The sequence below is a fragment of the Papaver somniferum genome, chromosome 2, assembly GCF_003573695.1.
Source record: "Papaver somniferum cultivar HN1 chromosome 2, ASM357369v1, whole genome shotgun sequence".
Lineage (NCBI taxonomy): Eukaryota > Viridiplantae > Streptophyta > Magnoliopsida > Ranunculales > Papaveraceae > Papaver > Papaver somniferum.
The window spans coordinates 122,963,341-123,035,429 of record NC_039359.1 but is presented as its reverse complement, the minus strand read 5'-3'; the positions used below and the strand labels follow the sequence as shown (position 1 = coordinate 123,035,429).

The 72,089-nt window shown below is 35.8% G+C and overlaps 1 long non-coding RNA gene across 5 annotated transcripts; it reads right to left on the bottom strand.

Annotated features, from left to right (window-relative positions):
* Positions 1 to 22,162: 22,162 nt before the first annotated feature.
* LOC113349012 lies at positions 22,163 to 25,809 on the bottom strand. Of its 5 annotated transcripts, XR_003359878.1 has the most exons (8): positions 25,365 to 25,809; positions 25,010 to 25,069; positions 24,423 to 24,487; positions 23,842 to 23,910; positions 23,628 to 23,739; positions 23,416 to 23,525; positions 22,853 to 22,914; positions 22,163 to 22,573 (listed from the first exon to the last, which is right to left on the bottom strand). It is a non-coding gene; the product is annotated as an uncharacterized LOC113349012 (long non-coding RNA). The 5 variants fall into 5 exon arrangements; XR_003359876.1 differs by having other exon boundaries at positions 22,163 to 22,914; positions 25,365 to 25,808; XR_003359879.1 differs by having other exon boundaries at positions 22,163 to 23,525; positions 25,010 to 25,074; positions 25,342 to 25,809.
* Positions 25,810 to 72,089: the final 46,280 nt, after the last annotated feature.

Below are 72,089 nucleotides of genomic sequence, written 5' to 3'. Positions count from 1 at the left end.
AAAACAATTGCAGACATATTAAAGAAGAAATTGGAAGGACATCATAGAGCATAGTGCGAACAAGTACATAATGCAGGATGGGCTTATAATACAACTAGAAGAGAAGCTACTGGAATGTCACCTTTTTGTTTAACATACGGAGTTGAAGCGGTGTTACCAACAGAAGTTGTTATCCCGACAACAAATAGAGAAGCTTGGGAGAAAAATCTTAGTGCGGGTTTGATCTTAAACAAACTTGATGAATTAGAAGAAAAAAGAGAAAGAGCTTTACAACATATGGAGAATTATCAGCGAAGACTAGCCCGAGAATATAATAAACGTGTCAAAGTACACGAATTCCAACCAGGAGATTTAGTTCTGCGAGAGACACCAATATATCAGCGAGAAAATGGTGGAAAATTAGCGAAAAAATGAGATGGACCTTACATCATTAAGGAGATAGTTGGAACAGGAACTTATAAATTAATGGATCCAGAAGGTAGAGATGTTGGTCATAGACTTGACAGACCATGGAACATGTTGTATTTAAAAAAATATTATCCATAAGAAGCTTTGAGAGGTTATGGATTCTGAAAGAATAATTGCGAGATTATTCATATCAAAACAAGATCATGATGTGCGAAACTTTCGCAGAGATAATCATAGAACAATGACATAAAAGAAAGGGGAGAACCTTTATGGCGTACACCCTAGTTCGCGAATAAAATTTCGCAAGAGGCAAATGTAAGACCTAAAGTACGTCATATAAGGGGGTACCTGTTGCATGGCTCAGGGAAAGGATACATCGCCACCGGAACCTGAGTCATGGAGATCTGGGGTCAATAAAGCCCATCTGGGAGAGGCACCTTGGATTCCCAGCTTAAGCATATGACTTAGGTTGAGCGACTAAGGCAATAAGGACTCTCCCAAGGAGTGCAGAATCTGATCAAGGCGCCAAGGTACACGGTTGAGTCAAGAGTGCTAGGGGCGTTTGAAGCGTACCTTTCCATTATTGACAAGTCTTGGCTTATACTGCACTCGGTCCGAAGAAAACCCCACTTAGGGTGCAGTCTCGTAACCATAAGCCCTATAGGTAAAAGGGATAAGAGGCTGCGAAAAAAACTGGTTTTTGTTAAGACTGGATGGGAGGAGCTAACCTTGTATGGTAGAAGTACGCCTCCTTGAAGGGGAAACCAGGGGGAAGATAAGGGCGGAACCCTCCATTAGGGAGCTGATAAGTGTCTTAAGACGCAAATGTCATGAGGCTTTTTACTCGCAAGGGTATTAAGGCTTGTCATATTTGTGCAACAACCCTGAAGAGGCAATAATACAAAAGAAAAAGATAAGACGAGATCAATGGGTTTTCGCATGAAAGTGCGAAGACGTCCTGCGATTTCGTCGCAAGACGGCAATGTCATGGGGCTTTATTTTCGCAAGAATATTTAGGCCTGTCATATTGTCGCAACATTCCTGAAGAGGCCATAATACAAAAAAAAAAGTTAAGGCAAGATCAATGGGTTCTTGCATGAAAGTGCAAGAACGTCCTGCGATTTTGTCGCAATGACAAGAGGTGGCATAATAAGACCTTTAATTAGGAAGGAAAAATAAAACCACATAACAAAACAAAATATTTATAAGTATTCATAACAGATCATTTCTCGCAAGAAAGATAATGAGAGGCAAGTATGGGAATCAATAAACAAGAGGCATTATCTTTCTCACCAGCAAAATACTAAAAGGGAAAATTGATTCCAAAGTTGGTTGAAGAATATTGTTCGCAAAAAATTAATAAAGATGAGACAATTCAAGAAGATAGAAATAGATAAGAAACTCATGCTTCAGTATTAATTCCAGTAGAAGGAGATAATGGACGTTCTTCGCCAATGTTCTCATTATCGCCAACCTCTCCTTCATTTCGATTCTGATCTTCACCTTGATTATCGCCAGCAATTACTTCTTCAGAAGAGATTTCTTTTTCATTTTCATCTTGATTAACACCAGCAGTTGTTTCCTTAGAAGGAATCTCTTCTCCATCTTCCAAAAGACTATCCTCTGCACCACTTTCATAATCATAATCACTGTCAGTAGGACGAGGAACTTCATCATCATCTACTTCCAAAGGTTCGATTGATGTAGGAGGAAGAGATTTAGACAACAAAATATCATTTACAAGGACTTCAGCTCGGGGATGAACTTGACGAAGAAGTGCTCTCTGATGATTCCTATCTTGAATATCCTTAAAGTAAGCAAGATAATCAAGTCTTCTTTCTGCTCGGTCGCGAGAACCTGTAAGAACAGAGACGAGTAATGCATTTTCTTTGCGAGTTTTAGCATATTTAGCCTCCAAAACAGAAATGGAGGAATGAAGATTTTTCTCAGACTCTGCGAAAGGTAAAATACAAAATTTCAGTAAGATGAAGAACTCAAAAAAATATGACAAAGAAAAGATAGTTAAGGCAGTCAAACTATTATGACTACCTTCCTTTTGCGAAATAAGATGTTGAATCAAGTTCAGACAACTATTCTCCCAACGGTCTATCGCATCATCAAATTTATCTCCAACTAAACCTTTAAGTCGAGACTGAAGGTTTTTCTCTTTAGAAATAAGAAAGGAATTTTTCTTCGCAAGAGAAGAATAAGATTCTTCTAATTTGGAATATTGTTCTTTAAGTTGATTCACCTTTACACTTAAAGCTATTCTACCTTGAATGAGTGTATCTCTTTCAGCGATAGATGACTTTGTTACTTCTTTAAGTTTATTTCTCAAAGAGTGAAGAGATTGCTCTTGGTCATCACATACTTTCTGAAGGATGCCAAGTTGTTGCGAAGATATCTCCATCTTATTTAAACAAAATTGTTTCTCTTGAGATAGAGTTTTATTCTCATCTGATAAAGATTTCATCCCAATATTAGCTTTAGTTAAAGAATAAGAGAGGCGAGACATTTCATTACTTAATAAATCTTGCCTCTGAACTAATTGGGTATTTTCATTGGTAAGGTTATTTATATGATCAACAGATTATGAATAGAGGTTATCTAATTGGTTATATTGATCCATCAAAATCTCTTTATCAACACGGGCATCTTCAACAACAGATTCAAATTTATATCTCTCCATTATTCGTTTTTGGTTTAAGGCTTAACATGCGAAAGAGGGATTTCTAGGATAATTAAATATGGGAAGGATAAAATCATTAGAAAGACAAATTGAAGACACAGATAAGGAAATCATACCTCTCAGTTCATCATTCTTCTTGCAAAGGTTGTCGCGATCCAGCAAAACATTCTGAAGCTTTTGATTTTCGAGACGAAGAGCATTACACTCTTTTTCCAAAGCTGTTTGCGAAGCAGCTCTGTCAGAACCAAAATACTTACTTAGAATTTCGCAAATACCAGACTTGACAGGATCAATGGGAGACTTCTTGCCATCATCCAGGACCTCGGACAAGACTTTGAAATCAATGTTTATTCCTTCACAGTTTCTTTCGAAAAGGGAAGAGGCTCAGATAGAGAACTGCCAATGATAGAAGGTTGAGAAACATTATCAACAGGAGGAGAAGAAGTTTCATTCGCAGAAGGATCAATAAGGGGTTTCAATCATTTAAGGGTCGGTTGAAGAAATGGAATCTGAGGCAGCCTTTTCGCGAATTGGAGATAATGGTTTAACTTGCGAAGATGTCGCAGGAGATTTAGAAGAGATAAGTAAGTGGAAGGGAACAGAGGTTTCAACTGTTTTAAGGTGGCGAGATTTCTTGAGAGGTTTATTGACATCCTTATCACCCTGCGAATTACAATCCAGATAAGAAACAGAGGCAACAATATTGTTATTAGAAAAGAATAATGTTTCTTACTACCTTCTGATTCGCAGACTTTCTTTTGTGAACAACAATCTTATGCTGCGGTTTGGGAATATTAGGGTTCTGAACCGTAAATTTGGTGTTGGAGGCGTTTTTACTGAAATAACAACAGTATGGGAATCACATAAGCAACATCATTAAGTAAAGTAGTAAACAAGATCAATTTCAGCAAAACTCATAAGAAAGAAAAAAGAAAACTAACCTCGACGAATCCATGGAAAACACCAGCAGGAAGATTAATTCGTAAAAATTAAGAAAGTTACAAACAGTGAAGATCTTCAGAGGCAACAGTATGGAGATGAAGAAGAAAATAAAAAGAGTAAAAGAAGAAGAAAGAAAAGAAGTTGCAATGGCATAATTTACGGAAGAATAATAGAGTTGCAGAGATGAGAGAATAAAAAGAGAAGAGAAAGTAAAAAAGAAAATGGAAAGAAGAGTAAGAAGAATATATATAGAGAAGATTTTCTACTCGAAGAAATAAACACCATTAATACGAAAAGACGTGAGCGGTTAAAAAGCAGCGGTTACAGAAGACGTGTCAAAAAATAGATGGAAGAAAGGATACGTGTGATGAATGCAGAATATGAAGAAATGAACAGTTGCGGAATTTCTCACATTATTCTCTACTTCGCAGAGATGATATGAGAAGAGGCAAGATGTAGGATCAGAATCTCGCAGCATTAATGCGTCAGCGAAATTATCAACAATACAATACAACAGTGTCGCAGAACAATTTCAGAAATGACATAATAAACGACGTCAGCTAAAATCATGAGAAAATGTGATGGTCCTGCAAAAATAAGAGAGTTTGCGAGATTAACATTTGTAAGGTTGCGAGAATGTCGCAAGCCATATCCGAAAATAAAGGACAGATTAGCTGTCATCCACTATTTACTTCCCTATAAGTAGTCGTTCAGTTGTAAAGGAAAGGGAGGGATCTTTTTCTGGGTGAGAAACAAGTACATAGGAGAGAGAAAATCTGGAGCAGTGGTTATTCTTGATTCCTTTATCTTTTCTTGTAAGATTGTTCAAAGATTCATCAATAAAATTAAGATTATTAATCTAAAATGTAGAATGATAATAAAATCATATGAGGGGTGTAGTGTAGGATTTCCTGCAACTACAGGCTAAGCTCTCTGGCCTCTTTTCTGATTCTTTGCAAGGAATGGGAGATAGTCAATTCTCCAATACCTGCAAAGCTCTCGCTAAAATTTGCGATGTTCCTTTATTGGATGGTGATAATTCTCTTCGTGGGGTTTCTAGATCAGTGACTCCCAATTTCCTGCATTCTCTTAATAGTCTGGTATGCTTTCATCCTTTTACTTTTTTATTAGTGTAACTCAAAATCTCTTTCTATTTTAATACTTTTTTTATTTTCTCCCAGGCTGGAAAAGCTTCTTTCGCTGTTGCCTCAGATCTGGAGAGGAGACGCGAAATTATTGAAAAGAAGAATCTTCGATTTCGTACAAAGAATGAGCAATTGGAAGCTGAAGTCAAATGTCTTCGCGAGAAGAACAAACAACTAGAAATTGATTCTTCTTCGTATAAAAACAAAATCTCTAGTCTTCAGCAAGCTAATAATCAACTCTATGGTATGTTACTTTTCTCCTTTCCCTTCATTCATTCATCCTGTTGTTTTATCTTATTTAATTGATCCGTTTTGCAGACATTTATGGTCTTTCTGATGAAGCTACCATTCTTCGTTCATTTCCTAATGCCTTGGATAATGATACCCTTCTTGAGCGTCTTAATAAATCTTTAAATAGTTTCTCAAATTATAAAATTTCATCTCTTTCTCTGAATGAACTAAGATCCAAATTTCGCCTCTTAGAAATTGACCATAGATCTAGTTTAGGCTTAGTCAACCGATTTAAGCGTCTCCTTCTTAATTATAAAGAGAAAATCAATGAGTTAAGAACCAAAATTAGCGGTCTCATAGATGATAAGGATCGCATCTCTGATCAAGGTGCTAAGGCTTTGGCGAAATTCCAAAAGACCCTTATTGAAGTTCAACTTGAACGAGATGAAGCTAACCGCAAGAACATCGAGCTCTGCGAAAGAGAAAACCAAATTCGTTCTCGTCTTTTTATAAATAATGAGGATGAATTCGCTTGGGCTGCGAAAATCTTAGACGATGCCATAAAAGATTTAGGTGTAAATGTTAGTCTCCAAGTTGAGCATAAGCCTTGATTAGAGATATGATTTCTGACAGAGAAGGTTATTAACTGTTCTTTTTCACTAATCTTTTGTTTCTTATGAATTTTCATCAAGTTATTAATTGATTGTCTTTTGCTCGCAGATTCTGAAAGTAGATATCGCGAAAGAATTGAGGAACTTGAAGCTGAAAAAGAGGAACTCACAAAGAATCTTTCTTCTCGCAACGATAAGTATTCTAGATTAAAGAATCAAATCAAGATCACTGTTGCGAACTTTAAGAACGATTCTATGCATTTTCGCAATCAAACTATTCAAATGGTTTGTGATGACCATAGTATTCCTCATTATGATTATACTTGTCTCTTGGAGGAGATCCCAAAGAACATTCCCAGTCTGACTATTTCTGATAGCGAAGCTGATGATGAAGAATCTGATGGTGATGAAGGTTCTGATGGAGATAAAAGTTCTGATCCAGATGAAGAAGGGAACAAGTCTAATGAAGATGATGAAGGATCAACTAAGAAGTAGTCTTTGTTTCTTTCTTTAATCTTCTGTAATACTTGTACATTTATTCCTCCTTTCTGTATATTTGCGAATTCTTTTGATTCTCCATATTCCTTAATATATGAGTTTCTTTCATTTTGACCTGCATTCATTAAAAAAATTCTTCCTTGCCATATGATTAATCAAAATAATCATTAATTTTTTAATTTTTGCATAAATCTATCATGTGGAGACAAATAACATTTTCTAATTTCATTCATTCCCATACTTGCCTCTTTTATTTGTATCCGAATGAGAGATTTTGCAGATTTTTCTTATTTTGTGCCTCAACTTCGCAGTTGTTTATGTATAATTTCGCAATCATATGCAAAGTCCATTTTGATTCTTTTCAAAATCTCATCCCTGTGTGGTCTTATTTTTCCTTCCTAGTTAAAGGTCTTATTATGCCACCTCTTGTCATTGCGAAAAAATCGCAGGACGTCCTTGCACTTTCATGCAAAAACCCATTGATCTTTCCTTAACTTTTTTCTTTTGTATTATGGCCTCTTCAGGAATGTTGCGATAATATAACAAGCCTAAATATTCTTGCAAAAATAAGCCCCCATTACATTGCCGTCTTGCGACGAAATCGCAGGACGTCTTCGCATTTTCATGCGAAAACCCATTGATCTCGTCTTATCTTTTTCTTTAGTATTATTGACTCTTCAGGATTATTGCACAAATATGACAAGCCTTAATACCTTTGCGAGTAAAAAGCCTCATGACATTTGCGTCTTAAGACACTTATCAGCTCCCTAATGGAGGGTGCCGCCCTTATCTTCCCCCTGGTTTCCCCTTCAAGGAGGCGTACTTCTACCATACAAGGTTAGATCCTCCCATCCAGTCTTAACAATAACCAGTTATTTTCCCAGCCTCTTATCCCTTTTACCTATAGGGTTTATGGTTACGAGACTGCACCCTAAGTGGGGTTTTCTTCGGGCCGAGTGCAGTATAAGCCAAGACTTGTCAAGAATGGCAAGGTACACTCCAGACGCCCCTGGCACTCTTGACTCAACCGTGTACCTCGGCGCCTTGATCAGATTCTGCACTCCTTGGGAGAATCCTTATTACCTTAGTTGCCCAACCTAAGTCATATGCTTAAGCTGAGAATCCAAGGTGCCTCTCCCGGATGGGCTTTATTGACCCCAAATCTCCATGACTCAGGTTCCGGTGGCGGTGTAGCCTTTCCCTGAGCCATGCAACAGGTGCCCCCTTATATGACGTACTTTAGGTCTTACATTTGCCTCTTGCGAAATTGTATTCGCGAACTAGGGTGTACGCCATAAAGGTTCACCCCTTTCTCTTTTGTCATTGTTCTCTGATTGTCTTTTGTAGAATTCATTATCTCTGCGAGATTCTTGCACATCATCATATTGTATTTGCATTTCGCAATCTCAATTTTGTCATTCAATAAAATGTATTTTTGAGAATTTTATTTATTGCGAGAGTGTCGCAACAAATCAATTATTCATACATTACCTTTGCTATCCTCTGCTTCTTTGTTATTTTCTGCTACTATTTCCTTGGTAGTGGTATGTTCACCATTTTTTATTCTGAGATAGCATTAGTTTCGCAACATCTTTTCTTCTTTTATTTCGATTGCATCCACCATCAACCTCTCACTTCTTTGTGTCTCTTTGATTTTGTGTCGCCAACTTTCCTTCTTGTTTGCTCTTCCTTCGCATGATTCTACCTCAGTTTCGTAACACCTCTTTCCTTCAACCCAATCTCCCTTTATGATTCCTACACCGCTGGGGTGAGGGAATTTGATGCACTGGTGGAAATTTGAAGCTACACCTAGAATCCCATGTAGCCAAGGTCGACCAATTAATGCATTGTAGGGTGATTCTACATCAACGACAAAGAATAGGATTTCAGAAGATATTCCCTTCAATGGAATTTGCATAGTAACCTCCCCTTTAGGCTTGTTGGCAATACCATTAAAACCATATATCTTATATGTTGATGGTATAATATCATCATCTCTTCCTCCCATAGTTTTATAAGTATGATAAAATAAGATGTTCACAGAGCTTCCAGTATCGATTAGAATCATATTAATTGCCCATGAATCTTCAGCTTCATCATCCTCATCTTCTTTCGGTTTTGGATTAATTTCTAATTTTACTACCAATGGATTATCATGTACCTCTTCACCTTCGGGGATTTCTTCTGCGGTAAAAGAAATAATCTGTTTCTGCCATTCCTCTAGTGGCGAGATTTTCGCAATATTCATAATTTCTCTTCCATCATTATCTCTTGCGAACACTCTACTCAAAACATTGTCATGAAAATCTTCAAGTGTTTGCCATTCCTCTAGTGACAGAATAGATTCTTTGCTTTTGCACCAACTTCTATAAAGAATGTTTCCTTCTTTTTCATCGTGTTTACTTTGTGATGCTCTGGTGGTGGTGGCAATGGTTGATATTGTGGGTGCCCTACCAAAAAGTGGTTTAGTTTTCCTTGATATATCATTCTCAGAATAATTCTTTTTACATTTCTGCAATCATTTGTAGTATGTCCATGAAAGTGATGATAAGAACAGAACTCATGACTTCTGTGGTTTGTAGGTGGTTCCGTTCCCATGTTCCATGGTGTTGGTATATTCTCCATCAAAATTATAGCTTCCCATATTTTCTCCACACTTGGATTTAGAGGTGGCATCTTGATTTCTTCCCATACTACTTTGTGACCTCCTTGTCCTCTATTATAGTTTTGTCTTTGATCTCCATAAGTTTCTTGTGGCTGATCGAGTCTTTGAATATTGTTATTTCCACCACGACTGTAGAAATTTCTTTCTCTTTCATACCCCTCTTGATCTCTTCTTCCCATAGCCACCAGTTTCTGTTGATTGTTGCCCGTCACCTTCTCTTGTTGTACTTGTGAAGTGTTCGCCACTGTGTTTATTAGTTTGGGTAATAAGCTTGCATTCGCTGTTTGTGAACTGGTGTTCACAACTGGGTATGATTCCATTTCATTTTTCCTTTCCTCTAGAGCAATATATTCTTCTTGAAGTTCTCGCAATTCAGTCATTGTGATCGTATTCTTGACTCTGAAAATTTGGATGTACAATAGGTTGGTTGCAAACATAGCATTGATAAATGATAAGATAAGATATATCTCATCCACACGGACAGCCATTTCGCTACACATAGTCCTCAATATTTTAGTTAGGTGCTTCAAACTTTCGCCAATCCTTTGTTTTAATCCAAACACGTCTTCAATACCAGGCCGCGAAGAATTATTACTTATATATGCCCCCAGGAATGTAGTCTGCAAATGATTGAAGGATGTTATTATATTATTTGGTAGACCTTCGAACCATTTTAACGCCTCCCCTGTTAAGCTGGATGCAAAATATTTGCATAATACGGCATCATGATTTTCCCATTGCAACATACACCTCACGTAGGCTTTAATGTGTTGAATTGCACAAGTTGTTCCATCAAAAATGCTGGTTAATGCGGGCAAATTGCATTTCGAAGGTATTCCTCCTAGTTGTACTTCCCTTGTAAATGGAGTTTTCGCAGCTTCTTCTATATCTCCATCTAATTGTCTTCTGCCTACCTCTCCTCTATTATTTAGCATTCCTTTCATTTCTTCTAATTCTTTCAAGATTTGTTTATTTACACCTGAATTTTGATCCATTGGTCTTTTTAATTTCGCCTCCCTTCTTCTGCGTTCATGTCTTTCTTCTCTCGCGAAATTTTGCATTTCTTCTTCATTATCCTCATCTCGTCTTCTTCTGCGATTCTCTTCTTCATCTCTATGTTGAATTCGCATATGATGATGTCTCTCATTTTCCCCTTCATGATTTTGTTCATTTCTTATTAATACCATTCGCTGTCTTTCATCCATCCTCTGTACTCTATCATACTCTTCATTGATATTACCGTTATTCCGGTTTTGTGTACGCCTTCTTTCTCGATTGTCGTGATTGTTCTGGCGAATTGTCTCCTGAAGCTCTTGTTCTTCCATTTCTGCTTTCAATCTTTCACGTTCGCAAATTAAACGTGCTTGTTCATCATAATGTCTTTCAATTTCTTCTTCAATCGTTTGTTGATTTCTTTGAGCTTCTCTCTCATGTAAAATTATCCTTCCTTCCTCTCGATTCCCTTCGCCATCTTGATCATTTCGTCCCCGACGTTGTCCATTCTCTTGATTTCTATCATTTTGTCTATCATCAAAAGTTTCATTTTGTGGAACGTAACGATCATCAGTTCTTTCTCTATTTTCGCGATATTCTTCATTAGGATTTGATATTTCTTCTTGAGTATTTTTTCCAGCATTAATTGTGGGTGAGTCTCGCCTCATCTCTCTTCTAGTCAATCTTGAATATGATTTTGTAATACTTATCGTTATTCTACTCTGTAGTCTCATATTTTCCATCCTCAATTCGTGATTTTGCCTTATTAGATTTGCACGTTCTTCTGCCTCAGTTCTTCTTTCTTCATGTATTCTTCGTCTCAACGTTTCTAACGCTCCAATTTCCTCATCTCCATGAATTATTCCTTCATCTTCTTCTTGATTTCTCTCTACCTGTCTATGGTTTCTGGTTTGCTTCTCTTCTTCTACTTCTTCTGCGGAATTTGATTGCCAAGTGTGTATACTCACCCTATCATAATCTATATTCCTTCCTTGTACTAGTGTTTGTTGAACTGGTGGTTGAATTTGATTTTCTCCATTATTTCTCATTCTAGTAGATTCTCCCCTTTCTCTTCCACAATTCTCTTGCTTCTTCTAACAGTGGTTGGTTATTCTGATGTATTTCTTCTTCTAGTCATTTCTTCAATGTTAACAAATTGCAAGAGATTATGTAAAATTCTTAATCAATCACTCCAAATCTTCACAAATCTCAATATTAATTTTCAATTTTTCCTAGAATAATCTTCAATGTTCCCTGTTTCTAGCGCCATTATGTAGTTGCAGGAAATCCTACACTACACCCCTCACAAGATTTCATTAACATTCAACTCATTTTAGATTAACAATCTTAATTTTATTGATCAATCTTTGAACAATCTTACAAGAAAAGATAAAGGAATCAAGAATAACCACTGCTCTAGATTTTCTCTCTCCTATTTACTTGCTTCTCACTCAGAAAAAGATCTCTCCCTTTCCTTTACAACTGAACGACTATTTATAGGGAAGTACATAGTGGATGACAACTAATTTGTCCTTTATTTCCGGATATGGCTTGCGACATTCTCGCAACCTTACAAATGTTAATCTCGCAAACTCTCTTATTTTCGCAAAACCATCACATTTTTCTCATGATTTTAGCTGACGTCGTTTATTATGTCATTTCTGAAATTGTTCTGCAACGCTGTTGTGTTGTGTTGTTGATAATTTCGCTGAGACATTATTGTTGCGAGATTCTGATCCTACAATGGTATATTTGGTTATATACACTCCACCTTTAGTTGTACCTCAAATGATCTCTAATACCTTTCTGTACATTGGATGTTTTGTCTCAAGTTTGATGATAATTTGTTGCAGGATGGGGCTTCACCGGAAGCACTTGCTAAAGGAGTAGTCTGGTTCTCTCACCGATTGACTCTTCATGAACTGCAAGAGCGGTGGTATTCTCTCCTATATGATCCAGTTGTTTCAGATCATGCTTCTATTTGTATGGCTGAGATTCAGAAATATACGTCCAATCTGTAGCGCCCCCAAAGCTAGCAGCTGACTAATCCAAGAGATTTAACTAAATAAAGAGGCACTAAGGTACTAAACCATATACTTAAGCGTTCAATTAAGAAATGTGCTACAAAACTTAACCCAAAAACTTGCCCCGCTCTGAAATATATATATACAAGAACTCATCTCAAATGATACATATACAATACTCATTTGGTTTACAAATAAAATATACAACATAATAAACATAGCCGAAGTTAACAAACTAACAGACTCAACTCCTCGAAGCTTCCGCTGCGCAACTCTGATCAGTCTCTGAAACTGAAAGTGGGAATGGATGAACACATCATCTCTACAAGGGGTGCCCAGTAGAAATAACATTTAACTTTTATGATAATAATACAAGAAAGACTACTTTCTCAAGACAGAAAAACTTCATGAGAATTATGAGCATCCTCACATGGTTTTTAAAGAGGATGTTACTTTAAGTAGTCAAGTTGTACTTTGATGAGCATTTTGCTCATAAGGAATATTGACATCTTCCCCTTTTCTTCCTTGAAGATCTTTAGAGGAAACACTGGGGTTAGTCAAAAGAGAATTATCACTAAGAGCACAAGAGATACCTGAGATTGTCGCCTTCCTTGCCTTTTTAATGCTGCATTTGAGTCAGTTTATACTTATCTTGAGCTCCGAGACTCGATTATTGATGTGAACGAAGTCTGGAGCAGATATTTTAGATTCAAGACTTTCTTCAGTGAGAGGCAAGGTGTTTGAACATTTCTTCTTCCTTCGATGATTTTTTTTCTTCACAGAGTACTTTGAAGATTCACTTGTCCATATGACATTCTTCCCTTTACAAATGTAGATAGGATTTGTGTCATACTTATAATCAAGGATTGGCTCATCACATCACTTTTCTTGATTGCAGACAAGACCTTTTACTCCAACAACATGAGAAGCAGGATTAATTACTTCTTTATACATCCATACAAGAATGTTATGAATTTTTTCATTCCGCGGTCGAAAACGACACCTCCTTTCAAGGTGACCTTTGTTTCCTCAATAACAACAGTTGTAGGGAATGTTATTGACTGTTCTCATCTGAGTTGTTTTGGAAGGAGAATAATTCTTGTCCCTAGGAACATCAGCTGCTGAATAAGTTTTTCACTTTTGATATCAGTGTGATTTTCATTTAGAAGCTTGTCATTAGCACAGACAAATTTGATCTTACTAGTACTTGGAGCGTCTATTCCTTTATAGCCCAGACCACGTGTATCATGATGTTCTTTACATGCTCCAAGCATAGAGGATAATTTTGTAGAGGTAGCATTGAATCTTTTCAGATTCTCTTCCAGTGAAATGACCTTATCAAGAACCGCAGCTAGATCAGTCTCCAATTGTTTCTCCCTGGCGAGGAAGCTGATTTCCCTGTCGTTAAAACATTTTTGTTGAGAGTCATATCTTGCTTCAGATTCTGCAAGTCTTTCTTTCAACACGTAGAGGTTACGACGAAGATTATCACATTCAGACCTTTTTGAACGTACATCTTCGTCATGATCTTTAACAGTAGATTGTAATAGTTTGTAACCACAATCATAACCTTTAAAGAGTTTTATCAATTTCCTGTTCTCTTGACAAAGAGGTGTCAGATATTTAGCCAGGCAAGTTGTTGACCTTTTTATTTTCAAGATGTGGTCAAAGAGTGTGATATATTGGGAGACTTCCTCATCAATACTTTGTCCCTCTTCTGAGTCACTTTCTTCTGAAAGATCATCTAACTGTTCATCTAGGCATTTTTCCCAGTCGATCACAGTTTCAGTCAAAGGAGAAGGTATGAGAGAATTCTTAGATGGCTCAGAACTTTGAACCAAATCAGAGTGCTCCTGAATTGGTGTTGCGTTGTCAGAGATAACACTTCTGTCCATAGAGTCAGATCGTTACAAACACAGACTTATGTGGTCTTAAACGTGTTTGCTTGCTCTGATACCGATTGATAAAGCGGGGGTCTAACAACCTCTCCCAATATTTCGCTTAGCAATCTGTATGGACTAACTCTAATATACTTTCAAGAGAATCAACTAGACAGTCAGACTCAATCTTAAGAAAAAGTATATCAAAGAGTTATATCTTAGTTTCTCAATTCAATCCGCAATCAAACAAATAGGAATTTGCGAGCCTGATTGAATACAAGAGAAATAAATTGAACGGTAACAAAGACCAATGTTCAAGGATCAATCAACAACCAAAGGTTGGATTTACCAATTTATCGATTCAACACACAACCTGTGATATTTCAATTATATAACAAAATATAATGCGGAAAAGAAATTAAACAAACACCAGAAGTTTTGTTAACGAGGAAACTGCAAATGCAGAAAAACCCCGGGACCTAGTCCAGATTTTAACACCACAATGTATTAAGCTGCTACAAACACTAGCCTACTACCAATGAACTTCGACTGGAATGTAGTTGAGCCCTAATCAATTTCACACTGCTCAAGGTACATTTGTGTTCCTTACGCCTCAAAAACTACGTTGGATTTTATGCACTTGATTCCCTTAGCTGGTCTCACCCACAATTTTGTATAACACAGAAAAGTCTATTGAATAGATAAATCTGTCTCCCACATAAATACCTACGAGTTTTTGTTCCGTCTATTGATAAATCAAGGTGAACAGGAACCAATTGATAAACCGGACTTATATTCCCGAAGAACAACCTAGTATTATCAATGACCTCACAATAATCTTAATCGATTAACGAAACAAGATATTGTGGAATCACAAACGATGAGACAAAGGTATTTGTGACTACTTTTCAATCTTTCCTATCGGAGATAAAATCTCGAGCAAATCTTAAAGAAGATAATACTCAATCACGATAGAAAACAACAAGATCAGAACACGCAACTACAGAGAAAATAGTTGGGTCTGGCTTCACAATCTCAATGAAGTCTTCAAGTCGTTAACCTACAGGGTTTCGTGAAAAACCTAAGGTTAAAGGAGAATTGACTCTAGTCGCAACTAGTATCACACAGGAGGTGTGTGAATTAGGTTTCCCAGTTACTAGAGTTCTCCTTATATAGATTTCAAACCAGGGTTTGCAATCTAAGTTACCTTGGTAACAAAGCATTCAATATTCACCGTTAGATGAAAACCTGATTAGATTCAAGATAATATATTTCATTAGTTTGATCGAACTTAGCTTGTTATACACAAATGAAATGTATCTTCATTTAGGTTTGAGTAACCGTACCTAAACGTGTACACTTAGTCGGTTCAACAATAGTTAAACAATGGTTAGCCATATGAGCACCTTCATATCAACTTTATTCATCGTTAACATAACTATTTCAAATAACTCAAATGAAACTAGTTAGAGAGTTGTTCAATTGCTTAGATCTCATAGAAGTATACAAGACCCAGTTGAAGCAAAATCGATTTTGCTTTACTCGAATCAATTCATCAGCATCATAGCCACGGTTTGCAAAAGATTGCATTCCTTATTATATAAATGTTTTAGTTCATGAACAGACCGATTTTAGAAAGTAACTTACTTAAGTATGCAAACGGGTACGCATACCTAAGTATCCAGACCGAGTTTGGTTACGCCAGTACGCGTACGGGTACGCATACCAATTCACACTTCCAAACTCCAACAGAAATTCACGGAACCCAAACTTCTGCCAGTATGCGTACGGGTACGCATACCTAGGTTCCGGACTTCCAACAACCAACCAGTACGCGTACGAGTACGCATACTTAGGTTCCCGGTTTTTGATTTTACACAAATTTGAATACACACTATGTTTATATCCAAACATGGTTACTTGTTCTAAACTATCATTTTAATCATTGAAACTTTCTTAGAGGATGACAATAGTTGTTATCCACAAACTATTAGCATCAAAGCGATTTTCAAGTTATTGAAATAATCAATATGACTTTCGTCAAGAGTAAAGATGAACTTAGTTAAAGCGAAAGCTTACCAACACATATTTCGAGAAATAGATAAGTGAGTTAAACTCAGCTCGAAATAGCAAATGTGTATAATTGAACTCTATATAGCAATACGACTTTTGTCTCAAATAGGAAATAGAATAGATAGACTTTTGAGTGATAGATAAGTTCAAGTCTCCACATACCTTTTGGTGATGAAGTTCCACAAGTTCCCTTGATTAGTTCTTCGTCTTCATTCGATGAACATCGTGGAGTCTAAAGCTCAACTACACTTACTATCCTAATCCGAGACTTAGCTATAGGTAGACTAGAAATCAATACTTATATTTTTGGCAACTAAACTTGACAAACAAGCTTGAGATATCAACGCTTGCGAGTTCGACCGAGCAGTGCTATAAAAGTGTTCATCATACATGATTTTACCTTTTATTTATGGTTTATACTCTTCCAGGTTATCAATTTCCTATCACAAAATTCATAAAATTTGGCTTACAAAATATTTATATGAGAAACGAACAAAAAATGTAATAAAATCTTTTACTTTCTCTTTATTTAAAGAAAAAGTCTGTTTTCCTTTACTTAAAATACCCTAAATAATTGAAATTAATTTTTTTTTTGTACTTCGAATATTCAAAGATAAATTAGGAAAGATCTTGAAAATTCTAACCTACATTGTGCGATATGTGTCTTAAATTAGATGCCTCGGAGATGCTCTGTAATTAATATTGATGCCTTTCATTATGGACATATCGATTCACTTGAAGGCACAAACACTACCATAAACTAATCAAGCAAAATATTTTTCAACCACCAACGTGTTCCAAACTACTGCCTCTCATGTGCAATTCAAATAACAACAATGCAGAATTAAATCCATGCCCTTTCATTACGAACTCCCAACAGATCTACTTCAAATGGAAAAAAAACATATAATAAATTCTACGATTCAAATATCAGTAAAGGACTTCCGGTGCATTTTAGAGACATGACAAGTTCTATTTCAACTTAAAACTCTAGACTACTTCTAATTATCTATTAATACAAACAATTTTTTCGATGTAAACAACTAATAAATATAAACAATCTTTTCGATGTAAATAACTAGTAGCGTTAAGAAATTCAATTGTATAAAATCTAAAGCACAACCTCACAAGAGTGCTGGTTAAAATCTAATCCATCAGCATCACATCGTCTGAAACAACTTTTCTTGGATTAATAATATTTTTCATTTACAATCGGCACCACTACTTCCTCCAAAGTGAAGGTTACTGTTGCCTGGATAATAAGTCGTGTTATAATGCTCCAAACAATCCTTAGTAGATTCAGTATCTTCTGGTTTCACATATTTATTATTCATGTCTATGTATTGGAGGGAATGAATATAACCAGTAACGCCATAATGCTCATCATCTATGGGTTTACCACTTCCTATTGGTGGAGTGATTCCATCTATACCTAACATCACACGACCACCCCAATAAACAGACGTTGAGCCTGTGCAAACAATGGGAATAATTTACTCGGCCAATATCCTACTCGAATATCTTCTTGAATTGTCAACCACCATTTCCCTTCGGTCACATCCTGTATTATTACAACATATATATCCTTGTCATCTCCAAATATATTTTCCAATAGAAATTAAAAACAAAAAATTAACACTTTTAAAAAGAAAATTCAAAGAATTTAATTTTTTAATGTGAAAGTGACACCACAACATACATGTGAGAAACTGAGGGAACCAAAAGCGAATGTCACTATCGACTAGTAATAGTTTGTATAAGAGGAGGTATTTGATAACCAAAGACTTCTTCTTTACAAAGTTCACAATACATGGTTGCCGAGAGCAGTTTTAGTGTTACTTACAAGATTACTCTGTGCAGAAAAAATAACTTATGTGCCGCCAATTTCTGATGTTTTGACAAAATACAAATCCGGAGTATACTTTGGATGAACTTGAACAAAACCAGGACAAAGAGTATTATCGCAACCAGTCTTCTTCCCGTCATTATTCTTCAGAAGAAAAAAAAACATGTTTAAGTAAGATAACGAAATTTATAATAGTGATTCAGGAAAAAAAATAGATAAAAAATAATTGGGTTTGCATAATCACCGTCCAGTATGCAAAGGTTGCCATCAAATTATCACCATACAACTTGGATTTACCTGATACATGTGTACAAATTTTTCCAGTTAATTCAATTATTCAAGTTACCTGTAAGAAAATATGTCTTATACTTCACTTGTATAAAATAATATGCAATTTGATACGTACAGTCCACCCAAATTTGATGACATTGATTTGATCTTGTGAACTAGATTGAACAACAATTTCAGCTGAACTAAGTTGATCTTGGAACACCTGAGGATTCCAAACGTTAAAACTTCCCCTTCCTTCGTAAATTGTTTCACCTAGTTTTGTCCTATACGAAATACCTGCTCTATGAAAATACCAGTTTGCGAAACATTATATCCCATAGTTGTTAAAATTATACGTATAAAATATTCAGTGCCAACTAGCAAATACACAGGAAAAAGAAAAAAAAACCTAAAGTTTAATCACATACATATTGAGTACCCGTGAAATTTGATACTAATTTTCTTGTAGTTAGATCTTCTCTAGTTGTCATACGAATGGTCACAGTGTCCTTTGAGCACTCGTCAATTTGATTCCTCAACGTTTTTAACGATTTTGTGGAAACAAGCTCTTCTTTTATCTTAAGGAAATTTATTAACCACAAAATTGTATCCACATGAAATATCAAACTACTTAAAAAATAACGTGTGCAAGTGAGTTTGATTTGTGGTACAAGTTTTCTTTTGTACCATTCATTGATCAATGTAGTATTTTTTATCAAATAAAACGTGAATTCATGTATGTGCGTGAAAGGCAAAAGTATAATATGTATTACCTCAAAAAAAAAACTCTTATGGTCCTCGATCTTGTGCTTGAGAAAAGGGATGATCAAAGGCGGGTTGTTTATGAAACTCTATGCAATTGTAGGTATCACCCCAACTAAGCTTCACAAATAAAAAAATTAATACAAAACAATATTATTATGTTCATTATTTCATCAAAAATAAAAACAAAGAGAAAGAAGAAAAAAAATTGTAAAAGAAAAAACTAATACATACATGCATGGTTTTGATAGGATGTTTATTTAGAATATTGAGTTGCCTCTCTATATTCAACTCTTCTTCTTGTATTAGCATACTCGCCATATACACTCTTTCTTCCGCTAGTATATATGGCTACATGATGTGTGAGAATCAAAATCACTAACAGTGCTACGAAGTGGCTAATCTTAAAACCTAAAGACGATGCCATCAGAAGATGAGAGGATGATAAATGATTGAATGAGGATGACTAACAAGTTTGCGTTCATCATACACAAATTTACTCTTTATTTATAGTTTACACTCTTTCATATTTAGGTTATAAATTTCCTATAATAAAATTCATATAATTGGGCTTAACAAATATTTGAAACAAAAAAAAAATGTAATAAATTTTTTTACTACTCTTTTCCTTTACTTAAAATACCCTAAATATTTAAAATATCTTCTTCTTTTTTTGTTATACGAATGTTCTAAGATAAATTATGAAAGATCTTGAAAATTTAAACATGTATTATGCTATATGTGTCTTAAATTAGATGCTCGGAGATGCTATGTAATTAACAACACATGCTTTCTTTTTTTTGTATGACACCCCCATACATCCTAGTGTCGGTTCACACCCCGATCATAAAATTGGGCTTAACAAATATTTGAAACAAACAAAAAACGTAATAAAATCTTTTACTACTCTTTTCCTTTACTTAAAATACCCTAAATACTTAAAACATCTTTGTTTTTTGTTCTCCGACTGTTCTAACATAAATTAGGAAAGATCTTGAAAATTTAAATGTATATCACGCTATTTATGTCTTAAACCATATGCCTAGGAGATGCTCTATGATTAACAACACAGACTTTCTTTTTTTTGTATGATACCCCCACACATCCTTATGTCGGTTCACACGCGTTCACAAAATTGTGCTTAACAAATATTTGAATCAAACAAAAAATGTAATAAAATCTTTTAATACTCTTTCCTTTACTTAAAATACCCTAAATACTTAAAACATCTTCTTTTTTTTTGTTTGGTTCTCCAAATGTTCTAAGATAAATTTAGGAAAAATCTTGAAAATTTATACCTATATTACGCCATATATGTCTTAAATTAGATGCCTCAGAGATGCTCAGTAATTAACTGCACGAGCTTATACTCCACTCCCCCCCACACACACATATTTATGTCGGTTCACACCCGGTTCATAAAATTGGGCTTAAAAAATATTTGAAACAAACAAAAAACGTAATAAAATATTTTATTACTCTTTTCCTTTACTTAAAATACCTAAATACTTAAAACATTTTTTTTATGTTCTATGAATGTTCGAAGAGAAATTAGGAAAGATCTTGAAAATTTAAACCTATATTACATTTTTTTTATGTTCTATGAATGTTCGAAGAGAAATTAGGAAAGATCTTGAAAATTTAAACCTATATTACGCTGTATATGTCTTGAATTAGATGCCTCAGAGATGCTCTGTAATTAACAACGCATGCTTTCTTTCTTTTTTATGACACCCCCCCACACATCCTTGTGTCGGTTCACACCCCATTTATCTTACCAAAGGTGATCACGGATACGGAGTATCAATGGTGTTGGTTGTTTAACTTTTCTGTTGATGTGTGTGTTATTTAATCAGGTGAGATTATTATTTGGATGCTCCCTTATAAAGGGCGCATTCACGTGAGATCAAGCACAGTCAATTGTTCCAAACTACAGAATATTACGTACACACAAACTTTTTGAACTTTTCGGGAATGGCGATCAACTCCAGAACTCCATTGTGCGGAAGCGGATAAGAAGCCACTCTTACAACACGGTAGTTCCATTTTGGTGTATCGAACGGTTACCAACTAATAAATGACATTGGACGCACTTTTGGTTGAGGATATTAGTTTGAAAAACTTTCAAGGAATACCCCACATGTATGTTTGGCTGACAGTTTTTGGAGTAAATTCAAGAACAAAAATACTTACCAGTTATGACTTTAGGACGCCGTAACGATGTATGAACAAAATTGACGAAACTAATTAGTTCGTTTAAGTTTTATATTTATATTACATGGGGTTAAGTAAATTTAATGTTCATTCTTTATCGATTCTGTGCTTGAATGGTCTATGGTCTGTCTTCTTTTTTTATGGCACCATTATTCGTGACACGTCTATCTTTATATCTCTTTCGATTTCGGTTTGTTTGTTGTTTACGCATTGCGCTGCTCAGTTTTTTTTTGGATACGATAGACACACTATAGACACACTATATACGCAAAAAAAAATGGTGTGGTTATTGGTTACCTATAGACACACTAAGTTTTTTTTTGGCGTGGCCATTGATTACCCTATGGACACGCAATTGCCTTTTGGCGTGGTTATTGGTAACCTATGGGCACGCAATTTGTTTTTGGCGTGGTAATTGATTATCTAATGATTCGCAATTTGTTTACTGGCGTGGCCATTGGCCTTCTATAGACATGCGTAATATGATTTTTGTGTGGCTATATATGATGTTTAGCCATATTTGATGCAATCTTGTACCGTCCATGTGTTCTAGATTTGGTACAATATAATGGAACTTCGACCGTTCGTATTTGAGGCATTTATCACCGTTCACATGTGTTAATCTGCACCGATAAAACGAATGGATACGATAGAATTTCAAAGGTACATCTTTCACCATCCAAATATAACCGTCTCGAAACGTTCATTTTTCTATTATATTTTAAAAAGCTATGAAACTTGGCTAAATCTCTAACCGAACACGTGTTTTAAAATTGATGAAAGATTACGAAATCTCAATCGTCAAATTGGATACATCTTCCATCATCCAAATGGCATTATCTCACGCCCTTAATTCAAAAATCAATATTTTCTTTCCAAATTTGATATATTTAAAAATAATGGCAAATTTGTTACCCGGAATTAACAGAAATTTTATTCCAAATAAGACCTAATCAAATGTTGCAAAATAAATTGATTCCTGTCCATGCACAGAAACCTGAAGACTATTTTATTTCGAATATTCAATACTATCAACATTAATTACACCAAAAATCCAGAAAACATGACAGAAACCACTATAACAATGGTTAACTATGGTGATTTGAACACTAATAGCATAGCATACATCTTCAGAACGATAGTAGTCCGCTAAACACTAGACTTAGAAGCATTGATAGAGTTGGTAATAGCTCCAGTCCCGTACGAAGTAAACTGTAGTTCCATCTGGCTAGCCCATAATATGGCTGCAAGAAGAGCCATGGCTTCAGCATGTTGAGCATCTCATGCTGTGCTTGGGATTGTTTTGGCACCCCAGAAGTTTCCTGCATTATCAAGAAGAGTTGTACCAATTCTAATAGTACGATTAGAATCTATATAAGCATTAAAATAAATGAGGTGGATTCTGGTTACAGGGAGAAGTTCTCGGTTGAGGAATACTACTAGGGTAAACCAGAGACTGATGTTCATGTGTTAGTTCAAACTGAACAGACTATTGATGCTGAATAAAGTATAAGGTACTAATAATACTTTATTTGAATTAAGATTATAAACCTTGACATGAGCCAACAATGACAAATCAATTACATAGGGAAAATCATCACCTTAGTAAGCCTTGAATGGAGCAAGCGCAGCAGCATAAAGTTTAGTCTTGTGAAGAATCAAACTACAAAACAGAAATCCATACGTAGAATCAAATCAACGATATATGAATTCTACTAGAGTTAATAACAAAGACATCAATATAATCAGTAAGTGTCAAAACATGTAAACGCATCCGCATCAGACAGAAGAAAGGGCGTGACTACTCCAAGTCTTGTTTACTGCAGATGCATGTCCTCACTCACACTGCAAGAGCTCCTCCAAACTGTCACTAGGATGCCGCTTGCCCATGCAAAAGAGAAAAGTAAAACAAACTGTATAGTCTGTATTACTCAGAATTTTACTTTCTGGATCCACCAGTTTCATGGGTGCCTTCAGTGTTGTCTATAGTACACTAATGATATTTCCTAAATTCAAAACGTATAGATTTGAAACTGCAAGTACCAAATTCATACTTGCATGATGAACAAGTAACAAGATGTCCACTAATCAGTATTTATAATAACATAAGCAGAGTACCATATGTAAGCACATCAAGATTGACCCATACTCTTAACTAGCATACCATGAAAAGTATCAGACGACGACCGAAGAAAATCAACTTATGTCCTAGTTTCCATGTTGTTGCTTGTCAATGTACGCTTGCAACTGCCCCGCTCGCTGGCAATATAAGACCTACAATTGCGCAATTTTTACTGTTAAGAGAGATTTTAAACTATATACTATAAAATATGAACTTTTGCAGTCTAGCCGGAGAAAAAGAATCGCTATCCATACTGGAAAAAAAATTCATGCATCAGCGATAGATTTAAAGCAGAAGGCCGTCCAGGTCTTAATTTGAACATGGGATGGAATTGCACTTCCGTCTAAAAATGGTGACTTGGAAGCTCTACAATCCGCAAAAAAAAACGTTAAATTGTTTACCAGACATTATAACATCAAATAATGGACTAAAGTGCTGGTACTTATTGTTATTGACCAGATTATGTACCTCCAGTACTTTCCACTTTCATCCCCACCACAAATTTCAGGTCAGCTGCCTCAAACTTTTAAGTGTACTCTGGATTCACATACACAATTCAAAATAATGTAAATGAGCATTGGAAAAGGAAATTTAGCGGATAGGGCCACAAAATCTAGTACAATGAGTAAATTTTTGCAAGGTAAATGAAAATGAGCATTGAAAAGGGACAATTAGCGCGCCACAAAATCTAGTGTAATGAGTAAATTTTTTCAAGGTAATTTGGCTGTAGATCTTCTGCAATGGGTAGATATTCTCATGCTGGAATTAAGAGAACAGAAACAAAAACATTAAGTAACATGTGCAACTACACAGAGGCCAAAAGATACTATATAGAGGATCACTAAGTGGTACCAGTATTTATTTTAGGAAAACATACTGACTGTGATATCAGCCAACGCGATATCAGTGTGAATTACCAAGGACATTTCAAACCAGACTCCATGACCTAAGTTAGAACGAGTCTCAATACATAAGCAACATGGAAAGCCAAATCATCTTTAAAATAGGTATCAACGCAAAATATGATGCCAAGGAAGAAACAAACTTACCAATTTCACTTAAAGATAAAAGGGATGGATCTCTCATACTCTAGCAATGCTTATCTTCAGGCTACCTGCATTTAAAATTATAATACAATCAAAATCGGACAAGTAATTCACGATGATTTTAAATAATAAAAAAAACTCTACAATACAATGAATCCCTGATTTCAAACTCTTAACCAAACAATTGACAACGACTTCAAACTCTTAACAGAAAAAGGAAAACAAACAATCATCTTTGCTTAATAGAACCCAATAAAATTGTTTGCCCTAAAAAACAACTTGCCGGAAAAAATCAGTTTTCACAGAGATAATCTAATTGCACAATAGTAAAAAATCCCAAAATATTGGTGTACATCCAATGAAACACCAAGAGCAAAATACTAGCCATTTTACCTTTAAACATTAAAAGAGAAAGCCTCCATGTTTAGTAGTTTTCCTTCCATTTTAACCATTTTTTATCTTCAAAATATGCAATTGAGATCAAGAGACGAAGAAAAAAGCATTGATTGGCTGTATTGGAACTTCCAATTCATACTCCAGAAAAAAATACAAGACTCCTCTTTAGGTACATGAGTAAAAATTGAGCTTACCACAAGCCATTCTGCTTGAGAACCCCGAAAATCTAATTCTTCCTGCTTCTCTGCTTTGGACTAATCTTCTCAATATTTGAAGAAAAAAAACACAAACAAAACTCATTATATATCTAACAAAAGGAATATCTAAATGATGGAATTCTACTGAGAGACGAACCAAAACAAAATAAAAAGGAAAAAATAAACCCTAGAAAATCAATACAACCAGATGTAGAAAAATATAGTAACCTAACTCAAAACTCAGATCATAAAACTGAAATTAGAACCAAACCCATGATTAAAACTTCATAAAATCAAAAGAAAATTGCAAATTCTAGAAAAAAAATTACTTTATGTAAGAAATTAGACTCACATCATCAGCATAAACAAGGAATCTAGGGTCTTATAAACTCATCTTCTTGGACTTGTCAGCAAGATGTCATGCAGAGATTAAAGAGATTAGTTTGCTAGAGATTATGTCGAAAAAATCTATATTCTAGGGTTCAATACGAAATCTGGAGTACTGAAGATTGGGTTTGGTTTCTGAGGATGGATTTAGTTTATGAGATATGGGTTTAGAAAAGATAACTTTGATTGATCTTAACATGAATAGATATTTGATTCAATGGTTTCATAACATGAATGGAATGAAAGAATTATGAGAGATTGAGAGAGAAGATCAACTGCCTAGTGTTAGGGTTTGAGGTGAGGAAAATGGGGATTCTTCTGACTTCCGTTCGGGAAGTAGTTGTGGATTGACTTGGTTTTTTTTCTTTACATAAAGAGCAGGCGGAGATCGTGGGAAAGAGATACGAAAGTAAAGCTACTGCTAGAGTTAGGGTAAGTTTCCAACGACATAGAGGCCGTTCTAAGTGTGGCACGCCTAAGCACGTGCCCGCATGGAATTTCCATAAAAAAAAGTTCTACAAGTCTTTAACTAGATATATTTAGCACAGGGTATCATCTTCTAAAATATCCTTAAAAATATTTTTTTTTAAGAAATAGAGAAATTTGACATTAGATAAATTTGGCGTAAATGAAAATTCGGTGGGGTCAAAATATAACCACATGAATACGAATACTTAGGCCTTGTTTGATAAAATTTATGATTATAGATAATCATAAGTTGATAAATGATTTTGATATAATTATTTTAAAAATAAATTTTTTTCAAATAATTAATTATATTAGAATGATGATCTCAAAAACAAGAAGAAATAACAATGATCTAGGATATTTTTTTAGTCTTATGTTGTTTTTTTGTCTCTCTCTTGATAGTTTAGAGAAAATAAGAAGAAAAAATTCAATTTGAGTTCCTTAGAAAAAATAATTGATTATAATAAATTTTCAAAACAACTTTTTCTTGTTTATGGAAATAATGGATTTTTTTTCAATTATGATTAAAATAAGCAATTATTATAATGGTTATCAAACGCATATAGAATCCATTATAATCTGCATAATGGATTATAAGCTAATAATCAATTAAAATAATGGTTACCAAACAGCCCCATAAAATACACATAATATTAATGCAGCTTCATGACTTTTTAATCATTGTCTTTGTTTATTTGAATTTAAATTTTTCAAGAAGGTTTCTGGTACCGATAGAGTGCAAACAAGTGTATGAAAATTAGAAGGTTTTTTAGATAATCAAAGCATGTAAGACAACATCGACAACAACAAAACTAGTATTAAGGAGACATACGAATAATGAGAATGAATCCAAAAGTTATAGATTTTGTTCTAATAGCTTACTACCGTACTTAAAGTGTGTTAAATACCCATAATATTTTAAAATAAGAAATCACGATGTATTGTTTTTAATTGAGTCCAATTTTTACTAGGTCGTGGTTACATTCGTTAATTATCCACCACCACCTTACTAAGTCGTGGTTACATTCGTTAATTATCCACCACCACCAATTGAATCCAATTATACTCGGTTTTACTTGATCATATTTACTTTCACTATTTATCCACCAATTCCATCTAACTCGGGCCAAAGTTTACTCAAATTTACCGGGTCATACTCGTATATAACAATTATTCACTAACTGTGTCAAATTGAGACCCATCTTCACTAAATCATACACTGGCTACATCTAGTTGAGTCCAATGTTTCTCGATTTCACTAGATCATAATAACTTTAGACAGTTATTCACCTATTGTATCAAATTTAGTCTAACTTTAACCAATATCACTAAATCATACTCACTTTCACTAGTTACCCTAAAATTACTTCCAAGTTCCATATTCAACTTTACTAGTTAACTACGAATTTCATCTAGTTGAACCTATTTTACTCAATTTCACTAGATCATATACTCTTTCACCAATGATCAACCAATTACATTCAATTTTACTCGAAATTCCACTATATGGTACTCACTTCGAACGATTATACACTAGCTGCATCTAATTGAGTCTCATTCTTTTAACATCACTAGAACACAAACACTTTCAACGATTATTCACCTATTGTATCAAATTTAGTATAATTCTACTCAATATCACTATATCATACTCACTTTCAGTTATTATCCTAAAGATACTTCCAACTTTACTCAATTTTACTATATCATGCTTGACTCTACTAGTTATCAACCAATCACATCTACTTGAACTTATTTTACTTGATTTCACTAGATTATGTACATTTTCACCAATGATCAACCAATTGCACCCGATTTTACTCAATTTTACTATATGGTGCTCACTTCAAACAATTATAAACTAGCTACATTTAGTTGAGTCCCATTTGTTTTTAACTTTACTAGATCACAATCACTTTCAGCGATTATTCACCTATTGTATCAAATAATGTCTAAATTTTATTAATATCACTAGATCATACTCACTTTCGGTTGTTATTATAAAATTAATTCCAAGTTTAGTCAATTTTACTAGATTATGCTTGATTATACTAGTTGCCCGCTAATCACATCTAACTGAACTTATTTTACTTAATTTCACTAGATTATGTACACTTTCACCAATTGCACCGGATTTAATTTACTCAATTTCTCTATATAATACTCGCTTCCAAGGATTATACACTATCTACATCTAGTTGGATCCTTTTAAACTTCACTAGGTCACAATCACTTTCAACATTTATTCACCTATTGTATTAAATTTAGTCTAGTTTTACTTAATATCACTAGATCATACTCACTTTCAGTTATTATCCTAATAATACTTTCAGGTTCACTCGATTTTACTAGATCACACTTGACTCTACTAGTTATCCGTTAATTGAACTTATTCCAAGATCATGTGCACTTTCACCAATGATCAACCAATTGCACCCGATTTTACTCAATTTCACTATATGATACTAACTTGCAACAGTTATACACCAGCTACATCGAAGTTTACTCAAATTTACTAGATCATACTCAACTACACTAGTTATACACCAATTGCATCCGATTGAATTCAGTTTTACTCAATTTCACTAGGTCATATTCTCTTTCCCCGATGGTCAACCAGTTGCATCCAATTTTACTCAATTTTACTCGATTTCACTATATCATACTCCAGTAGTATCAAATTTTTTTCCAATTTTACTCAATTTCACTAGATCATACTTGTTTTCACTAATTATCCACAAATTCTATCAAAGTTTACTGAATTTTTCTAGATCATACTCAATTGTACTAGTTATTCGCAAATTATGTCCAGGCTTACTCAATTTTACTAGATCATACTCAACTCGCAAATTATATTCAAATTTACTCAATTTTACAAGATCATACTTAACTCTACTTGTTTTCCACTAATCACATCCAACTTTACTCTAGATCGCACTCACTTTTACTAATTCTACACATCTTAAAATCAAGTTTACTCGTTTTTACTAACAGTTCATACTTAAATCTACTAGGCATACCTATAACCTCCAATAAACATCCATTTTTATACAATTTCACTAGGTCATTCACACTTTCACTAATCATACGCAAATTGCATCAAATCAAATCTAATTTTACTCAATTTCACTAGATCATTCTCGCTTTCACGAATTCTTATCAAATTAATCCAAGTTTACCAGATCATGACTTGAACTTATTATTCACAAACTATATCCAAGCTTATTAAATTGTTCACAAAAAGTTTAGCACTTTGCTTTTAATTAGTAATATCGAAAAACTAATTACAGTACTTGTTTTTTAAAAGATTTTAAACCGGCACCGAAAGGAAAAATAAATGCACGTTTAAAATCTATTTTATTTTTTCGAGAAAGGTAAAATTTTATTAAAGGTATGATTTCATCAAAAAGATGAAGATATCAAATCAGAAGAGATAGCTAATGCTACCAGTGAATTACAACTTGCTAATTATAGATTAGGGTGCTTAAAGAGTATCCTTGAAACAAATTTGAATTAAAAGACCAACTAAACAAAGAACATTTTGAGGAAACAAATGCACGTTTAAATTTTCATATGAAAATATGCATTTTATGTAATCTTGCTGGAAGATGGAGATATGCATATTAGTTACACATTTAAATTCCAAAAATAAAAATAATACACGTTTTTATACCATATCTTTAATGCGAGATAGAAATCTTGTTATTATCTTTTGTTTAATTCGCAAGATATTTTTGCATATATATATATATATATATATATATATATATATATATATATATCATCTTCTTCTGACAAATAAGGAAACATCACCGAATCCCTCATATAACTTTTCAATATTATTGAACAACTTTTTTTTCCGTGTTAATGAAAATTCTCCAAAAAAAAATGTTTTCTTTTTTTTTTCCAATTTTTCCCAAAATAAAAAACGCAACCAACAAAACTTTCACCAATATTTAGCGCCCTTAATTCCCACCAAAAATTTCATGAAAAATCAAACACTAGGCCGAAGGGGTTATCAATAATTAGCCAGCGACTAATTAGCCGTGACCTGTAGTTCGGTATTGGACCTCTTCGTTTCTTTTCGTTCCAACCCTAACCTTTTTCTCCGCCTTTCTCTTCTCCATCTTTTGCACCTCTAAACCAGAAATTGAAAAATTCAGAAAACTAAATCGAAAGTCAAACCCCTTTCCATGAAATCCAATCTCTCGAACAAACCCATGACAACAACAACAATTTGTTTCTCATTAAACAAACCCCTTACTTCACGTTTGATTCTTGTTCTTCTTCGTTTTTTCTTGTTCAATTTGGATTTGATTAAATTTAATGTTCTTGGAAGATTATAGGGTTTTCAGAAAAAAATCTGTTTTAGGGAAGATTGTTGTAAAGACTTTAGGGTTTTAAGTGAAATTGGGGATTATTTTTTGAATCAGCTTTTGTACCATGAAACAAAATTGGTTGATCTAAGTCGATTCAAGTTGTTCTTTGTGATTTCAGTAATGTGGACGGTCTTACCAAGGTAAAATTGATTTCTAAATTCTGTTTAAGTTCCCTTTTAAGCAGTTAACATTAAAAGTCTTATTATTGATGAAGCTGTTCTTTTTATGGGTTTCTATGATACGGGATTCTTGAGATGTTCGTTGATTTTAATCCATTTAATAGATTTATCTCTTTCTATCTTTGATCGGATTTTAGTTTTTTTGGGTCTGTAGTGTTGTTCTGTTTCAATCTGAGAAAATTTAGAATCCAGGTTTTCAATGATTTTATCTAGAAGTTTATCAAATTTACATTGATGATTATCAGATTCACAATTAGGGGTGGAAAGATGAAACTCAAGGAAATTCTTCCATCCTATATGTCTCATATAATGTATCAATTTGGGAGAATCCCAAACCTTGGCCCCATCCTTGTTCAGGATGATGACATACAATCTTTCCCAAGACACACAAAAAAAGTAAGACCTTATATTTTGTGGAAATTGGTTACTGTGATAATAAATAGTTTGAGCTTCAGGTGATTGATTGTGTTTAAATGTTTAGTCGTCATCCTTGTGCTTGAATGTGAGATTGTAACTGATACTAAAGTTCAAGAAACTGTAATTGTACTGAAGCCAAAGCAAGATGTTGGAATTGCATCGAAACCAAAGCAAGAAGTGGTTGCTTAATCTGCAGCTCGGACTGTGCATGAACTTTATCAGAATGAGGTTGTTGTTATTTAGATAGAGGTTCAAGTTTTGAGGTCTGCCAATATATTATTTACATCTTGTTGTCGTTTAAACCTTTTGAGTTCCTTCATAAGCTTTGGCAACTGTTTTCCTTTTGGTGTTTAGCTTTGTAAATAACAGTAATTGGAACGTTTTCTTATATTTTATGCTCAGTAAATGGATGTATGTTGGATGTTTATGTTATCCTAATATGCGGAGGTGATATCATCATCAACTTTCTAAAACAATACCATTATTTTGTTCGACACAACATAATCTATCTGTACGAAATAATTTATATAATAGTAATCTTTACTTTTGCAACAGTTGATTTGTGCCCGAAAATCGTTTGTGCATTACAAACTTGCATTTTTTGTTGGACATGAAATTGACTTATTCTATGCTGCTGCTGGAAAATTAGGCTATTCTATATTATTTCAAGATAAGTTCATATTTCATGCTAACCTGCAAAGACTTTTACTAATTCATGGTTGGTGCTTTTGCTATTTCTTTTTCGTTTTCTCAGAGTACTGGCTCAACTACTTACACGAGGAGAGAATTTCAAAACTGGATGAACAGGTTGCATGGGATAAATGAAGATCGATAGGATGTTATGATTTTGAAGGTGCTGTCATCACTTTGTTCCCTCTGTTAATAACTCAGACAGAAAAGGTCTGTTCCGGAAGAACCTTGCAAATGTGACAAATTGGTTGACTATAGTTTTGATCTTGTCCATTGTTATCTACTTCCAAGGGTTCTGCATCGTCCTTCCAGTCAGGTCAAAGAATGCTTCTGGACAGCTACACCTCTAACATGCACATCATTCTGCCATCTACTCTTGTATCCAGCCTTTACTTCACCTCCCAGGTTAGATAGAACACTCAAGTGAAGTTGGATTCAAATAATTAATGCCATCTTGTACTGTTTTTTATGCAGGTGATACAGTACAAACTTTTGTGTGATGTTTCATCTTGTATTTATGTTGTCATTTGTTCTGTAAGACTTGGATCGAAGTTTCTGGATTCTCTGCTAGAGATTTTTCCAAACAGCTTAGGGTATTCTTATATATTGCGTTCTTTTACTTTACATTCTCTCTCCATAACGTATTCGGTGATCGAGATCAATAATTCTTCTTTGTACTTAAATATGTGGCCATTTCTTTCCTTCCATGCATTGAAATTTCGACTAACCTAGTATCTTGTCATACAAGATATTTGGATCCCAGCAGCACCTTTGCGGTTTTGCTTTTGTTTTTTTTGTTTTTTTTCTTGTTCTTTTTGAGGAACTTCAGGAATCTGTTGTTACTAAAGTTGAATATCGTTTATAAGTTTGATTATGAAAGACAAATTCTTCTTTTTAACACTATACTCATTACAGATTTGATGATGGTTTTGTTTCGATTATATGAATTTTGTTTTGTGATCTTTCAGCTGTTTAGGGTGAGGTTGATGGGAATCATTCTGCAACAAAAAGCATTTTGTATGCTTTACTTTTAATCTTATTGTTACGTTTCGAGAATATTTGTGTGCAGTTTTCTTTTTTACTTGGTTTCCAGGCATTGTGGCCCTCTTTAACTATTGATTCAAAGGTCTGAATATGTCTATGTTGATAAACACCTGGAAAATCTTGAGAAGTACATGTTCTGATGATTTACGGGGCTTGGGATGGCACTTATAGCATGTTCTGATGTACATGTTCGTATTTTGTAAACATTGAGTTTATACTTTGTTTTGGATACTTTTTCACCATTGGAAATTCGTATATTTAGGATCAATTTTTATTTATTTTCTCAATTTCTTATGTTTAAGTGGGATTGTACCTTATAAGAAACCTCGTCTATTAATAAAATTTGAAATTTATTTTGAATCAATAGTTTAAATATTGTTATGCTCTCTTCTTTGTAATGCAAGTTTTTATGAAGATGCACATTTGTATGCTTCACTTCATCTTAGATGTTCATAAAAAATAGGAAGAACAGACTTGTATGCTTCACTTCAGCTTAGATGTTCGTGAAAAACAAGAAGAAGGATAAACTGACTCAACATATAATATCATGTCTTTTACTATCTTTACTTTAAAACATCACATAAAAGATCTTTATATAGGCGTTCCCAGAGATAAACCTATTGACTATCATTGTTAACCTATAAGTTTCTTGTTGACTATCATTGTTAACCAATAATTTTTTTCAAGGGGTAGAGCCTGATTTAGACTATCAACCATAAATCCATCATTCGTAACGTGGCAATATGTCCATAAGTTCAGAAAATTCTTTGAATTAATCTTAATACCCTAGTTTCTGTCATCTTAAACAGATGGGTTATTTCTATATATCCATTCAGGTTAACTTGGCAGAACACCTTGTAAAAAAAAAGATTACCACCCAAGCCCAAAGCTAGAAAATTACCCTACTCAAAACCCTTAATATATTTACCATTTACCTCAGATCAATGTTTTAATTACCTTTGGCGGGTTGTGTCAAAATTATCGACACAAACCCAGAAAAGAAAAACCCCTTATAATGGTTTACCAACTTCATCATCATGCTTACGTATAGATTGTGTCGTGTCTTTGGTCCATATGGAGTAGCAGAACCAGTTTACTTTTTTCAAAACACTAATTTTAAACAGTTAAAGAAGGGCAGCTTGGTGGATTTATTTGTTACCTACCTCCTTCGAGATCATGAGTTTGAATATGGCTGAAAGATTTTTATTAATTATTTCCAAACGAACTTTTTACCCACGCTATAAAACCGGCGTGTCTATAAAACGCACACTATGGACACACATATACTAGCGTGTCCAAAAAAGGAACTTTTTGGCCACACTTTGAATTTGGCGTGTCTATAAAATGTGGAGTAGTTGAACCAGTTTAGTTTTTTCAAAACACTAATTTTAAACATATAAAGATGGGCATCCTGGTGGATTGATTCGTTACCTAACTCCTTCGAGACATGCGTTCGAATATGGGCAAAAGCTTTTTATTAATTTTTTCAAAACGAACTTTTTAGCCACGCTATAAAACCGGCGTGTCTATAGAACGCACACTATGGACACACATATACTAGCGTGTCCAAAAAAGAACATTTTGGCCACACTTTGAATTTGGCGTGTCTATAAAATGCCCACCATGGGCACGCATATACTGGCGTGTCTATAAATCGTACATTATGGACACGCATATACTGGCGTGTCTATCAATCGTACACTATGGACACGCATATATTGGTGTGTATAATGAACCAACTTTAAAACCACACCTTAAATGGCGTGCCTAACCTTTTAGACACGCCACAACTACCTAACGTGGCCATAGACTGGTCTATAAATACCCCCATCAAAAAATTTAGAGTTAACGTGACTAAACGGTTGATATTTGGACACGCTAATAGCCCTGGCGTGGCTGAAAGCACTTATATTAACACGCCCATAGAACATGGCGTGTCTATAGGGTAGAAGTATACCCTATAGACACGCCAAAACCAAAAAGGCGTGACAGGGAAATTTATATCTGGCGTGGCCAAAGGCCATTTCTGTACTAGTGGAACCAATATGTCATTGTAATACGATGGTAAAGTCATTGGTGATGAAAATTACTTGAAGTTGTTAACGTGAGGAGAGAAAATGTTTGTAGTTGTGTGATTTCGTTTTTTTTTTTAAATTCTTTAGTTTTTTTTTCCTTTTCTCTCCGTTGCTGACGGCGGTATGACAACGATTTCTCAAGGTTTTCCACCTCTGCAAAACACCTCCGGTGATGTAGAGGGTAGCTCTAAGGGGGATCTTCCCGGTTTGATGGGTTTTAGATATGTTTATGGTGTATCTAACCCCAAATCTTCTGTTGGAAGTCCACGATTGGGATATATTGTTTGGTCGGAGTTTTTCTCTAAGTCAAAATCGCAGTCTAAGATGGAGGATTTGAGATTCAGATTTCCATTTGTTGTAGATGGTAAAAAGGTTGTATCTCATTCTTTGGATGATTTCTTTGATGATATTAAGAAGTGTCAGGATATAGTGGTCGATGCTTTTATTGGTAAGAGATATTCGTTTATGGCGGTGAACTATGTTGTTCAGGGAGAGTGAAAGATTAAAGGTGAATTCAGTATGAATCTTCATGATGAGTCTCTCTTTGTCTTTTATTTTGATTCCGAAGAAGTTATAATTGTGGTGCTAGAGAGGGGTTCTTTCTATACTTCTAGAAAATTGTTTGTTATCAAACCTTGGAATAAGGATCTTGAGAAAGATTTGGAATATGGATAAATTTGAGAAAAATCTCATTGTATATGTAGAATGCTAAGGGTTTGAGTAGCATTGAAAGCTGTGTTGGTGTTCCTATTATGCTAGATAAACAAACTTTGAACGGAGCAAGGATGAGCTATGCTCTTGTTTGTGTAGAAGTGGATACTAGTTTTGATTTCCCATGATTTATACATGTCTACATGGATGGTGTTTTAGCTTTCAGGTCTCTTTTGAATATCCATGGAAACCTTTTTTTGTGTACGCATTGTAAGACATTTAATCATTATTCAATTGCTTATAAAAAGGTTGCTGAGAAAGTTCAGCAAGAGAAGACTGTACCATCAACCAAAAATAAGCTAGATAAGGACGGTTTGGTGGTTAAGGGATCAAATAGGAATAAAAATAATATTGAGAATAAAGGTGTTGGACCTGTTGAACAGGGTAATGATGGTGCTTCTAGTGTTAGTTTAATGGATGGGGTTGAATAATCTGCTCCAGTTAAGAATAAGGATTTTGGTGGAGTTGATCCTTTCTGTGATGGAGGTATTGGTGTTGTTGAAAAAATTAACATGTTTGAGGTATTGGTTGAGCAAGATCTTAACATGGTGAATGAACGGGTATTTTTTTAAGAAAATTACAAGCTCTTCTAGCAAAAGTTCTGGAACCGAGTCTTCTTCTTTTGGTGCTGAAGGAGTTGGAGTAAGGGCTCATTTCATTCATAAGAGTTCTGATGTTGATTCTTCTAAGCTAGATTTTCCTTCTAGGGGTTCATATCTGAAGAGGTCTGGTAGAGGTAAGAAATCAAATCTTACCCAAATTCATAATGTTTAAAATTGCAACATGAAATATCAGGGGGCTTAATGACCCTCTAAAAAAAGTAGAAGTTAGTTCTTTTATTAGGTTGAATAATATTTCAATAATTGGGATTCTAGAAACCCATGTTCAGGCTTCTAATGCTTCTAGAAGCCTGAACCCAAATTCATAATGTTTAAAATTGCAACACGAAATATCAGGGGGCTTAATGACCCTCTAAAACAAGTAGAAGTTAGTTCTTTTATTAGGTTGAATAATATTTCAATAATTGGGTTTCTAGAAACCCATGTTCAGGCTTCTAATGCTTCTAGAATTAGGAATAAGATTATGCCTTCTTGGCAGTTTGTAGATAATTACAGTAATGACTCTTTTGGTAGGATATGGATTGGGTGGGATCCTTTTGTTGTTAAGGTTTTTGTCTTACATTCTTCTACTCGATGTGTTTTTATTTTAGTGGATACTTTCAAGGACTTTTCCTTTGTTGCTACTTTTTTATTTGCAGGCAATAATATTGTTGTTAAAAGATCTATGTGGGGGGATATTGTTAATTGAAGAAAGTTTAACTCCAAACCTTGAACTATTTTGGGTGATTATAACTCTCTTCTTTATCCTGCTGAGAAGATTACTATGGCTGATATTAGACCTTTTTATTATCAATATTTGAGTAATTGTGTTCAAGATGCATATCTTGTTGATCATCCTTATTCTTGCTTCTATTATACTTGGTTTAATAAACAATATGATGCTAGGATTGGTTAAAAAATTGACAGAGTTATGGTGAATATGGAGTGGATTGATCAATTTTTGATTCTAAGGCAGAGTTTCTTGACCCTGGGATATCTGATCATTCTCCTGGCTTAACTACCATTTTTGCAAAGAGAAAGCATGATCCGCTACCTTTTAGATTTTTCAATGTCATGTTTGAAGAGCCTGATTTTCTTGATTTAATGAGGAATGTTTGGAAAGATAAAGTTAGGGACAATCCTTTGTTTGTGTTTATGTCTAATTATTTGAGGAAGGTGAAGGATGCTCTTATTAAATAAAGAAAATAAAATTCAAGAATATTTATGAGAAAGTTGTGGAAGCTAAGAAGGAGATGCATTCTGTTCAACAACAAGTTCAGGCTAATCCTCTATGCCCTCAGTTGGCTAGGAAGGAGAAACGGGTTGTTCATGAATATTATAAAGTTGCTAGATATGAGGAATCTATGAAGAAGCAGAGGTCCAGAGTTATGTGGTTAGATTTGGGTGACTCTAATACCCAATCTTTTCACAATTCTATCAAAGATAAAAGATCTAGGAATAATATCCTTAGTCTTACTTCTAGAGATGGGAGTGTGTGGATTGATGATAAACATATAGTTATCGAATGTATTGACTTCTTTGCTGAATTGTATGATGAACAAGGGTTAGTGTAAACTAATGTTGAGATGCTTGAGTCCTTATCTTTTGCTAGAATGTTTGGTAATGAAGATAGTGGTGAACTTATCAAACTTGTTTCAAGGTATGAAGTTATTACTGCACTTGCCTCTATTGGGTCTAATAGGTGATGACTTTGTAGCTGTTGTCCAATTCTTTTTCAAGAGTTCAAAATGCTTCAAGAAGTTAATAGTACCTTTGTAACTTCAGTGGCTAAGAAGGAGAACCCTAATGGTGTTGTGGATTACAGACGCATAGCCTGTTGTGGTGTTGTTTATAATTGTATTACAAAAATTTTGTCTTTGAGAATGAAATTTTTGCTAAAGTCCTTGATTCATCCTTGTTAGTCTTCTTTTGTTGCTGGTAGATCCATACAAGAAAATATAATGCTAGATCATGAAATTGTAAGGAACTATCATAGGCCTACAGGGACTCCTAGATGCACTTTGAAAATTGATTTGAGAAGGGCCTATGATACTATAAGTTGGAAGGCTGTTATCACTACCTTAAGAAAGATGGGATTTCCTGATCTGTGTATTGTCGATTAGATTGTGTATCTCCTCTCCAAGGTATTCTGTTCTTATTGAAAATGCGAGGGTCTAACAACCACACCCAACAATTCATTTGGAAATCTGAGAGGACTTACTCCAATACACTTTCTAGAGAATCAACTAGACAGTCAGACTCAATATAGATTAAAGTATATCAAAGAGTTTAATAACTCCAACTCTTAATTCAATCTGCAATCAGCAAATAGAAATCTGCGAGCCCGATTGAACAAGAAGAGTAACTTAAATGGTACCAAAGACCAATGTTCAAGTGTCAATCAATGTAAATCAACAACCAAAGGTTGGATATTCTAATTGATTGATCTTAACGCACACTATGATATTTCAATTATATAACAAAATATAATGCGGAAAAGAAATAACACAGACACCAGAATTTTGTTAACGAGGAAACCGCAAATGCAGAAAAACCTCAGGACCTAGTCCAGATTGAACACAAAACTGTATTAAGCCGCTACAGACACTAGCCTACTACCAATTAACTTCGGACTGGACTGTAGTTGAACCCTAATCAATCTCACACTTATTCAAGGTACAGTTGCGCTCCTTACGTATCTGATCCCAGCAGGTAACTACACACTTGATTCCCTAATCTGATCTCACCCACAACTAAGAGTTGCTACGACCCAAAGTCGAAGACTTGATAGACAAATCTGTCTCACAAAGAAAAGTCTATAGGATTAAATAAATCTGTCTCCCACATAAATACCCAAGAGTTTTTGTTCCGTCTTTTGATAAATCAAGGTGAACAGGAACCAATTGATAAACCAGACTTATGTTCCCGAAGAACATCCTAGTATTATCAATCACCTCACAATAAACTTAATCGACTAGCGAAACAAGTTATTGTGGAATCACAAACGATGAGACAAAGTTTGTTTGTGATTACTTTTCTATCTTGCCTATCGGAGATATAAAATCTCGAGCCAATTATTTCAATTGCACTCAACACGATAGAAACAGCAAGATCAGATCACACAACTACAAAGATAATAGTTGGGTCTGGCTTCACAATCCCAATGAAGTCTTCAAGTCGTTAACCTACAGGGTCTCGAGAAGAAACCTAAGGTTAAAGGAGAATCGACTCTAGTTATGCAACTAGTAACACACATGAGGTGTAGGGATTAGTTTTCCCAGTTGCTAGAGTTCTCCTTTATATAGTTTTCAAATCAGGGTTTGCAATCCAAGTTACCTTGGTAACAAAGCATTCAATATTCACTGTTAGATGAAAAACCAGATCCAACCAAGCTAATATCTTTCAACCGTTTGATCGAACTTAGCTTGTTACACACAAATGAAATGTACCCTCATTTAGGTTTATGTAATCGTACCTAAACGTGTACACGAGGTTGGTTCACAGATAGTTAACCGAGGTTAGCCATATGATGGATCTCATATCAACCTTATTCATCTTAACCATAACTAGTTCAAATGACTCAAATGAAACTAGTTAAGAGTTGTTCAATTGTTTAGAAAACACAATTGAAATCAAATCGGTTTGATTCACTTGAATCAATCATGCACATTATAGCCACAGTTTGCAAAGATTTCATTCCTTATGATTTAAATGTTTAAGTCCATGAACTAACCGACTTGATAAAGTAACCAGCTTAAGTATGCGTACGGGTATGCGTACTTAAGCAACCGGTTTTTGAATTTGTTAAGTTTCCAAACTCAACAGAAATTTTCGGTTCAGAAACTTCCGCCATACTTAAGGTGACTAGTTAAAATTTTTGACAAAACCAAACACAGCAGAAATTCTCGATTCAAGAACTTCCGCTAGTATGTGTACGGGTACGCATACTTAACCTGTCTCCTTCACCAATTTAGTATACACACATATGCATACTCTTGGATCCCGGTTTATGGACTTATTTGAAAAAGTGGGGGTCTAACAACCTCACCCAATATTTCGATTAGCAATTTTTATGGACTAACTCCAATATACTTTCTAGAGAATCAACTAGACAGTCAGACTCGATCAAGGTAAAAGTATATCAAAGAGTTGATATCTCAGTCTCTCGATTTGATCTATACTCAAGCAAATGGAAATCTGCGAGTCTTTATCAGATACTAGAGAGATAACTTGGATGGTACCAAAGACCAATATTCAAGTTTCAATTAATTTAAATCAACAACCAAAGGTTGGATATTCTAATTGATTGATCTTAACGCACAACCTGTGATATTTCAATTATATAACACAGACACCAGAAATTTTGTTAACCAGGAAGCCGCAAATGCAAAAATACCCCGGGACCTAGTCCAGATTGAACACCACACTGTATTAAGCCGCTACAGACACTAGCCTACTACAAACTAACTTCATTCTGGACTGTAGTTGAACCCTAATCAATCTCACACTGATTCAAGGTACAGTTGCGCTCCTTACGTCTCTAATCCCAGCAGGATACTACACACTTGATTCCCTTAGCTGATCTCACCCACAACCAAGAGTTGCTACGACCCAAAGTCAAAGACTTTAATAAACAAATCTGTATCACACAGAAAAGTCTACGATAATAGATAAATCTGTCCCCCACAGATAAACCTATGAGTTTTGTCCCGTCTTATGATAAAATCAAGGTGAACAGGAACTAATTGATAACCCGGACTTATATTCCCGAAGAACAGCCTAGAATTATCAATCACCTCACAATAATTTAAATCGTATGGTAGTGAAACTAGATATTGTGGAATCACAAACGATGAGACGAAGATGTTTGTGATTTATTTTTATCTTGCCCTATCGAAGATATAATCTCAAGTCAATTATTTCAATTGAACTTGTACGATAGAAAATGGCAAGATCAGAACGCTGAACTACAAGAGAAGTAGTTTCTTCTGGCTTCACAATCCCAATGAAGTCTTTTAGTCGTTAACCTACAGGGTCTCGAGTAGAAACCTAAGGTTAAAGGAGAATCGACTCTAGAAAAACCAACTAGTATCACAAAGGAGGTGCGGGAATTAGTTTTTCCAGTTGCTAGATGTTTCCTTTATATAGTTTTCAAATCAGGATTTGCAATCCAAGTTACCTTGGTAACAAAGCATTCAATATTCACCGTTAGATGAAAAACCTGATTTAACCAAGCTAATATCTTTCAACCGTGAGATCGAAACTTAGCTTATCACATACAAATGAAATGTATTTCGTTTAGGTTTGATTAACCGTACCTAAACATGTACACTTAGTTGGTTCACAAATAGTTAACCAATGGTTAGCCATATGAGCACTTTCATATTAACCGTATTCATCTTTCTCATAACTAGTTCAAATGACTGATAAGAACTAGTTGAAGAGTTGTTCAATTGCTTAGGTCTTTATGAATAGACACAATTGAAACAAAATCGGTTTGATTCACTTGAATCAATTCATGAACAATATAGACAAGGTTTGCAAAGATTGAATTCCTTATAATTTATTGTTTTAAGTTCATAAACTTCCAATTTGAGAAATAACCAACTTGGGTACGTGTACGGGTATGCGTACTCAACCTGTCTCCTTCACCGATACCGTATGCAAACATATGCACACACTTGGTTTCCGGCACATGGATTTATACACTAATGTGCGAACACACTATATATGCTTATATCCATAGTTGGTTATGTAATCTCAACTCTACATTTCAATCATTGAAACATTCTTCTATAATTTTATAACAGTCGTTATTCACAACTATTGTCATCAAAGTTATTTTCAAGATTGAAACATCATCATGACTTTTATCACGGGTAAAGATGAAATATGGTTAAAGCGAAAGCTTACCAACACATATTTCGAGAAAAAGATAGGCGAGTAAACTTGGCTCGAAATAACAAATATGTATGTATGAAAACTATCATACTTATACGACTTTGTGTCAAGAGTAGGAGATAGAGTAGATAGACTTTTGAGTGATAGATAAGTTCAAGTATCCACGTACCTTTTAGTCGGATGAAGTTCCAATGGTTCCTTGAGTAGTGCTTCGTCTTCGTAAGATGATCGCCATGGAGTCTGGATCTCAACTACACTAAACTGTCCTAAACCGAGACTTAGCTATAAGTAGTTTAGAAATCAAGACATATAGTTTTGATAACTAAACTTGAATAACATGATTGATATAGCAACGCAGTGCTCTAACAATCTCCCCCTTTGTCAATTTTAGTGGCAAAACTATAAATACATACATATGGATTACAAAATAAATAAAACTTTGTAGCTTCTCGTCCACATGATTGATCTTCTTGGTGCTTCTACATTACTCGAAAACTTCGTCTTTTCCAAGTACTCCCATGATTCCATTGATGTTCAATTCAGCATCATAGTTTTGAAGATCCGTAGCCATAACAGTGAGAAAACAAAAGCTCTCGATCATTGTTATACAGTGTCATAGTATTATTACACAGTATCAAAGTTCTTATATCACAACTTCGATAACAATACTATGGTGATATGTATCACTCCCCCTTAGTCAATACTTTCATCTCAATATGAAAACCACTCCCCCTTACATAATGATCCGTAAAACACGTAAACCATATGTATTTGTAGGGTGAACTACATATTAGTTCTCCCTCTTTTTGTCAATAAAATTGGCAAAGGTACGAAAACGGGATCCTAACGAAATTTCCACAGAGATGCTTCAAGACCAAAAAAAAGTACATATCAACTTGTTTAGATGCAATCATATAACCGAAGCTAAATGCATTCATCAAGGAGTTTATAAAGATACAAGATAACCCCTAAAATATTCCACAGCCGCACTCCCCACAAAGATATGGAAATTAAGCGCAAGTTCAAAAGAACTCTCCCCCATTTGATGTCATTCCCGAAAGAACAACAAGAGCGACCTTACTTTTACAAGAAAAGAAGGATTTCTTTGGACACCAAAAACCATAAGAAAATGATTTTGTATCCAAAAATTATCAATCAAACTAATCACAAGAGAACCCATGATTAATTTAATTGGAATACACAACCAAATTAATCACAAACGAATCTATGATTAGTCTAGTTGGAAATGCTCATATAAGAAAACTTATGGAGCCGCACAGTATATACATAAAATATGGATCATGGAAGATCAATACTGCGGAATATACAAAGATTCATTCTATTTTCATCACTATTTGCATAACGACATATAATAGACATAATCTTTGTAAACAAAAGATTTTAACCTATCTCCCATCAAAGAATTGACATAATAGGGTTAACTTTTTTTTGTCAAAAGTTCATCGATCTTGTATTAATACATGCATATCGACATATGAAAGAGATAACTTTTGACATCATATGGGACAATAATAGTTCACGGACACAAACACACATATCCCATAACATATTGCAATATATGAAACCATAAAGATTAATACTGCAACCATCATCTTCCAAATCACTTTAGAATTTAAATAAATAAATCTAAAAACATTGCAAGATGAAAACGTTGGACATAGCTATGTGTACTCACAATAATGGCTATTCCAATTTCTATTTATTCTTTCTAACACAAGAATAAAATTCTCATAAGAAGATTTACTAGACAAATAAAGGTCAAAACAACCTAACACAAATATAAATAAGTACAAGAGGCTACTCATCATCTTCATCCTCGGAGATCACGAAGGTGGAACGAACTTTTGTCCATGTCTTCTTTAATATCGGGATACTTGGTAGCAATCACAAGTAATTGTTCTTGAACACAGTTTACTTTGGTATTCAACTTACAAACACCTTTGTAAATTTAGCGAAGAAGCTTCGTAGAAGGATCACTCCAGCCATCAATTGTGTCACACCTTTGTCTCTTGCATTCATATTCCCTCATTCGACTGAAGGTACATGGTCGAACAAGCTTGGGGGTTCCAATGAAGTTCTCAATCGGCTCAATGGAGAAGTTGCGATAAATATGCTCAATCAAGCAAGGGAAGCCTAATTTCTTGTCAACGGATGTCATGTCTAACATTTGCAAAATAATGAACCCACAAATGTCAAGACCTTTAGTTTCCATCAAAAGGTAATAGACCAATTCCGCAAACTCACGGCTCCAACGATAATTCTCAACCATGGAAGGACAAAGGTTAGAAATATCCAATTTTCCAAAAGACTTTAAAGGAAAATCTAGTTGATTAGTGGGAAATTTTCCTCTATTCCACACAACACTCTTTCCACAAAGCACTTTTGATATAGCTTCTTGTGAAGGTCGTTCATTGCTTGGTCTAGGGAGACGAAAATCACCCAAAGGAATTCCGGTATGTTCGAAATCAATTCTCTATTAACTGGAATTCTTTCTCTATTGACCATGGTCTTGAATTCCATGTCCTCAGGAACAACATCATAAATGTTGGCATAGAAGGTTCTAGTAAGAGTATCAAAACCTTTACCAAGGCCATCAAAGATGTTTCCAAGATTGAATTTTTCAAAACAAGTCAAATCCTCCTTATACCCACTTACATCATCCAATTTATTTTCTAAAATAAACCCAATAGTAGAAATCTTTTCAAATACTTTGATACAGGATTCATCCACAAATCTAATCCTAATAGAATTTTGTTCAATAGGAAGATCCATTGAGGAGGATGAAGAACCTAGGTTATTTGAAAAACCTTTTGTTTCTTCATGATTCTAGAAGGAAATAAGGGAGTGGGCAAGAGATTACTTACTTGATTTTTATCTTGAGAAATCCTTTCCCAAGTTGTTCTCCAACAAGCTTTAATGGAGAAAGATATTGAACCCTAAAAGTTCACGAACGCAGACAGATGAGGGAGGAATGAGGGTTTGCGTACTCGTACTTCTTTTATACCCACAGTTGGGCTTGGACCCGTTCACGAACCGCGACCCACATAAGGAATGTATGATTTTTAGAGGTATACGTACTGGGATAAAAATACCAGTATGAAGAAGGAATACCTTCACAAACCTTTTGAAAAGCTTTTGTCACAAGGAAAATAACAAAAAGAATTCACAAACAAAGTCAACCAGTTACTTGCCCCATTTCAATTTATATACAAATGGGGTGACGCCATTCCTGAATTTAGGTGGTGTAGAATGCAGAGAATTTCTCATGCAAATTCTTTGGTTGACACTTGTGACCAGAATTAGGAGTAAAATCATAATGATAAAACTCAGAATCCGTTGAGCTCTTTTTCTTATGACACAGAAATGACTTTTTCTGATAAATAGTTCCCTTACCAACCTTACAGGAAATCTTTTCATCAACTTGTAGATGGGGGAAAACGATTTGCTGGTTTTTAAGGAATTGAGGAGACGACGGTACGGAGGAAACTCCTCGAACCGAGCGAAATGTTAAAACTCACACAGATGCACCGCTGCAAAGGGGGTGCTTTAGATTCGATAGGTCAATCTGTAGTACTCCGGCCTAAATCAAGACAATGACCGTTCCAGAGTAAATTCGGTCACAAGAGAGGATGGGTTGCTCTGTAGGAGGGAAGATGGAAAATGTGTGGAATCAATGGTAATCAAAGATTGTGGGTGTGTAAAATCCGAATACGATAAGCTCTGAGTGATTGAAATTGCTCAATTGAGAGTAGTTGCTCAATTGATGAGTTGATGATCTTGTGTTGTCGATGAGACGTGAGATTGATGATACTGTTGATTCCGATGATTCAATCATGATTCAGAGACTTATTTATATTGCTGGAATTGTAGACACCATGATTCCATGAAGTGTGACAGTTGATGGAATCAAGGAGTGGGGAAGTGGAGATCGTGTTTGAAACCAGTTGCTCAACATGTGGAGACTTGGTCGATTTTCCACCCACTACCTCGTGAATTCCTTCAACTGATTGCACGACTTTCTCACATTCCATCGTGTGTTTGAACACATGTGCCGTAGACCGCCAGACCAAAATCCTGTGTGATATCCCCCCAAGTGACATGATTGACGTCTCGTGGTTTGATGGGACGATGAGTCCATGTAGTCGTTGAGTTGAACATGATGTTCTGAAACTCATGAATTGAACATGTCATGAGACATAGGTATAGTTCTTACGATGAAGTGAGCAAGTATTGCTCATTCGATGGATCGTTGAATATTGATTGTTGAACCAATATTGAGCAAATATTCCTCATCTGAGCAAGTGCTGCTCATGTGATGAATTGTTGAATATTTGATCGTCTGAGCATGTGTTGCTCATCTGATGGATTATTGGCAGCGTACCAAAAATAATTATTAGAATACTGGTCGTTGAAGCAAGCATAATTAATAAAATTAATGACCATGAGGTCCTCGTAAAATTATTAAGGTTAGAATCTGGAATGATGATCCTTGGATTCAGAAACCCTAATTTGATCAATTGATGATCAATTCATGGTTCGTCAGAATTTCAACCATGGGACGAATGAGGGAGCGACTACATGGGACCGTGGATCAACCATGTGGTGTCCATATGCTCATGTGAGCAAATACGAAGAACTCCTGAAGAGTTGACGATTTGTTGGTGGAAGAATGATTAAATGCTGGCTTAATCATTTATTCAAATATGCTCGTCTGAGCCTTAGGTGAGAAAACCTAATTAATCATGACGAGGCGAGGGACCGACCATGGAGTCATGAAACCGGCCCTGGGTTGTCACGTTACCTCCTGACGATCACTTCATGAAAATCCAAAGTGTTTGGAAGAGTTTTGGACCTAATACGAGCAATTGTGCAAATTAGGTCAAAACTGTGAAAATTGATGGGACCGGCTCCCGTGGGCCAAAGAGCCAATATTGGTCGTTCAAGATAGCGTGCTCGTGTCCCCAAGGCGTCCGCGTCTCAGTCTTGAGAATTTTGATATTTTCTGGCGTGCAATTGAGCATCCATTCGAGAAGATATGCCAAAATTAGGGTTTCGACGAAACTGAGGAAAACACCATGAGATGATGAAAAATAATTATAAAATAAGGAATGAGGAGGCGTGGGACCGCCGTGGTCAAGGAATGGTCGGCCGATTGTGACCACGATCCCGTGGTGCCTTTTCTTTAATTTTATAATATTTTGATGATTTTATGAAAAATTCATGAATTTTGAGAAATTTGATGAATTTAGGGAGTTTCCATGAATTGAAGGAGTTTTCATGAGTTCAGGGAAGCAAAAAATATTAAAATAATAAAAACAAATGGCGTGTGGACCATGGAGGCATCGCCGGACGGCTATGGACCGGTCCCACGAGTTTTCCATAATTTTTTAATATTTTTTAGGTATTTTTGATGATTTGAGGGAATTTTTCCTAATTTGAGAGAAATACAATGAAATCAAGGAATTTGATGAATTCAAGGAAAACTAATAATAAAATAATAAAACAAAAGGGCGTGTGGGACCGGCTAGGGCATGGCCGTCCGGCCAAGACCCGGTCCCACAAGTTTTCATAATTTATTTTATTTTATTATTATTATTTGATGATTTGTGCAAAATACCATGAAATCAAGGAGTTTTTTCATGAAATTAGAGAAATAATAATAAAAATAATAAATAATAAGGAACTGTGGGGTGTGGGGCCGGTTGGGATCAAGGCATGGCCGGTTGGCCAATGGTCATGCCCCACACTCCTTTTCTTAATTTTATATTATTTTTTATGGATTTATGGAAGTACCATGAAACCGAGGAGTTTCTTCGAGACGAAAGAGATTTGATAAAATGAGAGAATTTTCATCAAATCATGGAAAATAATAAGAATGCATTAAAAAATATAAAACTGGCGTGGGATTGACCACGACACGGTCGGTCGGTTATGTGTCTGTGCTCCCAGCACCCTGGTCAATATTTTTAATTATTTATTATTTTCTTCTCTATTTTGCATAGGTTCATCGTTTCGTTGTATTTTTGAAATACTCGTTCGTGCGGTAACTGTTAGTGTATCGTCGTTGAATACACCTTCACCATTTGAATCGTGGCTTACTTAGAGGTAGCTCAGACGCCCGGTTGTTGATTATTTATTACTAATTGTGGAATTCGGTGGAGAATAATTCACAAAACTGAGCAATAAGATGTTTATTATTAATTTATAAGATCAGCTGAGGATTCGACTACGAATTCAGAATAATAAAGTGAGCATTATCATTCCATGGGATCATAGATTCGACCATAGAATCGGAGTAATTAAGATTTATCTATTACCATTTATGAGACCAGTTGTGGTTTCGATCATGAAATCGGAGTAATGAGATAATATTGTTATTGCTATTCTATGAGATCAAGCCGTGGATTTGATCATAGTTTCAGAACAATTGTTTATTGCCATTCCATGGGACCAGTCGTGGATTCGACCATGGAATAGGAGAAATTGTTATTGCCATTCCATGGGACCAGTCGTGTATTCGACCATGGAATAAGAGCAATAATAGATTATTCTGGGAATTCAGTAGTGAATGTCACGGCAGAATTAATCTTAATTAGGAATAATTAACTTTGTGGCTCTATACTAGCAGAGCAAGCTGTCTAGGAGCATTAATTATCCCGATATGAGTTTGTCGGTAAGTCATATCCTTTATATAGTCAGGGTAAACTTGTTGTTTGTTCCTGAAGACATTATCGCTCTATACTAGCAGAGAAAGCTGTCTAGGAGCCGTCCATCTAGTGATACTATATAGAAATAATCACTGAAAGTATTCAGTATTCATGAGATATGCTGTTGTCCAGTCGTGAGACTACATATCTACATGTACTCTAAGAGAAAGTACTCTCCATTGAGAATTCGATGAGAGACCCGTGTCTCGATACTCACGTCTGATTGCTGAATCAGAGCTTCGTATAATTATGAGTTTACGAATTTAGCCTTTGTCGAAAATCCACCATTTACATTAAGTCCCCTGTTTACTGAGGAAAGCTGTGTTCCTCAGTCAGCATTAAATGGTGATTTTCCGGCCATAAATAATAATACCAGTAATTGAACTTAGTCGTAAGTTGAGACATTACCGGATTTAGAGAGCATGAGAAAACCACGACTTGATAAAGGCTTCAATGTCATGATTGGAGCGTCGTTTGATGAGCATAAATTGGTGTTGAACCGCTGGTTTGGACGACGAGTCCGTGGTCGGTTAGGATTCGCGGGTCGGGCCCAATAAGAAAATCCATAGAAAATTAGGTTTTGGAAATAAAATTGATATAAAAGGGATTAATCCTTCTTTTTTTTTCCACGACCAGCTCTCCACCATCTTAGCACCTTCACGCCAGCAGCAGGAGAAGACCGCCGGGATCAGCGCCGCCGCCGCCAGTCGCCGTCCGTTGCCGCCGGTCAAATTCCGGCCGACCAGGTACGTGTATTTTTTTTTTTGCTGATGTTTATGATCCTCATGAGTTGTTCATGATTTGATCATGATGAAGTTATATACATGTGTGTATATTAGTGTGAGTTTTATGAAAAACCCTCGTTTTTGAAAACGTATGTTCGTTCAATCGTTAGTTTTGAAAACTAACTATAATCCCTGATTTAAGAGAGATTTTTTTTATATGAACCTAGATCCAGTGATAAAACTTATTTTATGAGTTTTCATGTGTACCAAGGTTTTGTCATAAAAGAAGTGAATTTTCATGAAATCGGAATAATCCTTCGTTTTAAAGACAAATAACGATGACACGAAGGAAAATATGTATGATGAACTTGTGTCCAGTGATAAAAATTTTCTTATGAGCTTTCATGTAAATACAAAACTTTATCATATGTATGAGATGTGAGCTTTCACAATATTTTTTGAAATAAACCTTCGTTTTTAAAGACAAATAACGACGATACGAAGGATTTTTTTTTTATATATGCAACCGTGACATATATTGTGTAAAATATGATGGTATATTTTATTTGCATGAATTTGTTTTCATTAGATAAAATTCTTGAGAATTCATGTAAGGAATGTTGCATTAATTGCTATTTTTTCGAAAAATCAGAAACGTGGGTTTTGAGGAACCTTCGAAGATAGACAATATATTTATGATGAAATATTTTATTGTTATGAACTTCATAGGTCAGTTGTGTGAATGTTCACATTATGAAAATTGTGTTCGTGATTTTATGAAAAATCAGTTTCGAAATTAATAAAGTTTCGTTCGTTTTTGCAGTTTTCGAAGAGACGAACGAGTTTGAGGCGTTAACTCTACCATTATTATCACTATTGTTAGTGGAAGTACAAAAGGTAAGAGTTAAGAGTTACCATTTTTGCCGTATTTCCTTGATTCGTGTTTGGACAACATACTGAAGTAGAATGTAATGTGGACTTTGCAATTATTTTAGCAAAATGACCAATTCCTCAGCCGACGATACTTCAAGGGACGAATCACATTCTGATGATGACATCTCCAGGGATGATGCACGCATGGACGAGACCTCCATTGGTGAAGAAGATAAGAATTCCACTGGCGTGAAGAACATTCCGAATATAGACGACGCATTCTTTGAGGAGGATCCAAAAGGAGCTGAAGCATATCTCAAGTCCCCAGTATATCATCTTCTGATCAACCCTAGGACTGTGACTCAGAAGAAATTGGTGACCCCGAAGATGTTAATACGGCTTTGTCTCGAACGAGGGCTTTTCCTTTCATCGACCATAGAGTTTAAGCTTTCTCGACGCCATTTGGAAAAAAATTCTTAGAAGATGTGGCTGCTTTGATGCATCTCCCGATTACAGGTAATTTCTCTGGAGGTCTTTCGGATGAGGAAAAAGTGGTTTTCGACACTCTGACAGCTGCGATGGAAGAAGTGAACAAGGCATCTGGTAGTAAAGGTTGTTATTCCCATTGGTTGACATGTTGGTGGCCAAGAGATGAAGTTTCTGATAGTCCCATCACCGGTATGTTACCTATTGCCGCTTTCTTATGCTTGTGGTTATCCAGAGACATATTCGAAGACAGTGGACATTTGTTGAAGCCTTTCGTAATCCCTTTTGCTATTAAGATGGCTCAAGGTGAGCAACTCCCAATAGGTATCTTATTCCTGGGTTCCTTGTATTCTAACTTAGACTCCTTGGTGTTAGATTCCAGCGTGTCGAATGGCTTCATGAAGATTGAGTGCTATGTTAACACGATATTTCTTCAAGCTTTGATGTGGGAGCACTTCAAGAATTATGCGGCTATCCCACGTAACATCCTGCAAGGACCAAATACTGATGCCCGTCACATCTCCGCCGAGAAGGATAATGCCCGAATCATGCGTTGGTTCCTTGTTGACATAAGGTAATTTGATTGCACCATCTTGAATCCAGGCATCGAGTAGTTCATTAAATTCTTCCATTGAACAGGGAAAATCAGGTGCTTCTGGATCTTCCGCATGCTGAGGAGGGATTTTCGAATTCTCCTTCTTGTGTGCCTTTGAAGGGGTGGATGAAGTCTGCTTGTGTCGTGGTTCTGATTTTCGCTTACTCCCTTATGCGACAACATTTGTTGAAGGTTGCAGGTTGAACTGCTTGTTGATCAAACACCTGCTTCCTCGAGTGTCTTTTGAATCCTCAGTCTTTGTAGACTTTGCTCTTTCCAAAAGAGCGGGTGCAGTGGTTTCCGACCTATTCGCGGCTTCGTGAAGCTCTGAGAAAGTCTGGAATCAAAGGTTTTCCATCAAGGCCCTGTAGACCGGGAGCATGCCATTGATGCACAAGTCCACCAGTTGTTGCTCCGTGACGTTTGGGTCATGACAATCCAGGGCTTGGACTCTGAATCTTTTCACATAATCATTGGGATTTTCACTGACCCTCTGAAACATCATTCCAAGGTCGGAGAGGGTGACTTGTTCTGACACGAAGAAGTATTTCCTGTAGAATGCGTTAACCATTTCTCCCCTATTATTGATAGTCCCTGGTGTAATGTTGTTATACCAGGTATACGCTCTGCCTTTCAGAGATTTTGATAATTCCTTGAGACGAATGACATGATTATGTTCATGTTCTTCCAGGGCTTCGAAAAAACGAGAGACATGTTCCCGAGCATTGCCAGTTCCATCATATAAGGTGAAGGTTGGAGAAACGTAACCTCTGGGGAGTGGAATCCTCTGCGTAGCGGCAAGATAAGGAGGTTGATGACGATGGTCATGCGATGTTTTGTCTTTTCCACGGTTCTCCAAAAGGTGATCTAGATCCTCGCGAGTGATGAAATTTGATGATCGCTTCGCTGATGAGTTGTCTGCAGCAGTTTTGTGGACTTCGTCGTCTTCTACTGTATGGATTGGAATTACTTCAGGACCATCGTCTGAGGATTTCTCCTTATCCTTTCCCTTCTCTTGAGTCTTCTCTGACATCTTATCAGTAAGATTTTTGAGATAATTACACAGCTCCTTCTGTGTAGCAGCCATGTCAGTCTGGTTCTTTGCAAGAGTCTCCTGCGCTTTGATAAGATCAGCAGTGGTAGGCGGTGGATCTCCTCTGACTTCTTCAAGGTGTCGTCCGGACAATGGATGACCTTCGGCGTGAGGAGGAGTATTGTCACCACCATCCGTGTTGGAGGTCGGAATTGTCTCCGGGATATTCTGATTGTTGTTGTTGCTAGTGCTAGCACGGTTTGTGTTAGGATTCGTAACTGAACCTGACCTAAGATCAACCATCTTGTGAAATTGTTAGATTACAACCGAGAGATTAATCTCCCACTGTGGTCGCCAATCTTTAGATGGGGAAAAACGATTTGCTGGTTTTTAAGGAATTGAGGAGACGACCGTACGGAGGAGACTCCTCGAACCGAGCGAAATGTTAAACCTCACACAGATGCACCGCTGCAAAGGGGGTGCTTTAGATTCGAGAGATCAATCTGTAGTACTCCGGCCTAAATCAAGACAATGACCATTCCAGAGTAAATTCGGTCACAAGAGAGGATGGGTTGATCTGTAGGAGGAAAGCTGGGAAATGTGTGGAATCAATGGTAATCAAAGATTGTGGGTGTGTGAGTTCTGAATACGATAAGCTCTGAGTGATTGAAATTGCTCAATTGAGATTAGTTGCTCAATTAATGAGTTGATGATCTCGTGTTGTCGATGAGACGTGAGATTGATGATACTGTTGATGCCGATGATTAAATCATGATTCAGAGACTTATTTATATTGCTGGAATTGTAGACACCATGATTCCATGAAGTGTGACAGTTGATGGAATCAAGGAGTGGGGAAGTGGAGATCGTGTTTTAAACCAGTTGCTCAACGTGTGGAGACTTGGTCGATTTTCCACCCACTACCTCGTGAATTCCTTAAACTGATTGCACGACTTGCTCACATTCCATCGTGTGTTTGAACACACGTGCCGTAGATCGCCAGACCAAAACTGATAGACGCATTTATGTGTCTATTTTGTTCTCAATGTTCTGTATTGTTAGACTCGATTAAATACTTATTGTGTTATTTTATGTTTTTGTAGATGTTTTTGGAAAAATAAGCTCTTGCGGTGAAATTGGCTCGAAAAGTGGTGTTTTACACCCCAGGATAGAGACTAAAAACACCCCAAAAATGCGCCGAAGGAACCCAGAAAAAATGCTGGAAACACCACAGAAAAATTACTTAAGATACCCCAAAGGACATGTGTTATTCGGACTCCGGCAACGGATAAGGGGCGACCACTGGATAAGGGGTGACCTTCTTCACAAATTCAAAAAAAATAATATTTTGGCCGGAAAATATTTCTTTTCGCAGGCAGATTTTTCGATCGGATTTTGGAGGAGTTTTTGTGCGATTCAATCGCTGAAACTTCATGGGTAGATGTGATATGTCATAGAAAAGCTTGTATGGGTGTTTGTTTCGATCAAATTTGGCTGGATAACTTGGTTTAATCCAAACAGTGAGTTGGAGGATAAACACAAACTTACACGAGTTTAAACGTGTACTGCTCGTGATTGGAAGACTTAATCAATATTCCGGAGCGTGAAGAAGGTATAAAAGGAAAGAAACACAGCTGAGAACGCGTGAAAATCATAAAACAGGGAAGAAAATCTTCCCGGAAATATTTTTTATCACCCGAGTAAAGAGAGGATTATCTCGAGTTACGGAGGAGATTTCTTGTGTTGTAGGTGTATAAAAAGGGTCTTGAGGTATCACAGAAGGGGATGGAGAGTTGGGGGAGAGATAGAGAACACAACAGAGACGAAAAATCAGAGTTTCAGAAACCTCCATTGTTGTTGCTGCACCAAGAACACGAAGAACATAAGACCCACACTGAGCAGTCTTATTTTGCTACAAATTTTGCGACACAGTGGCAGCAGTCTTATTTTGCTACAGTTATTGCGACACAGCGACAGCAGTCTTGGAGCAACAGTATCAGTGACACATACTGTGGGTCGTTCTGGTTTGTAACAAATATAATTGTTACAAACCCGGTTTTATTTGTTGTTCCTCCCTTTTCATCCTTGTAAGCACCTTTTTGAGCAATGAAAAATTCCTTTGAGTGTGTTTTCACCATGAGAAGCTAAACCCCACTACCGGGACAACAGAGGAATCAACTTTTCATGATTGTGGTAAATGAATTAATTCTTTTATTGAATTTTTGCATAGATTTAATTGCTTTATGATTTCTATTAATTACTTGTTATTTTGTTAGATGCTGCATGCTTAGTTTTAATTACTTCAGATGCGACATGCTTTTAACTTACAAATAATATTTTACGAAATCTATTTTTGGCAAACAACTAGAGTCACAACTTCTTTTGTTTGAGCTTTATTGTCTAGAAGTAATGACTGAACCACAACAATATGAAAAGTAGTGAAATCCCGAGTCACGGTATCTCTTCATCCCGTGACAAATTTTGTATATATATTTTTCCTTATTTTCTTTATTAAGTCTTAAAACAAATTCTCAAAAAATCTGAGTGAACGAATCATCTTACTACAACTCAATTGAAAATACCCATCAATTTTTGGCGCCACCGATGTGGATTTGTTTATAGATTTGTTTTTAGGTTTTATTTTATTTGTTCTTTTTTACGCGTTTTGGTACTTTTATTTGCTTTCATATTTGGAGCTAAGCTAAAGAAAAAGAGAAGTGCTAAAAAGAAAGGCGAAGCCCAAAAAGGAAAGAAAAGAGAAATCCAAAAGGAGTGAAGAAGAAGATTTTGTAAATAATTTTTATTTTATTTTTTTTAGAAACTGGAATTAAGTTTTTTTTTTATTTTTGTAAAGTTTTTTTTTTGGACATTGGACATTTTTTTTTAAAACCCTACGGAAGGGTACTTTTAAATAAATTGTTTGCAGAGAAGGACGACGATTACGATATCGTCTCGCCCCCTCGGGTTCGTACATGACATAGGAGTCGTGGCCTGAGTCGACTTCAACGGTTCATCCCCCATCTGGAACGGGAGGTAAGAATTCTAAACACCCGCGAATCCCCTGTCAGCGGGTTTACTGGATGATTTTGTATGCTTATATGTTGAGGACCTGAAATCGGATTTAATTTTCTAGTAAAGGGCAAGGCCTGGCCAAATCAAGATAGGGACTCGGATTTCATCACTGTTTCCTTCTTGCTCGCCTTAGGAACACGTAACCTACGCGAACCTAAGCCTAAAATTTTGACTAGAACGAGACCGATAGGGTAACGAGCTTAATAGGAAAGTCATTCGAGAAATATTGGTTACTCTTTTAAGCATACTTCGAAGTTCATGATGGTTTCTGTGAGTTGAATGCGTGACTGCGCCGCCTTGTAATGCGGTGAGGCCTTGGGTATCAAAGATCCACGCAGATTTCCTTGCCTCTATTCAACTTCTTTGACTCGGATTGATTCCAGAGGGGTTTACTCAAATTGTAACGAATTCCCTTTCGAAGGATTAGAAGCTGGTCTAGAAACAATCTAAGTGGAGCCATCATGATTTTTGTTTGCTAGATAAAATAGGCTTGTTTTTGGTCGAGTCAGCCTTCTTTGTGTTTGTTTAGAATTCCCTTGCAGTTAGGATGTCGAACTGGTATTATAATAGCCAATACAATGAGTATCCGACTGAGCAGCTTAGACATTATCCTTTTTACGACCATAGTGTGAATAGTGATTGGGAATGCGAAACCTTTGAAGGTTATGGTACATACCATTTTGAGCCCAATTACTATCCACATACCCACATGTCATACGAGCAAAACAATCCTTCTATTTTTCGAGAAGAGTCTCTCAAGAGTTTCAATGAGTCAGCACATAAGTTATTTATGAAAGATACTTATAATATTCTTCTCCCAGAAGATTCCGTAGAGCGGTCAACTAAGATATCTCTAGAAGAGACCCTTAAGCAATTTACTGAGAATACAAATAGGATTTTGGAAAAACTTGCTCAGGATAGTCTGAATTTCCAGTGTAGTTTTCCCAATACCACCCTCAAAAATAAGGATAGTTTTTATTCACATAATCAAGATGACGAGGTTAGAATTGGTAACAATACTTGTTTTGATAAGGTTCGATCATTTTCATGTTAATATAGTGATGATTATGATGAGGATAGTATTGATGAAGAACATGAAATATGTAGACATAGTGATCAGAAATTTGTTACTCCGATTGAGCTTTATAATGATAGTGTTGTTTCTAGTAAAAATCCAAATAATTTTAATAATTATTCACCTATTCAAAAGGATGAGGATTTGACTAGAGATACCACCGTTTTAGACGATGTAGTTCATGATCCTTTAGCCTACAGTATGTTGGATAATCCATTATTTGATGTGCCAATCAGTGAATCGGAGGAGGTAACTATGATTAAAACCTTAGTTGATGAGCCTTTATATGAAACTTTCTCTGATAATCCTTTATATGATTGTGATGATGGTTTAGAGAAAAGAGTTTACCCTGAGAATACTGTTTTAGAATCTAGCGATTTAGAAACACTAGTCTTAGAAGATGATAAACTCGTAGAAATGAGTGAGGATGAACCCAACTTAGAAGAATCTATTGACCATTTCCAGGAATCTGATGACCTAGAAATTAGGGAAGTTCTGACTAGTCTTTCTAGAGACACAGAAAACTCTAAGTTTGGGGGTGATTATCATTCTCCGTGTGCTTTAACTCTTAGAAAGTACCCTCCTGTAGGAATTGACATTTGTGCCTCAAACATCTTACAAGATTATCTTCATACACGTTTTCCCGAACCTAATGATGTCCAGAAAGAAGCTCAATTGTTAGAAACCCATCCTCTGGTTGATGTGGTTAACCCAGGCTATGATACCAAGATTGACTTTGTTTTCTCACCAAAAACTTTTCTTCCAATTGTGGGAACTTTTGATTTTAAGATGTGTCGGTTATTAAGTTTTGAGACTAAACCTAATCACTTTAGGATATTAGGGTCGACACATTTTCTTAAGGAAGACCACCTCTTTTATTATGGTCAACTTTGTGAGTCAAATCTAATTGACTTAGAGGATCCCCAATTATTCAGGTTGTTGTTATGTGCTTCTAAGTTCTTAGTTGAGTTTTTCCAGACTCTAATACCTGAACCGGATCTTAGCTTTGAGGAAATACAACCGATGAAAACCTGTTATCTAGACCCAGTTATAGAACCTGATCCTGAGCCACAACTAGATGTAGTTGTCTTAAACAAGGGTATGTTCGGTATTTTTTTGGTCTGTCGCAGTTTCCTCTTCTTGTGGATAATACTTTTTGATCCAGATGACCCACAGTTATTCCGGCTACTTCTATATGATTCTATGAGGTGACTAATTCTTCCAATGTCTGGCTGAAGACTTTAAACTTAGCACTTCTTGGGAGATAACCCAATATTCTTGCTACACGGTAATATGTTTCCTTATCTCTTTTGCTTCAAGTGGTAACAGTTTCTCCTTGTTCATTCTTTTAATTTTATCTTTAGAACATTGAGGACAATGTTAGATTTAAGTTTGGGGTATTTTAGTCGCATTTTTGAAACTTCTAGCGTCACATGGTATCCGGTTAGCTAAGTTTACATACTGTTCTTCACCGAAAAGATAGAAATTGGAATGCTAGAGATAACAATCTATTGAGACATTAGAGAAAAAGACATTGAGATCCTTGAAATTCAGGAGAGAACTTGTTCCTTTTAGAGGGTAACCGTGATGGATCTAACCATCCATGATGGAAAGGAAAGTAGGCCAGGAAATGCCAGAAAGACAAAGCAACCTCACAATGTAGTCTTAGTTACTGGATTACGACTCTCTCTCAGTAGAAACTTATCATCATCAACAAGCGGAGCGACATCAAAATCTATGAAGAAAGTTGAAGACGTTTTAGGTTTAGAAGTAACAATAGAAAAGAATAATTCAAAAATCAAAGTTGAAGTTATAAGAGCAAATGATATAAGTTGTTAGAATCCATGATACTAAGACATCACAAGTTGCGAAGATCCAAGTTTTGAAAGTCCTTCTCTCATGGCCATGTAAATTGTTGTCTTGTATTTTTTGTTTCCAAAAAAAAAAAAAAAAAATGAAAAAAATCATCATTACGTTTTGTTCAATAAGGCCAAAGGGAAGTAGAAATTTATAAGGCAAGGAAGAAATCGAAGAGAAGAGTTAATTGTCAAGGTTCTATGAGGTTCGATAGTTTATCATCAACAGTTGAAGACCGAAGAAGACGTTGTTTCTACTGAGCACTATGAGAGAGTCGAAGAAAGATACATTTGGTTGCTTTGTTAGTCCGCTTTCAATCTGGCACAAGATCTTTCTAGCACTGATTTAACTCATACGTAATTAGTCCAACTGTGTATCAGATGTCCCTCTCATCTTTATCTCTCTCCTAATCTTATCCAGCTGTAAAGCAGCGGACGCATCTTACAATGTTTATCTAGTTGTGTAGTGGATATCTTTTTATCTAGCAGTGTTGCGGATGTGTCTCCCCTTTTCTTCAGTCATCTTTAGAGCTGACACCTTTAATTTCACTGGCATTCTAGTTACTTGGAGATAGGTTGAGAATATGTATGTCCTGATAGCTCTTTGGATACTTTTGACCAATTAGAAGTAATGGTTTTGTGGGTACACCTCTGGTAAACCCTCCCGAGATTAACTCGGTTTTATTTTTTTTTTATTAGTTTTGCTCGAGGACTAGAAAATAATAAGTTTGGGGGTATTTGATAGACGCATTTATGTGTCTATTTTGTTCTCAATGTTCTGTATTGTTAGACTCGATTAAATACTTATTGTATTATTTTATGTTTTTGTAGATGTTTTTGGAAAAATAAGCTCTTAAGGCGAAATTGGCTCGAAAAGTGGTGTTTTACACCCCAGGATAGAGACTAAAAACACCCCAGAAATGCGCCGAAGGAACCCAGAAAAAATGTTGGAAACACCCCAAAGGACATGTGTTATTCGGACTCCGGCAACGGATAAGGGGCGACCACTGGATAAGGGGTGACCTTCTTCACAAATTCAAAAAAAAAAAATTGTCGGGAAAATATTTCTTTTCACAGGAAGATTTTTCGATCGGATTTTGGAGGAGTTTTTGTGCGATTCAATCGCTGAAACTTCATGGGTAGATGTGATATGTCATAGAAAAGCTTGTATGGGTGTTTGTTTCGATCAAATTTGGCTGGATAACTTGGTTTAATCCAAACAGTGAGTTGGAGGATAAACACAAACTTACACGAGTTTAAACGTGTACTGCTCGTGATTGGAAGACTTAATCAATACTCTGGAGCGTGAAGAAGGTATAAAAGGAAAGAAACACAGCTGAGAACGCGTGAAAATCATAAAACAGGGAAGAAAATCTTCCCGAAAATATTTTTTATCACCCGAGTAAAAAGAGGATTATCTCGAGTTATGGAGGATATTTCTTGTGTTGTAGGTGTATAAAAAGGGTCTTGAGGTATCATAGAAGGGTATGGAGAGTTGGGGGAGAAAGAGAAAACACAACAAAGACGAAAAATCAGAGTTTCAGAAACCTCCATTGTTGTTGCTGCACCAAGAAAACGAAGAACATAAGACCCACACTGAGCAGTCTTATTTTGCTACAATTTTGCGACACAGCGGCAGCATTCTTATTTTGCTACATTTATTGCGACACAGCGACAACAGTCTTAGAGAAACCGTATCAGTGACACATACTGTGGGTCGTTCTGGTTTGGAACAAATATAATTGTTACAAACCCGGTTTTAATTGTTGTTCCTCCCTTTTAATCCTTGTAAGCACCCTTTTTGAGCAATGAAAAATTCCTTTGAGTGTGTTTTCACCATGAGAAGCTAAACCCCACCACCGGGACAACGTAGGAAGCAACTTTTCATGATTGTGGTAAATGAATTAATTCTTTTATTGACTTTTTGCATAGATTTAATTGCTTTATGATTTCTATTAATTACTTGTTATTTTGTTAGATGCCGTATGCTTAGTTTTAATTACTTCAGATGCGTCATGCTTTTAACTTACAAATAATATTTTACGAAATCTATTTTTGGCAAAGAACTAGAGTCACAACTTCTTTTGTTTGAGCTTTATTGTATAGAAGTAATGACTGAACCACAACAATATGAAAAGTAGTGAAATCCCGAGTCCCGGTCTCTCTTCATCCCGTGACAAATTTTGTATATATATTTTCCCTTATTTTCTTTATTAAGTCTTAAAACAAATTCTCAACAAATCTGAGTGAACGAATCATCTTACTACAACTCAATTGAAAATACCCATCAAAAACCCTATGTGATATCCCCCCAAGTGACACGATTGACGTCTCGTTGTTTGATGGGACGATGAGTCCATGTAGTCGTTGAGTTGAACATGATGTTCTGAAACTCATGAATTGAACATGTCATGAGACAGAGGTATAGTTCTTACGATGACGTGAGCAAGTATTTCTCATTCGATGGATCGTTGAATATTGATTGTTGAACCAATATTGAGAAAATATTCCTCATCTGAGCAAGTGTTGCTCATGTGATGAATTGTTGAATATTTGATCGTCTGAGCATGTGTTGCTCATCTGATGGATTATTGGCAGCGTACCAAAAATATTAATTAGAATACTGGTCGTTGAACCAAGCATAATTAATAAAATTAATGACCATGAGGTCCTCGTAAAATTATTAAGGTTAGAATCTGGAATGATGATCCTTGGATTCAGAAACCCTAATTTGATCAATTGATGATCAATTCATGGTTCGTCAGAATTTCAACCATGGGACGAAGGAGGGAACGACTACATGGGACCGTGGATCAACCATGTGGTGTACATATGCTCACGTGAGCAAATACGAAGAACTCCTGAAGAGTTGACGATTTGTTGGTGGAAGAATGATTAAATGCTGGCTTAATCATTTATTCAAAAATGCTCGTCTGAGCCTTAGGTGAGAAAACCTAATTAATTATGACGAGGCGAGGGACCGACCATGGAGTCATGAAACTGGCCCTGGATTGTCACGTGACCGCCTGACGATCACTTCATGAAAATCCAAAGTGTTTGGAAGAGTTTTGGACCTAATACGAGCAATTGTGCAAATTAGGTCAAAACTGTGAAAATTGATGGGACCGGCTCCCGTGGGTCAAAGAGCCAATCTTGGTCGTTCAAGATAGCGTGCTCGTGTCCCCAAGGCGTCCGCGTCTCAGTCCTGAGAATTTTGATATTTTCTGGCGTGCAATTGAGCATCCATTCGAGAAAATATGCCAAAATTAGGGTTTCGACGAAACTGAGGAAAACACCATGAGATGATGAAAAATAATTATAAAATAAGAAATGAGGAGGCGTGGGACCGCCGTGGTCAAGGAATGGTTGGCCGGTCGTGACCACGGTCCCGTGGTGCCTTTTCCTTAATTTTATAATATTTTGATGATTTTATGAAAAATTCATGAATTTTGAGAAATTTGATGAATTTAGGGAGTTTCCATGAGTTGAAGGAGTTTTCATGAGTTCAGGGAAGCAAAAAATATTAAAATAATAAAACAAGGGCATGTGGTACCATGGAGGCATGGCTGGCCGGCTATGGACTGGTCCCACGAGTTTTCCATAATTTTTTAATATTTTTTAGGTATTTTTGATGATTTGAGGGAATTTTTCCTAATTTGAGAGAAATACCATGAAATCAAGGAATTTGATGAATTCAGATAAAACTAATAATAAAAAAATAAAACAAAGGGGCGTGTGGGACCGTCTAGGGCATGGCCGGCTGGCCAAGGCCCGATCCCACAAGTTTTCATAATTTATTTTATTTTATTATTATTATTTGATGATTTGTGCAAAATACCATGAAATCAAGGAGTTTTTTCATGAAATTAGAGAAATAATAATAAAAATAATAAAATAATAAGGAACCGTGGGGTGTGGGGCCGGTTGGGACCAAGGCATGGCCGGTTGGCCAATAGTCACGCCCCACACTCCTTTCCTTAATTTTATATTATTTTTATGGATTTATGGAAGTACCATGAAACCGAGGAGTTTCCTCGAGACGAAAGAGATTTGATAAAATGAGAGAATTTTCATCAAATCATGGAAAATAATAAAAATGCATTAAAAAATATAAAACTGGCGTGGGATTGACCACGACACGGTCGGTCGGTCGTGTTTCCGTGCTCCCAGCACCCTGGTCAATATTTTTAATTATTTATTATTTTCTTCTCTATTTTGCATAGGTTCATCATTTCGTTGTATTTTTGAAATACTCGTTCGTGCGGTGACTGTTAGTGTATCGTCGTTGAATACACCTTCACCATTTGAATCGGGGCTTACTTAGAGGTAGCTCAGATGCCCGGTTGTTGATTATTTATTACTAATTGTGGAATTCGGTGGAGAAAAATTCACAAAACTGAGCAATAAGATGTTTATTATTAATTCATAAGATCAGCTGAGGATTCGACTACGAATTCAGAATAATAAAGTGAGCATTACCATTCCATGGGATCGTAGATTCGACCATAGAATCGGAGTAATTAAGTTTTATCTATTACCATTTATGAGACTAGTTGTGGTTTCGATCATGAAATCGGAGTAATGAGATAATATAGTTATTGCTATTCTATGAGATCAAGCCGTGGATTTGATCATAGTTTCAGAACAATTGTTTATTGCCATTCCATGGGACCAGTCGTGGATTCGACCATGGAATAGGAGCAATTGTTATTGTCATTCCATGGGACCAATCGTGTATTCGACCATGGAATAAGAGCAATAATAGATTATTCTGGGAATTCAGTAGTGAATGTCACGGCAGAATTAATTTTAATTAGGAATAATTAACTTTGTGGCTCTATACTAGCAGAGCAAGCTGTCTAGGAGCATTAATTATCCCGATATGAGCTTGTCGGTAAGTCATATCCTTTATATAGTCAGGGTAAACTTGTTGTTTGTTCCTGAAGACGTTATCGCTCTATACTAGCAGAGCAAGCTGTCTAGGAGCCGTCCATCTCGTGATACTATATAGAAATAATCACTGAAAGTATTCAGTATTCATGAGATATGTTGTTGTCCAGTCGTGAGACTACATATCTACATGTACTCTGAGAGAAAGTACTCTCCGTTGATAATTCGATGAGAGACCCGTGTCTCGATACTCACGTCTGATTGTTTAATCAGAGCTTCGTATAATTATGAGTTTACGAATTTAGCATTTGTCGAAAATCCACCATCTACACAACTTCAAGTAAGTTGGTGGTTGGAAAATTTTGTACATCATTAGAACATGATTTGACCGGTACAAAACTTTTATCAGAGAGATTCAATTCTTTTATGAAATTAAGCTTTTCTAAGAATTTCAAAAAAATTTCAAACGCTCTAAACAGATCCTTGTCAATTGATCCAGTATGATAGTATTCCTTAAAGAGATTAAGAGTAATTCTTGTGAGGGTCCATATCTTTGTGCGTTGACCATGTTTCCTCTGATATTTCTTCTTAGAAGGTTTATTAATTTTTCCTTTAGACTGTTTCACATCATCTAGATTCGATGGTATACTAGATGGTATAAGATTATTAAAAAATACCGTAGGTCTAAAGAGTAATAATCTTTGAACTATTTTTAAGGAGCTCTAGTGTGCGTTACAGATGCCATGAGCAAGTCTCCCAAACAGATTTCCCATGGGGATAGAATTTTGAGGATCGGACAAACACAAACTTATAAGGTTTAAGGTGTTTTCCTGCTCTGATACCAATTGAAAAAGCGGGGGGTCTAACAACCTCACCCAATATTTCGGTTAGCAATATCTATGGACTAACTCCAATATACTTTCTAGAGAATCAACTTGACAGTCATACTCAATCTAGATAAAAGTATATCAAAGAGTTAATATCTCAATCTCTCGATTTGATCTATACTCAAGCAAATGGAAATCTGCGAGTCTTTATCAAATACTAGAGAGATAACTTGGATGGTACCAAAGACCAATATCCAAGTGTCAATCAATTTAAATCAACAACCAAAGGTTGGATATTCTAATTGATTGATCTTAACGCACAACCTGTGATATTTCAATTATATAACAAAATATAATGTGGAATAGAAATAACACAGACACCAGAAATTTTGTTAACGAGGCAACCGCAAATGCAGAAAAACCCCGGGACCTAGTCCAGATTGAACACAACACTGTATTAAGCCGCTACAAACACTAGCCTACTACCAATTAACTTCAGACTGTACTGTAGTTGAACCCTAATAAATCTCACACTGATTCAAGGTACAGTTGCGCTCCTTATTTCTCTAATCCCAGCAGGATACTACGCACTTGATTCCCTTAGCTGATCTCACCCACAACAAGAGTTGCTACGATCCAAAGTCGAAGACTTTAATAAACAAATCTGTATCACACAGAAAAGTCTACGATAATAGATAAATCTGTATCCCACAGATAAACCTATGAGTTTTGTTCCGTCTTATGACAAAATCAAGGTGAACAGGAACTAATTGATAACCCGTACTTATATTTCCAAAGAACAACCTAGAATTATCAATCACCTCACAATAATCTAAATCGTATGGTAGAGAAACTAGATATTGTGGAATCACAAACGATGAGACGAAGATGTTTGTGATTTATTTTTATCTTTCCTTATCGGAGATATAATCTCAAGTCAATTATTTCAATTGAACTTGTACGATAGAAAATGGCAAGATCAGAATGCTCAACTACAAGAGAAGTAGTTTCGCCTGGTTCACAATCCCAATGAAGTCTTTCAGTCGTTAACCTACAGGGTCTCGAGAAGAAACCTAAGGTTAAAGGAGAATCGACTCTAGCAAAACCAACTAGTATCACACAAGAGGTGTGGGGATTAGTTTTTCCAGTTGCTAGACGTCTCCTTTATATAGTTTTCAAATCAGGGTTTCAATCCAAGTTACCTTGGTAACAAAGCATTCAATATTCGCTGTTATATGAAAAACCTGATTTAACCAATCCAATATCTTTCAACCGTTAGATCGAAACTTAGCTTGTCATACACAAATGAAATTATTTCATTTAGGTTTGAGTAGCCGTACATAAACGTGTACACTTAGTTGGTTCACAAATAGTTAACCAATGGTTATCCATATGAGCACTTTCATATTAACCGTATTCATCTTTCTCATAACTAGTTCAAATGACTCATAAGAACTAGTTGAAGAGTTGTTCAGTTGCTTAGGTCTTTATGAATAGACACAATTGAAACAAAATCGGTTTGATTCACTTGAAACAATTCATGAACAATATAGCCACGGTTTGCAATGATTGCATTCTTTATAATTTATTGTTTTAAGTTCATGAACTTCCGATTTGAGAAATAACCAGCTTGGGTACGCGTACAGGTACGTGTACCATAGCTACCGGATTTGAGTTTACAAACTCAACAGAAATTTTTGGTTCGAAAACTTCCGTGGGTACGCGTACGGGTATGCGTACCTAAGGTGACTGGTTTAACAGTTTGCAACTTACAAACTCAGCAGAAATTTTGGGTTCGAAAACTTCCGCTGGTACGCGTACTCAACCTGTCTCCTTCACCAATACCGTATCCACACATATGCACACACTTGGTTTCCGGCACATGGATTTATACACTAATGTGCGAGCACACTATATATGCTTATATCCATAGTTGGTTACGTAATCTCAACTGTACACATCATTCATTGAAACATTCTTCTATAATGTTATAACAGTCGTTATTCACAACTATCGTCATCAAAGCTATTTTCAAGATTGAAACATCATCATGACTTTCGTCACGGGTAAAGATGAAAAATGGTTAAAGCGAAAGCTTACCAACACATATTTCGAGAAAAATATAGGTGAGTAAACTCGTCTCGAAATAGCAAATGTGTACGTATAAAAACTGTCATACTTATACGACTTTGTCTCAAGAGAAGGAGATACAGTAAATAGACTTTTGAGTGATAGATAAGTTCAAGTCTCCACATACCTTTTAGTCGGATGAAGTTCCACTGGTTCCTTGAGTAGTTATTCGTCTCCTTAAGATGATCGCCATGGAGTCTGGAGCTCAACTACACTAAACTGTCCTAAACCGAGACTTTGCTATAAGTAGTCTAGAAATCAAGACATATAGTTTTGACAACTAAATTTGACAAACATGCTTGAGATAGCAACGCATGCGAGTTCGACCGAGCAATGCTCTAACATTATACACTAATGTGCGAACACACTATGTATACTTATATTGAAAGATGGTTACATCATCAACTCTTTATTTCAATCATTGAAACATTCTTCTATAATGACAATAGCCGTTTTCACACACTATCAGCATCAAAGCAATTTTCAAGATATTGAAATAATCATTGTCGAAACATTCCAAGCCTACATCAAATGATTGTATCATGTAAACCATGTAAGATGTTACTCGGCAATTTTCTCATGATATAAGATGAACTTGGTCGAAGCGAAAGCTTACTAACACATATTTCGAGAAATATGTAAGCGAGATATACTGAGCTCGAAATCTCAAATGTGTATATAGAAAACTATATCGTAACACGACTTATGTCTTAATATAGGAGATAATAGAAATAGACTTTCCAAGTGATAGATAAGTTCAAGTCTCCACATACCTTTTGTCAAAGAAGTTCCACAAGCTCCCCTTAGTAGTTCTTCGTCTTCAAGAGATGGACGTCGAGAGATTAAGCTCAACTACACTATCTATGTCCTAGTCCGAGATATCTACAAATAGGCTAGAAATCAAGGCTTATAGTTTTGATCACTAACATTGACAAACATGCTTGAGATATCAACGCATGCGAGTTTGACCGAGAAATGCTCTAACACTTATTAATGGCTCTCCCTATGGATACTTTGGTGCTAGCAGAGAGTTAAGGCAGGGGTGTCCTCTTTCATCATATATCTTTATTATGGTGATGGAGCTATTGAGTACTATATTTTATAAGAAGGTCTCTGATGCAAATTTTGGATTGCATCCTAGGTGCAAAATCACAACATCACCAGAATCATCTAAATTAGTCTTTCGTGACGCATATTTCCAAAGAAACCCACACCAAAAAACCTCAAAATAAACATACCCATCTTCAAAAGATGACGGAAAATGAAAGACTAGTTACCTCCCTCACGTTCAACAATAACAGACACCACCAGAACCCCTGCAATTTTTCACTAAGTAGAATCAGAAACCTCTACGAACTGAATTTTCAAGATTTCATCTCTAAGGGTTCTTCCGATGCCTCCTTGATGATCATTACTGATCATCATCACAGTCATTTTCAAACTCATCATTATCATAATAAAGGTCGCGACCACTCTCACTCTTGTTTGAAGCAGTATATACATAACCTTGGTTCTCATCTTCCTCATCACCTTCTCTTGTCTCTTCATATTCTTCTTCCATTCCATTTGCTCTATCTTCCTTTTCAATTAGAATACCATCAACACCCAAACCTGGTATTTTTTTCACCGTCAGAGTCCATATTCAAGGGCTCTGACATGGTATGAGGAAATATTATGGGAACTATCTTCTCTGCAAGGTAGCAACGATACATCATGTCTTCTACCTGTTTCTGTCTCTTTACCTCTCGTGTTGCCTCTTCAGGATCTCTTGATGTTCACTATTACTTTCCTCACTTTCAATTTTTACAACATCATTCTCCGCCTTCCATTCACCATCACTCACTGTTGCACTTGTGATTTTTCTCCAACAACGTCGCATATTATCTAGCCTGGCTTATCTTTGTCTTGCCTTACGTGCACCCCTTGAATCATTCTTCCTTACCCACAACCAAAACTCTTCATTATTTTCAATATTCTTACGCTCATACTTCTCATGTTCTCTCTTTCTCTCCATCTCTTGATTCAGAAAAGGAATTACTCTTTCAATCTCATTACTCGATAATGACTAAACAACTCTCTCTGCATAATGCAACTTGGGTAATCAATATGTTGCCCCTCAACATTTATATTCCCTGAATTGTCACCCAACTCATCCATCTTTAAAATTTATAATCTCTAGAGATTTTTTTCCCTTTTTTGGTATCATTAGTGTTAATGGTATTATTATCTGATATTTCTCTTTTATAGAGCGGGTAGATTAGCCATAAATATCCATTTAAGGCGCATGGTTAAGTGTACCATCTCTTGGCAGACCACGCTAATTCATTTTCAGACGTATTTTTTCAAAGACCATCATTGCTTTTCGTTAATTCCTACTCACAAATATTATCTAGACATTTCTTATCATTCAGATTTCCATGACACTGCCATTAAGAGGAGTACTAGTTGGTTAACTACTTGCATGACCTTAAGTGGAGCACTAATAATCTTCATTGATTTCTTGCAGATTCAAAGAATGCAACACCTGTTGAAAGGCATTATGATCCGCTACAGTTTACACATCTGGTTCATGCATTATGTCATTGTTCAAAACCCTAGCCATACTACACATCCTTAGTCCAGGTAAATCAGTAAAATTCGTTAAGGTATTTTAGGTTAAGTTAAGATACTCAGATATTAGTCAATGAAAAGTTGGGCTACATAAGTGGAGTCTGCAACAATTTGTGGGACAAATTGGAAAACAGATAATACGTGAGATAGTCGAGTATGTTTTTTTAATCAAACTAACAATGTCATTATTTCTATACTAGTATTAACTAGCTATAATATCGACGGCTAACTAGATATATTTTTTTTATCAATTGAAAGTGAATTTCATCACTGCTTCAAAGGTACAATGAATTTCGTTGGTTGGTCATTTCATCTATACAATACTTGCTAGAAAGAGGTCATTTTACCACAATATGTTCACAAAGGGCTACCTGGATATACACACAACACAATATTTTTCCCTTACTATCGTTAAATTTGGATATTTGATGTATTTTGTTTTGGATTCCATGAACTTATAACAAGGTAGTTATAAAATAATTGTTTTTTGAGTTTTTAACTTATAATTTAAGCTGTTGCCAAACTAACTTATTCACTTTTTAGCTTTTGAAAAGTCCAGAAGCACTTATTTCTATTACTTTTATATCCAAACAGGTCTTTGACCTAAAGCATCTCCAATGAGACACTGCAATGTCCCTATTTTAACGTATTAAGTTACTTTCCTTAAAAATCATCTCCAATGGGAACTTGAAAGGATAATGTGAAGATTATGTGTCAAGTAGTTATATCTACATCCTCTACCCCATCCTCTTGTTTCAGAGGATCACTTAGAGGATGTAAATCATCCATATCATCATTTAATTATAGAATTATTATTTCTAAAAAAATTTATAATAGCTTATGTTAGAGCATTGCACAGTCGAACTCGCATGCGTTGCTATCTCAAGCATGTTTGTCAATGTTATTGATCAAAACTATAAGTCTTGATTTCTACTCTATTATAGCTAAGGTCTCGGACTAGGATATAAAGTGTAATTGAGCTCAAGAACTCCATGGCAATCATCATACAAGACGAAGGACTACTCAAGGAACGTGTGGATATTCATCGACTAAAAGGTATGTGGAGACTTGAACTTATCTATCACTCAAAAGTCTATTTATCTCCTATCTTGAGACAAAAGTCGTTTTGCTATATAGACTTTGATTATACATATTTGGTATTTCGATCCGAGTTTATCTCGCCTATCTATTTCTCGAAATATGTGCTGGCAAGCTTTCGCTTTAGCCAAATTTATCTTTACCTAATGACGAAAGTCATGTTATGTTTCAATCACTTTGAAAATTTCTCTGACGATAAATGGTTTGCGAATAACAACTATATAACGTCCTCTAAGAATGTTTCAATGATTGAAATGAGAGTTTAGATTACATAACCATTGGTGGATATAAGCATTGTTGTGGAAACACATATATGTATAAGTCCTTATTCCTTGAACCGAAGTTTGCGAACTTTGTTGATCAAGAGAACCAGAATAGTGGCGTGAACTCAGTCCGCGAACTGGCGGAAGTTCTCGACCCAAGAAAATCTGCTGGAGTTTGTGAATTCCTTCCGGGAACTTAAGTCCGCGAACCCAATCCGCGAACTTGAGTTGGTTATATCTAAAGATGGTTGTTCTTGAACGAATGTTTATATAAACTAAGGAATGCTTTTTCAAACCGTGGCTTTAAATTTCATGAACCGATTCGAGTGAATCAAACTGTTTTTGCTTCGATTGTGTCTTGTGTAGTTACAGAAGATCTAAGCAATTGAACAACTCTCTAACTAGTTCATTTGAGTCATTTGACTAGTTATGGTGAAGAAGAATATGGTTGATATGAAATTGCTCATATGGCTAATCATTTGGTTAACTATTGTTGAACCAACTAATGTACATGTTTGGGTACGGTTACACAAGCCTAGAAACATGCATTTCATTTGTGTATAACAAGCTGAGTTTCCGATCTAACGGTTGAGAAATATTAGCTTGAATCTAATAAGGTTTTCATCTAGAAGTGAATATTGAATGCTTTTTTACCAAGCTAACATTGATTGCAAACCCTGATTTGAAAGACTATATAAGGGAGAACTCTAGCAACTGGGAAACCTAATCCCCACATCTTACGTGTGATACTATTTGCATAAGCTAGAGACGATTCTCCTTTAACCTTTGGTTTCTTCTCTAAAACCAGGTTAACGACTTAAAGACTTCATTGGGATTGTGAAGCCAGACTGATATTACTTTCTCGTAGTTGTGTGATCTGATCTTGCTGATTATATCGTTTTGAGTACAATCGTAACTATTGGCTTGAGATTTATATCTCCGATAGGCAAGATAGAAAAGTAGTCACAAACATCTTTGTCTCATCGTTTGTGATTTCAAAATATCTTTTTTCGCTGTGTCGATTAAGACTATTGTGAGGTGATTGATAATACAAAGCTGTTCTTTGGGAATATAAGTCCGGGTTATCAATTGGTTCATGTTCACCTTGATTTATCAAAAGACAGAACACTCGTAGGTATATTCATGGGAGACGGATTTATCTATTACCGTAGACTTTTCTGTGTGATACAGATTTGTTTATTAAAGTCTTCGACTTTGGGTTGTAGCAACTCTTAGTTGTGGGTGAGATAAGCTAAGGGAATCAAGTACGTAGTATCCTGCTGGGATCAGAGACGTAGGAGCATAACTGTACCTTGGATCAGTGTGAGATTGATTGGGGTTCAACAACAGTCCAGACCGAAGTTAGTTTGGAGTAGGCTAGTGTCTGTAGCGGCTTAATACAATGTGTGTTCAATCTCGACTAGGTCCCGGGGTTTTTCTGCATTTGTGCTTTCCTCGTTAATAAAATTCTAGTGTCTGTGTTATTTCTTTTCCGCATTATATTTTGTTATATAATTAAAATATCACAGGTTGTACGTTGTTCAATCAATTAGAATATCCGACCTTTTGGTTGTTAATTTAAATTGATTGACACTTGAATATTGGTCTTTGGTACCATCCAAGTTATCTCTCTAGTATTTGATAAAGACTCGCCGATTTCTATTTGCTTGAGTATATATCAAATCTAGAGATTGGGATATAAACTCTTTGATATACTTTTTATCTAGATTGACTCTGACTGTCTAGTTGATTCTCTAGAAAGTATATTGGAGTTTGTCCATACAGATTGCTAAGAGAAATATTGGGTGTGGTTGTTAGACCCCCGCTTTTTCAATTGGCAACAGAGCAGGCAAACACGTTCAAGACCTTACAAGTCTGTGTTTGTAGCGATCTGACTCTATGGACAGTAGTGTTATCTCAATAAATGCACTACCAGATCCAGGGATTTCAGAATTCTCTTCCATGA